Consider the following 72089-nt stretch of genomic DNA (forward strand, 5'->3'; position numbering starts at 1 on the left):
TCAGGCCTATTTGCAAGTCATCTATTAACAGTCTCAACTGGAACCAAGTGGCTCTGGTGATATAACTCACTGGCAGAGTGCTTGTCTAGAATGTACTGGGTTTGATCCCCAGTATCACAGACAAACGAAAACAAACTGAGCCCCACATGCCATCACCTCCCATTTTAATTTAAAGATGACTAATCTCAGCCTATCTAGGAGCAGTATTTCTTTGGGAAATGTACCTCTTACTATGGAACACTGAAGACAAACACCATTATTACAATATTTCTGGTATTTATTAGAACACCTAGAATTTAATCATGTGGTAACATCAAAGTAATCCAATTGGAAGGGAATTCTTCAGGAAATTGGCCAGTGTTCTCCCGAAATGCATAGGTCATGACAGGCCGAGACAGAAGAGCTCTTGAATGGCAACAAAGAGTAAGGAAATGAATAAAGATAATCCAGGCGTGGTGGATTCCTGCACTCAGAAGGTGGAGGCAGTGGCAGGTGGGTCTCTCTGCGTCCAAGGCCAGCCTTGTCTACATAGATAATTCTAGGCCTGCCAGAGCTACATAGAGAGGTCACGTCTCCAAAAACAAATAAAGAAGCAAGCAAGAAAACAAACAAACAAATGGAAAAAAGGAAAGATAACATGTGTCCCTGGATTAGATCCTAGTCCGAAACACAGGGCAAAAATAGATCTTCTAGCCAGAGACTCCTCACCTCTGGGTCTGGATGAAAAGAGGGTGTAGGAAGCAATTGAGATATGTTTGGAATGAAATTTACGGGATTCATCCATCTTCAGAGAATTTGTAGCCAGATTTGGTGATGTGCACCTGGCAGATAAAAGCAGGATCAGGAGTTCAAGGTCATCCTTAGCAACAAAACGAGTTCAAGGTGAGCTCAGTTGAATGACACCCTGTCTCCAAACATGAACAGCTAGTGAGGGTTGAATGAAAACAAATTACTGGAGAAATTTAGAGTCAGAATATAAGAGAGGCGGCTGATCAAGGGCTTTTAAAAAATTACAGAAAGGTACTACCGCCTAAAGGATAGTTACACAGTACCCTGTGAATCCCCTTTACTTAGACCAAGTGACTCTTCTTGCTCAGTTTCCACATAAAGTGTTTCTGTTCATTTTGAAAATTTATGCAATACTTTTAATGAGTACCACTAATAAATCACTGGACTTCACAGATAGCTCAAGAAAGTGAGTTAGGTACTGGACATTTCAACTAGAAAGTCAGTTCTTTTAGTTGAGGTTTTCCATAGAAACAGCCAATCTGTCCAAATATATCTCTCCAGATTTATTTGAGATTTTTTTTTATATTTGACTTCCATGAGTGTGAAGGGTGAGTCCCGATTTGATAGGGGTAGTCCTGATAGGTAGGAGACTCAGGGAAGAGCTGACATCCTAATTACAAAACAGTCTGCTGGAAGAATACCCTCCCACCCAAGGGAGGTCGTCTATCTTTGCTCTCTCATGCTTGTCAGCTGAAGAGATGTAGTCTAATGAGGGTCACTTTAAAAATTCCAACATGTGAGTTAGAACCCTTGTTGAGCAAGCATAAGGACCAGAGTTCAGATCCATGTGATCTCCTGTTTGTCTGTAACTGTAAGGCTTCTGGAAGCAAGGAGAAGGGGATGGTGGCAGATAGGCCAGCATGGAATGGACAGGTATGTGTGGAGACAGAAGAATTATGTGGCTGTCCAGGTGCCAGACCGCTCCATGAAATATATATGTGTGTGTATACATCTTTTCTTTTTTGAGATAGAGTCTTCTGTAGCCCAACCTGCCCTTAAATGTGCTATCACCAAGACTGGCCTCAATCCTCTTGCTTCAGCCTCCTAAGTGCTGGAATCATAAGTATAAGTTATCACAGCCAACTCCAGACATTTGAAGGACTGTTTTGGAATCCAGCATGGCCTTGGTAGGGAGAGAATGACAAGGTTCCTGCCTCTGGGACAGGGCCAGCAGGTGTGGGCCTCCATGAATGTTAATGGCTGTTTCGGGCATACGGCTTGTTTGTATAATGATGCATACATTTTCACACAGTCCGCTGAAGAATGTCCTCCCTTTTAACAATTATGACTCCATGATGATCAGACAGCATGAGAGTCCAGGAGGTGAAGGTGTGACTAATGTCTCAGCAAAATGGTATACACTGGGACTTTCAGGACAGCCCTTAAGCCTGTGGGAAAGAACTCTAAAAACATGAATTCTAAAATATATAATTTCTCAACCATACAGAAAATATAAGGATAAAATAAATATAAATTATATAAAGAGATTCACAGATCTAAAGCAACAGAGACTCCACCATGAGTCAGATACAAAACAAGGCAGATTCAAAGGCAGGTAGATTCCTGATTTCAAGGTTAGTCTGGGAATTTTGGGCCAGGCATGATTGGAATGGTAATTCCAGGGTGGAGTCCCACCCAGCTATCTCATTCTCTGTGTTTATGCTTACTGTCTCTTCCCAAGAGTCAAGGGGCCAAGGTCATGTAATACTAATTCAGACGCAGGTCCAGAGGGAACCTGGAATAAATAAATGACTGAATTGATTTGTAAATAAAACGTGGGCTTTTGGTCTGCAGGAGATGAGCTAGCAAAAAGCAATAGCAGTTCTTTTTAGAACTTTTCTCTATTAAGAACTGAGCTGTCTGGAGATCAATGGAAAGTGAACACAGCTGTTCAAGAATTTTTTAAAACGGACTTTCTGATTTTAGTCGGAAAATCTATGGAGAGTGAACACGGCTCTTTTAAAAACTTTTCATAGCTCTTTTAGAACTTTTTCTAATAGGTTAGAAATCCCAAGAATTACTTAGAGAACTAACACAGTTCTTTTAGAAGGTTTTCTAGCAGCTATCCAGAGAAGGCTGTCTGAAGAGTGAACAAAACTCGTTTAGAATTTTTTTCTGGCTTTCTGATTTTTATCAGAAAACCCAAAAATTATTTGTAGAATTTTCTTGTAATAGGATTTCTGACTTAGTCAGAAGATACAAGAAATTTTTATAGTAGCTTTTCTGACTTTGGTCTGAAAACCCATGAGTTATCTAGAGAACTTTAGAGTTTTTACTAGCAGAGAGGTCTGTCTAAAGCAGAAAGCTGCCTATCTCAACAAGAGTTTTTAGAATAGCAAGAAAAAGTTGTCTAGAGCAGAGCAGAGCAGAGCAGAAAACACACACACACACACACACACACACACACACTGAGAGAGAGAGAGAGAGAGAGAGAGAGAGAGAGAGAGAGAGAGAGAGAGAGAGAGCAGGAGGGGGGAGGGAGAGAGAGAGGGCAGTCTGGAAAGCTATCTCAACAGAACATAGGCTGCCAGCTTGGCCCCACTATTTGACATCAAGTTTAGCTGCTTCCAGACAGCCTTTCTCTCTTATCTCAGAACCCGACATAGCTAAGGCTGGTCCTTGGTACGATAGAACACCAAGGCAATAAACCAGGTTCTTGGCAACAGGGCATATGGCTTTTCATATAAAATGCCTGCAATAGCAGCATGAGGAGCAGAGTTTAGATCCCCAGATCCCAACAAATGCTGGTGGAAGGCTAGTAGCCATCTGTACTTCCAGCCCACACCAGAGAGAGAGAGAGAGAGAGAGAGAGAGAGAGAGAGAGAGAGAGAGAGAGAGAGAGAGAGAGAGAGAGAGAGAGAGAGAGAGGAAATCCCTGGAGCAAATTAGCTAGTAGCTAGACTAGCCAAATAGGAGAGCTCTGGCCTCAAGTGAGAGACCCTTCCACAGTATATGAGATGGAGAGTAATTGAGAAAGACACACCCTTCCACCCTCTGACCTCCAGATATCCCTCCAAACACACACACACACACACACACACACACACACACACACACACACCCCAAAACCAATAACAGAATAGCCAAGACTCTTGCTTGACATAGTGACTTACTTCTTCAATCTGAGCACTTCAGGGTGCAAAAGCAGGCGATCATTCTAAGTTCAAATCTGGTCTACATATGGAGTTACAAGGCATCTTGGGCTAAGAGACAGGGCTTGTCTTAAAAAGGAAGAGAAAGAAACTAAAGAAAGGGGAAAAATGAATAATATATCAAGAAACTCGTGGAGCAGAAACATATATTTGGAACTATTTATGGTGCCCAGGTAACTCATAACTGTCCAAACAAAGGCAGTAGTGAGGTGGTATTTTTTTTTCTTCTTCAGTTGCCTTGGAGTCAATCCCAAATCTGGCACCTGTTTGACATATGCTATGAATGAGCTACTTCAGATCCAAGGCAGTGACAATATTGGATCCATTTGACAACATTATTTTCAGTAGTATCATGTAAGAATTAGTAAGTCACCTTCCCGGTCTCATATTAAGTTAGAAAACAAGATTTTGAATGAATACACTTAACATCTCAATTCTAAACATAACGTCTAATCTTAGTAAAGTGCTTTGTATACCAGCTTGTTCACTTCTCAAAAAACCAGGACTTTGGGCTGGAGAGATGGCTCAGTGGTTAGAGCACTGACTGCTCTTCCAGAGGTCCTGAGTTCAAATCCCACCAACCACATGGTGGCTCATAGCCATCTGTAATGAGATCTGATGCTCTTTTCTGGTGTGTCTGAAGTGTACAGTGTACTTACATACATTAAATGAATAAATAAATGTAAAAAAAAAAAACCCAGGTTTTCAATCAGCTTACACTGAGTGCGTTATTTCCCACCACACAATGAGACAAGAAGGTTGCAAATTCCAGGCCAATTGGGACTATAAATTGAGACTCTGACCCCAAACAAACAAAACTCCATAGTCCATTGTTAAAATATAAGATCAGGGCAGTGCTGGCACTCGCCGTTAATCTCATCACCCAGCAGGCAGATCTCTGTGAGTTCAAGACCAGCCTGCTCTCTGGAGGGAGTTCCAGGACAGCCAGAACTACACAGAGACTGTGTCTCAGGAAACCACCAAACCAAATAAAACAAAACCCCAACATCTACCATCACACCTCGCATGTTAGTGTATAAAGGAGACCACTGACTCCGGCCAAGCATGGGGTGGGCGCTGGGCAGAGTCATATGGAGAAAGCAGCAGCAGCATTAGGGCAAGCAACGGAAGGCTGCTTTGGAAAGCAAATAAAGGATGATTTTCTTTCTGATTCCACCTTGGACAGTCAGCTGCCTGTCATCCCAGTAGTAGGGAAATGGAGACAAGAGGAACAGGGGTTCCAGGTCATACTCAGCAACGCAGGTGGACCTGTCTCAAAAAAAAAAGACTATCTAATAAATAAGCAAGATATAAGACAAATTCCATGCAGGAAATTGTGGGGAAAAAAATAAATGGGACTAACAGCCACAGTTCCCATATATTGTGTCCCTTGTGTATGCTCTCTCAAATGCATGTGCACAACCCTTTAATTCCACAGAGTCCCGTCAAGTACCGTTACTATGCTCACTTACTTGTTTATCCATTCATTTTTTCTTGTATAAGATGGAACCCAGAGCCTCTTAGATCCCAAATGAATTACTGCCATGCCGTAACTCAGGCTTGTCTGGAAATCGAAGCTGCAATTCTCCTACCTCTGTGTTGTTGAGATTGCAGGTACAATCAGCATGTAAGAAATGACATGCTTCCATGAAGGTGCTCCCACTCCCAACCACCCATTGCCATCCAGTGCCTAGGCGTTCCCCCTACACTAGGGCACCCAGCCTTCACTCTCCTCCCATGGATGCCAGATAATCCCATCCTCTGCTGCATATGCAGCCGGAGCCCCGAGCCTCCTTTCTTGGAAGTTTCGCATATAAGCTACATCTAGCTTAAAATGTTCATTTGATGTAAAGGCAAAAAGCAGTCTAGGGTCTAATTCTCATAAGGTTACCAAATCGTTTATTTTTCCTTTCGTATTGGTACCCGGATCTGGCTGTTTCAGGGCTGTGGATCTCGAGTCTTAACAACTAAGTAAGAATTTTTGGAAGAACTGGGCCTACATCACGAGGAATCACGTCATGAGTGGAACTCTAAGAGCTCATGAGGAGGGAGAAAATCGCGCAGTGAGGTAGGTGTGATTATTTGGGAGTCTTCTGGGGGACTACAGCGGTCCTGGGGGCTGCGGTGTGGCCAGTACCATTTTCTTCAGGAAGAAAATTCCCAGGCCCAACGAGTTAGAACAGAGTCCAGGAACTGCCTATGGAGGTGCGCCGGAGAAGGCGCGGCACAGCCTCCGGGGGCGGGGCCTGGGCGGTCCCGGGCGGTCCTGGGCGGTTCTGGCCGGTTCGAGGGGCGGAGCCTGGCCAGCCGCGTCTCAGAGCGGTTGCCGAGGCGGCGAAGAAGAGCGTTGGGCTTACCTCACTGCTTTCCAGAGCGGTAGCGCCTCCTCCGCCGGCTTCCTCCTCAGACCGCTTTTCCTGCGAGTCGACCGGTTCCGTCATGGCGACACGCAGTCCCAGCGTTGTGGTGAGCCATGGGGACTCCAGCAGAGCCCTACAGCCAGCCCCACAGGGCCGGTGTCACAGTGACGCCGGTCAGGGCCCCGAGGCTCCTGAGGCCGGCTCTGGGCGTTGGGATGGCGGGGACTCTCTGGGGGTGCGGGGGAGGTCGCAGATTCCTGGAGTCTGGCTGGCTGCCCCCACGAGGGCGGCGGGCAGGGCAGAATGGCGGGGTTCAGTAGTGGGGCACAACCTCTGAGTGAGAGTGTGTGTGTGAGCGAGAGAGAGGGCGGGCTGCGTGTGGGCCCAGAAGGTGGAAATGGCGTTGGACTTGACATGTGCGGCCAGCGGGCACGCGCGGCGGCGAGACGGGGAGGGCGGCGTCGGGAATGATCCCGCGCGGGGAGGGCGGGGAGCCCTCGAGGGACAGGCCCAGCTCTGCAAGTTTGGCGCTTGGCAGCCAGGGAACACCTCTAGAAGGAGCTTCGGTACCTAAGACGACTGCATGGGAGGGCATGTTCAGGCCTGGGCTTTGCCTCTAATTCTGCAGATGCCATAATTCATATTTGTGGGAATGCGCAATCGCTCCGTTGAATCAGCGCTGTGGCCGGAGCGGTGAAAGTCACGCCTATTTTCCACCTGAAGAGTGCAAAGGCCGCATGGTTTTTTTCCCCCGTCGCCCAAAATAATGGGCTTTGGCTTCAGATACACAGGACTTAGGAGCCCATGCACTTGGATGCTGTGGGGAATTAAAAAGATATATGGATTTGGTTGTTATGATAAGTGACTTTTTCCCCCCACACTCATCATCAGATGTCTTGCCTCTACTCCCATTGGCTCTACTTTTTTGCAACCTGCCAAGTGACCCCCCCCCCCGCCATTTATTTCCACCCCACAACCTTCCTGGTCATGCTTGTTAAAACATCGCAAAACTCCTGCTTCTGATTCACTATTTTAGTCTGCTTTATTCTTATTTTTGCCTCTGGTACTACCTAAATGTCATATTATGCTTTATATATTACAGATTTAGCATTTGTCTGGTTACTTGTTCATTGACTTTCTCACTCACACATTTTTTGTTTTTTGTTTTTTAAGACAGGGTCTTACTGTGTAGCTCTGGCTGGTCTGTAATTGATAATGTAGATAACCATCTTGGCCTTGAACTTGTGACAGTAATCTTGCCTCCTTCCTCCCAAATGCTGCATCACCATTTCCTGCTGGTTTTTTTTAAAATCTATTTTAGGGGATGAACCCTTGTTCTACTAGTTAAGCAAGCTCTTTACTGGTCCAAAAGCTAGGCCCCTAAACAAGCCTTATAAAGGCAGGACTCACAGCTTTAGTATATGTCTGGTTTGTTGTAAGCTTTCACTAATAGTTTGTTGGGTGAATTAATAACCATTTGAGCCCTAAATGGTCTCATTGTATTAGACATTGTGGCTTAAGGCAAAACCACTGTGTTCTTTTTTTTAAGCTTTAGTTTTTTTGTTTTAATTTGATATAGTTTCTTGCTTTTGTTTATTTTGAGTAGAGTCTCACTATGTAGACTTGGCTGGGCTGGAATTTGCTATGAGGACCAGGCTGACCTTGAACTCAGAGATTCCCCTGGCTTCCCAAGTGTTGCATTAAAGGCATGTGCCACACTGCCCAACCACTGTGTTCTTAATGACCTGGAATTCTGCTTGTTTAGAATATATTCTGTGTGGCCCTCTGTATCTTCACCTAGGCTCAAGCTTGCTTTTTAGACAATTTCTTTCTGTGTAGCCTTTGCCCTAAGTAGACCAAGCTGTAATCCTACAGCCAACTTACTTCTGTCTCAGTGTGGGAATTACAGGCAAGCATATGCTACCTTTTTTTTTTTAATTAGATACTCTGTATTTACATTTGAGATGTTATTTCTCCCCTCCTCCCATCCCCCACCACTACCGTTTGTTTTTAAATTGAGCTTACATCTGAGATGCTGGCTGCTGGTGTTTTTGAAAGGACTGTAAGATTATAAACAACACTCACATAGTCCCTGAGTGGGAATAGTAATAATAGCCATCGATGTGTTTACATAAATCTGTCTTAATTAGTTTTCAAAATAACCCTGTAACAATGACATGTTCACATTATCAGACACAAGTTATTAAGAGTGGAGTGCCCCCAAATTATGTACTAAACCCTGGTTTAAGTCACCAGCACTAGAAGCAAGGATGCATTTTAGAAAGCTGAGCTGTCTCAAATCTTGGTCTGTGTTTGGGGGTCTATGCAAGTAAATACTGTGGTAGGGTACAGTAGATACTATAGTAGGTGTTACTATTTGGTTACTTAAGAAGTTGTATGGCTGTTTTTAATCTTTGAGATATGGTACTTGTTCAGTGTAGAGTTAATTATCCATGCTAGCCTGACGTGGCTATTCTTAGTTCTGTTTGAACATCAAAAAATTCACTGTATTTTTAGTTTGCAAATTTCCCTTCCTTTTTTATTTTAATTTTGTTTCCTTCCTCTAAATTGTCTGCATGCTAGGAATAACAAACAGGTAAAAAGTGCTTACTACATGCTGCTTGCTATTCAGCCCTTTAGCTGACTTGACTTTTTTTAGTTCTAATTTTTTCCCTGTATATGGCTGTTTTGCCTATTTGTACCATGTGCTTGCTTTGTTCCTGTGGCGTTCATAAAAGCTGCCATAGGGGTGCTGGGAATCGAACCCAGCTCCTCTGGAAGAATAATTACTCAGCCATCCTCCAACCACTACCTGACTTCATCTTTAAAAAAATTACAGAGGAGTTAAATAACTCACCTATATCATTCATTTGAACCTGTTGATCTGGCCCCAGATTTCTACCCTTAACCAGTAAAGTTAGGATCTACAATGGACGTTTATTAAATACTTGCTCTTCAGCATTGACAAATGTTTTATGGATGTTATCTAATGTCAGTGCCCTAAAGTTACATAATAAGTACCCCTTGTGTAGATGAACATTAACATGACTAGGGTGACACAAGGTAGAGGAAGGATGTGCCTGATAGCAAACATGCTGCTTATAACTATTAATCTAGAAAAGGCTTTTGGATTCTTACAAACTAATGTGAAACATCAGATGTTTTATATGCTGTATACTTGAATTTCAAAGTGGCCCAGATAAAAGTATAATAGACTAACTGAACATAAAAACTTTGTTAAATAATTTTTTTAAATTTCTTATGTCTTGAGACTATAATGTTGCTTGCTGGCCTTAAGTTAACATAATATTTCTGCCTTAATCTTCTATGTGCTAGAATTAGTATCATGAGCTACCACTCTTGGCTTGAAAGATATTTTTAAATACGTTCTCTGTAGTTCTAGACTGGTCTCCCAACTTACTATCTTCTGAGTGTGGGGATGAGAGATATTCTACCATGCTTGCTATGCTAGTAAGAATCAGTCTGTTTTGGTGATCTACCTCAAGGTCTTACATACCCATGTTTTACCATTGAGCTATCCCTTTATTCATCTGCTCATTTATTCAGTTTTTAAAGACTTATTTCTGTTACATGTTTGAGTGTTTTGCCTGCATTATGTGTGTGTGTGTACCATTAGGATTCCTGTGGCTGTCAGAAGAGGGGATCTCATCCTGGAACTAGAGTTAGACTATTGAGCCTCCACGTGGGTATTATCCTACTTTTAAAAAATTAATTATTTTTAATTCACTTTGTCCTGATCACAGCCTCCTCCCTCCTCTTCCCAGGCCTACCCTCCCACCGTTACAATTTCTTCCCCCATTGCTCCCTCAGAGAGGGGGAGCCCCCCACATTGCTACCACCCCAGCCTGGTGCATCTAATCCCAGCAGGTCTCCTACTGAGGCCTAACCAAGCAGTCTGAGTTCTAACCATTGAACCATCTTTCTAGCCCATGTGTTTTTTTTTCCTCTCAGAATTGGTTAAATGTTTGTGGTTTTTGTCTAACACTATTTTATTATCAATGGTGTCTAAAATATCATCCATTTATAAATAAGACTGAATTGTATTTTGATCACCAAAAATGAGAAGTTTCTCTTAGAGGTTTCTCTATGTAAATTTTGTATTCCTGTTATGTTATTTATCTATCTTAATTATTTGGATAAAAATCTGGATTATTGTAGCAGGTGGGAAAAAGACTTAATTATACTAGAAAAATGCTTTATAGTTTTATTGTTTTGGCTAGGGTTCTTTTTGTGAGGGAAAAGATTACTTTAGTTTGGGATAGATTTTCTTTATATAGGCCAGGCGTATCTCAAACTAAGAATCCTTCTGTCTCTTAAATGTTGGGATTACAAGCATGTACTGCTATGCCCAGTCTTCTAGTTTTTATTTTTCACTTTGTACATTTTTAGATGAAAGAAAAAACGGCTAATTTGTTTTATTATTAAAATGAATGACTATCATGAATTGAATTTTCACTTTATTTTTGTATAGTTGGTAGTTCAGAGACTTTTACAGGTTTTAAAATTTTCATTCATTTTTTAAAAAGGATTTTCACTTTTTATTTTATTTTAGGTTTTTTGTTTTTTTGAAACAGGGTCTCTATATAACCCTAGCTTTCTTGGAACTTACTATGACTAGACTACTGGCCCAGAACTCAGAGATCTGCCTGCCTCTGCCTCCCAAGTGCTGGGATTAAAGGTATGCTATGTGTCACAACACTTGACCAATTAAATAGAAGTATATTGCTTTCCCCTTCCCTTTTCTCCCTCCAGCTCTTCTCATTTGCCTACCCTAGAAACCCTTTTACTTTGATTATTGTTACATACATATATGTATGTATTTCTGTGCACACATATTTGTGTGGAAATGGTTTCAATTAATCTCTGCAGTGGATAGATAAAAACAGAGCTCTTCTGGAAGTGGCAAATTCTCCCAGTTGTCATTGGTTGCCTGTAGTTCTTTGTCTAGGGGTGAGACCAAGAGAAATTCCTCAAACTTGGAATCCTCCTGATTTAGACTCCTTAGTGCTGGGATTATAGGTATATACCACCATGTTCTTGTAGGTTTTTGGGGCTTTTTTTTTTTTGAGATAGCATATCATTATATAGTGATAGCTGTTCAGTAATTTGTTTTTACTACTGTGTGTAGAGGTCAGGACAACTTCCATAGTTGATTCTTCACTTCTGTGATGTGGATCCTGAGGATTAAACTCAGATTAAGTTTGGCAGCAAGTTCTTTAACGCACCATACCATTTTAGCAGCCTGGCATGGGATCTGGCTGTATTGTCTAGGCTAGCCCTGCCTTAATCTTCCAAGTAGTCAGGACTAAAGGCATATCACCCTATACCCAGTGGGATGTGTTTTATTCTTCTGTAATTAATTAGACAAACAACAACCCGTCATTTTTCTCCCCTGTAGTAAAGGGATACTAAAATTGTGTTTGTTCAGTCTTTCTGTAATTTTATGTTATGTGGATTCACTAACATTGATAGATCACATAAAAGTGTTAATTACTACCAATAATAGTAATATTGAGACTCAGTTGTTATTTTCCTGTTGAGGATTGCAAAAATGACTAAAATTTATATGTTATCAGTAGGGATTCAGACACTTGAAATTGCTTTCAGTTTTTTCTTGCTATTCAGTGTCAACATTTATTATTCTACTATGCGTATTACTAAAGGGAAAGATTATATTTTTTAAAATTTATATCCTTAAAGATATGGTAGTTATGGGGCCTACTTGCCTATGGTGGTTATAATTTATTCCTGGGCTGAATAGTCTACTACCTTATTTTAATTTTTTTGTTAGCTTTAACCCTTGGAAAGGAAAAAAAATACACCACTATATAACTTAATTGTAGAACTGATAAAAAATTAGAAGATGAACATAGTACTATTTAAGTTATTTCACATTTAGGAGTATCTATCAGTAAATTATAATTTTTAGTCATGTCAAGATATATATTATCTTGAGGATAACTTGTCATTTGCTTTGATGTTGGAGAATTTTAATATATTTGAATTAAGCTAGTGTCTCACTGTGTATCCAAAGCTAGCCTCAGACTTGGTAGTTTTGTGTCTCAGACTTCTGAATGCTGAGGTTATAGGTCTGTGCCACCATGCCTAGCACAATTGTAATAATGGCAGTCACATGAAAGTTCTTGTGCTTTACACATATAATGCTTTGTTACACAGGTACATTATCAGAAATAACATAAAAAAGGGAAATGAACCTAAACTACTATGACATTTGGAATATCAGTTAATCATATGCATTTTGGATTGTTTAAGTCTCTTCATAGTAAAATATAGCATTGTTCATGAGCCCAAACAAGACTCCATTAAAGTGAGTCCTAAAATGACGCACTTGGGAGGCAGAAAGAGGTTGGCTCCAGTCATTCTCAGCTACATAGTGAGTTCAAAGCCAGCCTGAGCTTATGGGACTGTCTCAAAAAAAAAAAAAAACTATTGTGAATTAAGATTTGTATAACAAGCTAGTTGTAGTGGAACATACTTCTAATCACAGCAAGGATAGAAAGACTTTCAAGCCAGCCTGGGCTACATAGTGATAAGACAGGAAAGGATGTGTATGTGTGTGTGTGTATGGGGGAGAATAATAGATAACAGAAAATTGCTTCTTATTTTATGAATAGTAATCAGCATGTTCAAAGTTCTAAGATGGAGAGAAATTGCTAGGTGTGACCTTTACATATGTGCAATACACATACACACACAGACATGCGCACGCATATGTGCACACATGCACACATACACATCTCAAGAATTGTAAGACCATTTTTGCCTTTTGGGGAAGAATTGTATCAATATGGCTTTAATAAACTGGATATGATGGTTCATGCCTGTAAACCCCATCATATGGGAAGCTGAGGCAGGAATATTGCCCCAGGTTTGAGGATAGTTTGGAGTATGTCAAGAGATTCAGATTAGGATGGACTACAGATCCAAGACCATCTGTAATGAGAAACAAAATGCTTACTCTTAAAATGACAAAATATAAGTATTTCAGAAGAACAAAACAAAAAATTCTCAAGACATAAATCTGCTTTAGAAATCAAGACTTTTGCATTGGTGAATAGTTTGGCAATTGACAAAATAGAATTCCTATTTTCAAGTAATTTTCAAGTAATTCCTGATGATCTTTTTGTATTCTTAGACTACATAACTGAGAGTTGGGTGCACATCTGTAATCCCAGCACTCAAGAAGCAGAGGGAGGAAGATCATAGCAAGTGTGAGGCCAACCTGGTCTATATATCTAGTTCCAGCACAGCTAGAGTTAAAGAATAAGACCCTGTCTCAAACACATAAAAAGATTGGCAGAATTCAGATTGGATTTAAATGAAACAAACAGTGTTGGAAGTTCTTGGGTAGGTTATCTGTAGAACCTGTAGCCAGGCACTGAGCCATTTTAGTAGGTGCAGTATTTCAATAAAACCTGAGTGTGATATGCTTAGCCAGAAACAGTGAGTGAGTTGAGGATGTGAATGCGCCTCAGGAAAGTCATTGTGGTATTCTCATCTTGATTCTAAGATACTTTGAAATGATCCAACTTAATTTTTGTATGTAAATTCTCATTTGTGAATGTTGTTTTATATGATACAAGTTTATAATTTCTATTTTTGATAGTAAATGTGTTTTGATGTAAATATTAACTGAATGTTAAGCAGGTTTTTAGTTCTTTTTTTAGAAATTACTATAGTATTTCAGAAATTTTTCTGATTATGAAAAAATACCTGTGTTTTGAATAAATCAGTATTTACCTCTGCATGCTTCAGGGTCTTGTGAACAGACCTAAAAATAAATAAAATTTTGCCAAATGCTGAACTCAAAATAGATATTTTGGGACTAAACAGAGAAAGACTATACAACCCTTAAATTTTCTCTGGGAGAAACTTTAAAATATATTGAATTCTGAGCTGGGTATTCACAGTCCCAGTACTTGGAAAGTAGAAGGGTTGTGAGTTTGAAACCAGCATGAGCTATACAATATGATTCCATCTCAAACAATAGCAAGTGAATTCTGCAAAAAATGTAAATTTATGTCTTTAATTTTTTTCAAAGTCAAACCTCTTTTTCACCAAAGCACCTAATACAATTAACTGATATGAAATAATTTAGTTATGATTTGACCAGTATTCCTTAAAGTGCCAGAGCTTATACAACCAGGTCTTATCTATTTGGTTTAAAAGATTTTGGGGTTGGGGAAAGGAGCTCACTATGTAGACCACCTTGGCCTCTAACTCATAGTTAAGCCTGCCTGTGTACTCCAGTGCTGGCATTAGAAATATGTGGCACAGTGTGCAGTTTGATATGCTAGTTCTATGACACCAGTACCTAAAAGGCATGAATATCATGTAAGATTGAGTAATATAGTTCTTGGCTTATTTCTCTCAATAAGTTTTGATTAATAGATTAACTTATGATCTTTTAAAGGTTTCTTGTAGGTTTTTTTTTTCAGTGTAAAAGGGGTTGGAGATTAGCTTGGCTGATGGAGTGCTTGCCTAGTATGCATGAAACCCTGGGTTTGACACCTAACACTACATAAACTGGGTGTGATAACTCATGCTCATAATCCAAATGCTCAAGAGGGAGAAGCAGAAGGTTCAGAAGTTGAAGATCAGCTGCATAAGTGAGTTTGAGGCCAGTTTGGAAATCGTGAGAGATCACCCCCTCCCCCATCTCACTATAACACTTAACTGTCAAAGATAATGGCTTTTGCAATTTGGAGTTTGGGGATATTTTTAAAGACAGGGTCTTTGTAGCCCCTAGCTAGCCTGGGATTCACTTAGAAACTCCTGTTAGCCTCAAATTCAGCTTCCCAAGTACTGGGTTAATAGGGATGTCCAGCAGATGTAGCTTGCTTTAATGATTTTGCTGTACGTTTTCCGTGTGTACAAGTATATGTATATTTATAAAACTATGATAATATATTTTGCCACCAAAGTACCATATCATTAATGCTATTAAATATTTTGTATGCTGGGCTCTGGGCATACTAATATACCAATATGATACAACGCAAAACAATTTTGGAGTATCTTCTGTGAAATTATCTATTTTTAAAAGATTTATTTTATGTATGTGAGTACACTGTCTCTGTCTTCAGACACACCAGACGAGGACATCAGATCCCATTACAGATGGTTGTGAGCCACCATGTAGTTGCTGGGATTTGAATGCAGGACCTCTGGAAAAGTAGTCAGTGTTCTTAACCACAGAGCCATCTCTCCAGCCTGAAAATTAATCTTATTAGTAGATTGTAATCATCTCAGAATTCTAAGTTTAAGTTTTTAAAGGATTGTGACCCCCCCACACACAGAGAGATAGGGAGAGAGGGGGAGGGAGAGAAAGAAACTTAGAATTTAGATGGTTAACACCAGCTTTAATTTTTATTCTGTGTGATATTTTATTTAACATACTAGAATATACTGTGTTAAAAACATATTATAATTTAGGGAAGATGGCTCAGTCTGTAAAGTGCCTGCCATGTCATCTTCAGGACCGCGGTTTGGAATCTCAGCACGGAGAAGGCAGAGACAGGGAGATAGATCCCTGGGCTTCCTGGCCAGCTAGACTAGTGAAATTGGTAAATCAGGTTCAATGAGAGACATAGTCTCAAAACTTAAGAAATAAATTTTTAGACCCATTTTTATTAGATACTCTCTGTATTTACATTTCAAATGTTATCCCAATTTTAATCTCTGAACTCCATACATGTGTACATGTACCTGCATACACGAACACACACACAGACACACATCACACATAAAAATGGTTCAAAAGTTCTTAAAATGCATAGAGTAGAAAGTACATATAGTAGAAAGTACAAATACTAAAGTATTTTTGCCATGTTTGCCATACCTGTTTAGTTTTTCTCTTTGTGACCCAAAGGAAATTGTGTCATGTTTTAACTTTGGCCCCGTTCAGCAGTAAGACACATGGTTTTCTTACAGAAGTATAATTTATTACAAAAATGGTAAAATTTAACTGCTTTTATACCCTCTCATACTAAATTCCTCTGGTAAACTAAGACTTATTACTTAAATGGAATTAAATGTGGATATCTTATAATGCTCTGTCTTAAAACGGCTATCTTTCTTTTGCAGATTAGTGATGATGAACCAGGTTATGACCTAGATTTATTTTGTATACCTAATCATTACGCCGAGGATTTGGAAAAGGTGTTTATTCCTCATGGACTGATTATGGACAGGTTAGTAAGATCTTGATTGACGTTATTTTTAGAGAGGTGTGTGTCTGTGTGTACGTGCGTGTATGCAGATACATACGAGAGAGAGAGAGAGAGAGAGAGAGAGAGAGAGAGAGAGAGAGAGAGAGAGAGAGAGAGAGAGGCGTATGTGATATATATGTGAAGTGTATGCATGTATGTGGAATCCAGAGAAGGGCATTCGCTGTTCTACTCCATTGCTCTCATTCCCTTGAATTGATGTCTCTCATTGAACCAGGGACATACATACTGATTTGGGCAGGCTACCTGACTAAGCAAGACCAAGGCATCTGCTTGTCTCTTCCCCCAAGTGCTGAGGTTACAAGCAGGTGCAACACTTGCTTTTTATATGAGTACTGGAGGATCCGAACTTAGCACCTGATGCTTGCACAAGTGCTCTCATCCACCAAGCCAAAGGGGTTTTTGTCTTGTATTCTAACTTTAGCAACTGTTGAGTAGTTGATATTTGAATATAAGCTAAGCCAATGTATGAAGGAATAAATGTTTTCTATCTTTAATTTGTATGTATGAGTGCATTTGTGAATGCCGGAAGTCTGGTGGATTCCCTGGAACTGGAGTTACAGACCATAGTGAACCAGTTTTCCAGAACTTAGTTCCTGAAAAAAACAGCATGTGCTCTTAACTAATGAACTATCTTTCCAGCCCCAATGTTTTCTATTTTTAAAGTTCTTTTCTCACAAACACACACACACAGCAGGAAGCTTTACTAATTAATTATCCAGTTTTAGGCATAATTAGGAATTCATACTAAGTAAATCAACATTTTTGAAGAGAGGTTAGAATTGCCTTTAGTCTGTCCTTTAAGGCTATATGAGATGATTATTCTGTTTTCTCAGCTTACTGTACACATTTTCTACCTAGACAATACCAATTCACATACGCTGTAAGTAAAGTGTACACACACACATACACATATAAGTTACATACTGTCATATACTACTAAAATTTATGGACTTCTCTAGACTTATCATGTTTTTTATCTTTTAAAAATTACAGTTGAGGGCTGGAGAGATGGCTCAGTGGTTAAGACTGCTCTTCCAGAGGTCCTGAGTTCAACTCCCAGCAACCACATGGTGTCTCACAACCATCTGTAATGGGATCTGACGCCCTCTTCTGGTGTGTCTGAGGACAGCTACAGTGTACTCATAAACATAAAATAAATCAATCTTTTTTTTTCTTTTTTTAAAAAATTGAGCAACTTTATTTTAAAAAACAAATATAAATGTACAAATTTTAAGCATTTTTGCATAAAAGTATATGAATACATTTTTGTCAGTACTTGGTTTTTTTAAAGGTGTAATAGTGTGCATTAAGATCTTACTAGTTACAATGAGCATAAAGTACATGTAAAACAAGATGTAACCTGGAAATAGTCAAAGTTTTCTTGGTGTGTAAAGATTAAACAATGGTTTTTCATTTTCTTTTCTTTTTTTCTTATTTATTTTTTTCGAATACGTTTTTTAAGGTTGTAATTAAGTATTTGTGGGTACATATACATACACATATGTATATATATAACAATAATTTAGGAAAAGAGGCTATTAATTTGAGGCGATAGGGGAGAGACTAGGAGAGGCTGTAGGGAGGAAAGGGGGATGTGATACAGTTCTATTTTAATTAAAATATATTCTTTTTTTTCTTGAACTTCATATAGTCTGTGAGTTGTTTCTGGGGTGTTCAGAGATTTTTGGGATTAGTATCCCATTATCAGTGACTGCATATTATGTATCTTTAAAAAAATTACAGTTGAGGTAGGTGTGTGTGTGTGTGTGAGAGAGAGTGAGAGAGAGAGAGAGAGAGAGAGAGAGAGAGAGAGAGAGAGAGAGAGAGAGAGAGAGATTCTAGTGCTTTAACTTCTGCTGTGGCATCATGCCCAGTTTGCACAGGTTTAAGAGTAGAACTTAGGACTTCCTGTATGTACTAGGCATGTACTCTACCAGCTGACCTACATCCCAGCTCTCCTACATGTATTTTAAAGATTATAGGCTATTCTAGTCATAGATGTGCCATAACTGTTTTAATCACTGTGCTGTTGATCGGCACTTAAAATCTCTATTATTTTGCACTTAGTATTTAGAGGGAATAAATCTTGAATGCACAGTTTGACACTTGCTCAGCTTTAGGCAAAAAATACTGGTCAAGGAAATGGTACTTTTGGATGCTTCTGTACTGACAAATTGTCCTCTGAATAGTTAAACTATTTTATACTTCCAGTGGTATGCAAGAATTCATTTTTCTTTAGGTTCTTCTAATATTTTATATTAGGGAAAAACAATTTAGCCAAAATTTACCACTCTAGTAAGCCTTGAAAGTTATATCTTTTAAAAAAGCAAATAATATCTTTTTTAATTTGTATCTTTAAACTTTATGGTAGATATTATAGTGTACCTGTCTTGTGTTCTCTTTTTTCTCTTCTAGACAGGATCTTGTTATGTAGCCCTAAGTGATCTAGTACTTTGTACTCCAGGCTGTCTTTCAACTCATGGCATATACCATCATGCTTAGCATATTTCTTGTTTGTAAAGGTATTCTGCTTTAATTTGGGTTGAGCTGGTGTATTGGTGTATATTTCTAATCTCAGCACAGGGAAGCAGAGACAAGGATTATGATTTACAGTCAAGCCTGGGCTATTTAGAGGGATTCTCTTTAATCCCCCCACACAAACCCAGAAATTTTACTTTTGGTATATGAAAAATAGTCTCCAGTTTTGCAAAAAAGTGCTTTATGAAGCAAGAATTCCCTTCATGAGACAAAGAAGCATGTGTCCTATAGAAGTTTAATGCTTAAGAGGTATTTGTTATAAAACATAAATATTCAGAATCTTCTTTTTAATTCCTGACTGTATTTCTGCAGGACTGAAAGACTTGCTCGAGATGTCATGAAGGAGATGGGAGGCCATCACATTGTGGCCCTCTGTGTGCTCAAGGGGGGCTATAAGTTCTTTGCTGACCTGCTGGATTACATTAAAGCACTGAATAGAAATAGTGATAGATCCATTCCTATGACTGTAGATTTTATCAGACTGAAGAGCTACTGTGTAAGTATAATTAACTTATAATTTAAAAAATGACCATGCTAGTTGCATCTATATTTTCTTTGAAGTTTTGCAAACTATATTATGTGGTTAATCTTACTTGGTGATGGTGGAATTACTATTATCATATATTTATTTTTATGTGCTAGGTTGGAACCCAGGGCCTGACTAAGTACTATAAAATTGAGCTTTATCCTAGTCTTTTTAAAAATTGTAGTTTGAAACTCTTTCTCACTAACTTGCTTAGATTATCCTTGAACTCATTACATAGGCTGGTCTAGAAATTTCAAACATCTTGCCTCAGCTTCTCAAGTAGCTGGGATTACAGGCAGGTGTTACCACTTCTGGTTATGCTTGCTGTTATTGATACTTTTTATTATTATCATCATCATCATTAATTCATTGATACTTTACATCACAACACAGAATACTAACCACTATGGTTCATGACCAACACAAAAGTTGTATAGTTTTTCTCTTGTCTTATTTTGGTCTGAATTTTTTTTTTTATTTGTTTCATGACACTGCTCAGGAAAATCTCAAGCTACATAGCTGAAATAATTCTGTCTTAGCCTCCAAGGCTAAACACATCTAGCTGTGTTTTCATATTAAAAAAAAAACTTCTAGGAATTGCTATTGAGTGGAGTGGAGAGAGAGATGAAATGGCTCAGCAGTCACAAACACTTGTACACGACTGGGGTTTGGTTACTAGCCCCCCAAAGATGGTTCACAACTATCTGTAGCTCCAATTCCAGAGGATCTGTGTAGTAAAGTGACATGCACATGGTCATGCAGGTAAAACTGCTAGACGTAGAAAATAAAAATATATCAGTCTTAAGAGAATCATATGCCTACTGAGATAGCTCTGTAGTCTGGCTGCTCTTCACAGGACCAGGTTCAACTTCCAGCACCTATAGTGGCTAACAATGGTCTGTACCTGAAGTCCTAGGGATCTGACCCCCTCTTGTGGCCTCCAAGGTCACCAGGCTCTCAAATGGGAAACAAACACGCAGCAGGAATATCCATACAGATAAATTTTTTTAAGAAAAGAATTGTTATTGAGACTTGGTGTTTTATCAACTGTATATGCTGGCGGCATGTGAGTATGTAGACCATATGAGTACTTCATGTCTGCAGAGGCCAGAAGACACGGGATCCCCTGGAAATGGAGTTTCAGATGTTTGTGACCTACCATGTGGGAACTGGGAACTTAGCCTGGGTACTCTACCAGAACTGTTGGATCTCTCTCTAGCTCCTGTCATCTCTTTTTGAATATTGAGTTTTCTCTATCTCAGTCTTAGCCCAGGTGGTATTAACTACCTGGGTAAAAAAGAGCCTAGGGATTCCAAATATCTATTTTATTAAATAAAAAAGTCTACTTATTAAAGCACTATATTTATGGGCTTTTAAGAAAGAAACTCCCTCCAGTTATAGTTGTATGGTGCCATGAATTAGGATGTTTTCAGAGGTAGTAAAGTATGGATGTGTGTCTTTAAACAGTGAAATACAGTGTTATATATTTGACATTTTTCTGTTCCCAGTACTCTTATTACCTTCAGGAAAATGAACCATTTGATAAGCATGTAAATATGTTCTATTTTGAGTTTTAATTTTATAAAATTCTACTAAAATAGTTGAAATAAAATTAGACCTTGCAAGAAAGGGCCGTTAGTTAGTAAACAAGTAGTGTTTTGAGTTTTATTTTTAAATTTGTAATTATTTTAAGTGAAGCATGAATCTAAGGTCTTAAGTATCCTAAGCAAATATGCTCTAAAACCTGAGCTCTTGTTGCTATTTTAGAGATTGTAAAAAATCCTAGTGATGGAAAAATAGGAATAAAACTTGTTTCCTGTCACCTTTTTTTCCATCTAGACTCAAAGAGGTAGACAAAGTAGAAACAAACATTAAGGCTGTATTTATAGAAACCTAAGCTTCTGGGGAAATATATTTATGTATGTATGTATGTATGTATGTATGTATATATATATATATGTATAGCATTTTGCTTATATACATATCTGTGTACCACTTGTACTTGAAGTTCATAGAAGCCAGAATAGGGTGTTTGGTCCCATAGAATTGCAGTTACAGACAGTTGAGAACTGCCATATGGATGCTGGGAATTGAATGTCAGTCTTCTGGAAACGGTTGCTCTGAGCCACCTCTGCGAAGTTTTGGTGCCTGACAGTAGTGACACCTGAATGAAGGATACCTTGGATACTTCTGCCTCATGAAGTAAAGAGAAAGAGAAAAGCAATTTGCAGAGGAAGGGCTGCAGGAGGAAGAGCCATGGCTTCGTAGTTTACAGTAATAAAGATGAGGCTTTTGAGAGGCACCAAGTTAAGTGACATTTGTGTTCCAGACAGGGAGGTTGCTAGAGTTCTTCTGGCCACTTGGGTCAGGTAATTAATTTATGGATAACATTTGTAAACAATATAGGCACTTACCTAACAACTTTTAATGAACCTTTTTTATTAGCTTCCATTTAAAAGGAAGTTGTTTCCTAGACAAAAGTTTTAGGCAAACATAGCTGATACACTGAGGTTAATAGGACTGTGAAAATTTGATCGTTTTAGAGTGTCAGTGTTCTGTGTGCTTTGGAGTTCTGTTGCAGTGGACCCCGAACCAATACCCTTTGGATCCCATTTGAATTCTTCCTTCTTCCTTTGAAAAAGGAAGTAATTGGTGTTGGGCTGTAATACCAACTTTCTACAGCAGATGTCAGGATTTACCAGGGTTTGTTATTAGTATATGGCACTCAGCATAATTCCCTCTTAACTAGTTTCAGGTTTTGTCCAGTCCTTTATCTTTGTGTCATTAATCAGTTCTGTGTGATTGAAATTCTGAGTTTTAGGCTAGACTAATACAAGAAATGATATGCAAAAATTAAATTTAAAAGCCAACATTTAGTTTACAGCTTAGAATAAATAGTAGATTTATTTACTCTTTCCCCCACCTTACACATGCTAGGTAAACATTTTATCAACTGAGCTATAATTCTTTTCAAAAATATTTTGTGATATGGTTTAGCTAGGTAGCATAGCCATCTCATCTAAATCCTGCACCTCATTTTCTAGTGTGCTGTGATACAGGTATGTTTAATGAGTACCTGCCCCAATATACTTTTAAATACAGAATAAAAAATAGTTTTATTGGTAGTATATTGGTCTGTTACTTGGTGTTATTAATCAGTATTGATCCATATAAAAATATAAGATTGTGTGATTCTTTTTAAAAGTTCCATAGTATTTCTTTTGTGTATTAACTTCATTAGTTTAGATAATTCCTTTTAAAGACATGGTTTTTTTTTTTGATGAATACCTGATATAGTGAACATTCTTGAATGTTCCCTTGCATGTTTGTGAATGTTTTTGTAATTTATTCTTGGAAATGGGATTGTTAGACCAAAATGATTTGCATGTTTATAATTTTAATAGGCATTACAGTATTTTTTTCAAAAGAGGTCATTGATTGCTTTCTGTAATCTAACCAGCAACTTGAGTATTTGTTTTTCCTCAATGTCTTATCAGACTTAAGTGCTGTAAATATGGATGAGTGAATGGTAGAATCACATGTAGGATTTGTCAGAAAGCCATCATTTTATATTATGGACTTTTACAAATCATTTGTTCTCTATTTTCCAGTAGTTCTTTTTTAAAAAAAGATCTGTTTATCTTGATTTATGTATATGTGTGGATGCCAGCATACATATATGCACACCATGTGAATGCCTGATGAATTTGAGGCAAGAAGAGGGGATCAGATTATCTGAAATTGGAGGTATAGGCAGTGATGAGCTGCTGTTTGGGTGTTGGAAACTGTACCCAGGTCCTTTGCAAGATCAGCAAGTGCTATTAATTGCTGATCTCACTTCAGTCCCATCTGGTGGGTTCTTATTTTGAAGAGTAATGTACATTAGGAAGAGTGGTTACAGATTTTTTTCGCTGGAGTTTATGATTAGTCTTTTGCCCTTTCCAAGAATACAGGGGAAAACCATATGTTTCTTGGGGCTGGAGAGATGGCTCAGTGGTTAAGAGTACTGACTACTCTTCCAGAGGTTTTGAGTTCAGTTTTCAGCAACCACGTGGTGGCTCACAACCACCTGTAATGGTATCTGATGCCCTCTTCTGGTGTGTCTGAAGACAGCAGCAGTGTATTCATATACATAAAATAAATCTTTAAAATATATTCTTACATTTTCTTCTAATCCACTTATAGTTCTATTTTTTACATTTAGATTTTAGTTCATCTGGAATGTATTTTTGTGCATGGTGTGAGGTAGGAACCATGCTTTATTTTTCCCAAATGGATAAGTAATTGACCAAACACCATTTGTTGAATGATTCATCTCCTAATTACTGACTCAAATATCATCTTTGTCACACACTAAATTGTCATATGTTTTTGGGTCTGTTTCTGGATTTTACTTGGTTTCTTGAACCTTTTGTAAATCACTGTGCTGGTTCTACCAAGGTGATTGCTGTAGCTTTTGGTATGCTTTGCTGTCCCAGTAAAGTGCAAGCGCTTTTATAAACCGGTTTTAAACTCAGTTTTCTGCCTTAATTCCAGCACATCCAAATTATAGCTATTCCCACCAACTATAGTGAGTGTTAATCACTCTCCTTTGGAAACCCTTGTAAGTTTTTCTGCTAATTTCTGGGAGCACAAAGTGAGAACCTAAGAAGCATGGTCTAATTGACTAGTAATCAAACCTGGTTTCTCCAGATAGTTCTGAAGATGACCTGGATATGGGCATATCCAGTATATGGACATATTTTAGGGGCATATATTCAGGGTTGAATGTGATACAGACTAGCTCCTACAACTTGTGTAACTCACAGGAATGGTGCAGGGCCAGAAGCAGACACCTGTCATGCTAATCAATTGTCCTTTGTGGTTGAGAAGTACCTGATTGAGTAGCTATAACATGCCTACTCAGAAATGGATGTACTCTATTTTTAGGACTCTTCAGAGCATCAATACTAGTATTGGCCAGTTAAGATTTTTTAATTTTTACTAATATCTATGTGAAATTTACCTAGTCATTCATTTCTAGAAACCTAATTCTTATAACTTAGAAAATTTAGAATACCATTTTATGACCATTAGATAGCTAACTTCTTAAAACTTATATAGCTTACATCTAATAATTTGAAAAGCTGTATGCACAGAAAATATGCATATAAATGATGTTTTTTTGTTTTTAACTAGAATGATCAGTCAACGGGGGACATAAAAGTTATTGGTGGAGATGATCTCTCAACTTTAACTGGAAAAGTATGTATCTTGAAGGGGAAAGAAAGAACATTTTTATACCAAGAATTGGTTAGTAAATGTATTCAACCACTCAATTAGAGGTACTTTATTAGTAAAAATAAGAAGGCATTGTTTAACTCTTAGAAGTTTAAATAGATTCAAATGTTTCATTTTAAGGTGTGTGTGTGTTTCCCACATGCGCACAGAGGCCAGAAGAGATGTTAAATTCATCAGAGCTGAAGTTACAGGCATTGTGGGATATATTGCTTGTTATATGAGTGCTGTGTAATCTTAACTCTAGGCCTTATGATTCTTACCCATGAGCCCCAACTGTAACCCCCTCTGATTATCTCTAAAAAGATAGGAAATTGGTATTGTGTTTTAGCTGGAAACATGAGTTGTGGAATCTGACAGCATTGATCAAAAACCTTGCTCAGCATTTCCTAACTCTGTAACATTGGGGATGCATCTTCTGTGCCCCAGAGGTAGGTAGACCTAAGGTTGTAGTTAAGAGGATTAAGTGATATGATATTGGTAGAGTTCTTACCATATTAGAGTTTATACTAGAGTTTCTGATAAAGAAATACTGCAAATAAATTCAAATATACCATGAGAGAAATCTATAGAATTGTCTTGCTTTATTTTGTTACATTTTTTGAGATTTATTTATTTATTATATTAGTACACTATAGCTGTCTTCAGACACACCAGAAGAGGGCATCGTATCCCATTACAGATGGTTGTGAGCCACCATGTGTTTGCTGGGAATTGAACTCAGGACCTCTGGGAAAGAAGTCAGTGCTCTTAACCACTGAGCCATCTCTCCAACCCATTTTGTTACATTTAACATTGGTTTATTTCTATGTGCATGTGTGTCCATGTGTAGGGGAGTATGCATGAGTCTGTAGAGGTCAGAGAACAATGTACAGGAGTCAGTTCTCTCCTTCCATACAATTTAGGGGGTTGTGTTCACATCATCCAGCTTGGCACTAAGTGCCTTTACCCTCATCCATCTCACCAACACTTTTTCTTTGTAGTTCACACCATCCTTGAACATCTCATATGCAAGTCTGGTTGGCCTTGACATGGTGGTCCTGCTTCAGCCTCACAAATGCTAGGATTGCAAGCATGAGCCACCATACTAGACTATATATATTTTCTAAGCTGCTATTACTTTTTACTTGTAGGCACTGTGCCATATATAAATGTATTAATCTGGTAAACTTCACAGTAATCTGGTGAGGACCATTATATTTCCATTTTGCAGATCAGGAAATTAAGCAATACATTCACATTTTCAAAAACTGCATAGGATTAAGAGATGTAAACAATCTCAAAGTCACACAACCAGGAATTAGAACAGCTTTCGTGCTGATACCAAATTCTTTCTTTCCTCTAGCTTTTAGCTTTTAGGGCTCACTACTTCCTTACACTGCTTAAACTTTAACATAAAATACTTGGAAAATTTCATAGTCCTGTATCAGGGTCATGCTAAACTAATGTTGCTATCAGCAGTGTTTAGAAACTAAGGGGGAGTTTGTAATTGTTAGTTCTATCTCTCTGCTGTCCATTTGGTGTACAACTGCCAGATCTCCTTCCCTTTTATCATGCTTTGTCCATATTTAGAAGCCATTGGAAATTTGTACTTCTATAATCAGTTTTCAGGGCTGGAAGGGACCTAGCCTTCAAGGCCTGCTAGGATTTAGTTTGACCTTGTTTTTTTTTTTTTTTTTTTTTTCCACCTAATAGCTCTGTTCCACTACACAGCTCTGTGATCCTAAACAGACCTCTGCTTCTAAAATAACTTTTCATGACAGCCACAGTAGATTCTTTTTATTGTGGAAAACACCAAGGAGTAAAAATTGAGCAAAGTTAAATCATGGTGAAGAGGTTATGGATTTATTTAAAATATTTTTGTGGCAATTTATCTTATGTATATGCAAGTACAGATATAATGCACACATTTTCCATTAATACATGAGAATGTAGTCTTTGAATCCAAAATTCACCTTTATTCAAACCCTTTCTCTTGCACTAGTCTATGTTTACTACTTTAGGTAGGTCATTTGACTACTGAACCTCATTGTTTTCATTATAAAGTAGACATGTAGTTACTTGACAATATGAACTCTCAGGGGTAGCAATTATCAGTTTCTGTATTAAAACAGTAGTTTAGTACAGTTTTGTAAAAATATTTAATCCCTAGACTTTGATTTCTATAAGTTGGCTAATAAAATCTACAGTGATGGGCCAGCAAGATGGGTTGATGCAAGAAGACAATTACCACTAAGACCTGACCACTATGTGTAAGCTATGTTACAACTTCCCTAATGAAAAATAAAATAAATGTAAAGAATTAAAGTATACTTAAATATACAACCAAGTTTACTTAATGCTAGACACAAGATAAGAATTCAGTAATTTATTCTTTATCCCAAAAGCCCAAGCATTTACCAATCTATAATTTTATAGTACTGCAGCAGGTATAACTGCTGTTGTGAGCTATTTATTGATGAGGCTATGCTATCTTCCAGATGTTCAAGGCAGGGGCCAAAGTGTTGAAAACTGCATAGTGGTTAAGGAAACAATTACTAATTCATGAGTTAACTATATTCACTTTTGCTAAAGATTTACATTGTAGTGTCTATGTTTATGATTTTGTGTAGTCCTCATAGTTTCCCTGTAAGAGAGTCATTAGTTTCTTTCCATATAGAAAGATGTTGAAATTTAGATGACAGAACTATTAGATGACAGAACCAAAATTTGAATAAACAAGTGTCTTAGTCCAGTGTCTGTGTTTCTTATACTAAATAGTATTCATTTGAATAGCTACATTGCCTTTTTTTAGTATATTAATGCATTTTCAATTTGCATAGAATTTATAGAGACCTCATAATTAAAATGTAGTCATGTTATTCATTTGTTTTACACTCTGCCTCTAAAATGTCCCAAATTTTAATACTTATTTTCTATGCATATGCTGAGCTTTACTTTAAAGTGACCTCTTCCTGTCTATAGAATGGGCTGCAGTTGTAGCTAACTTGCCAGAAGTTCTGGGCTTAATCTTGCTTGTATTCTATTCTTAGACCTGTGATAAACTATTTTGAAACATGGGCATATTAGAAGTTTTTTATTATAATTTACTTTTAATGCATAAGCCGTGATTCTCCAAATATTTTCATGCTCAATTACTAAACATATTTACCCACAGCATATGTATTTATAAATTGCACATGAGTTTTGGTAGTAGTTTATCTTATAAAGTACTTAAACTATAGGTTAAACAAGATGAAGTATGTCTTTCATTACTTTGAATACACACAATAAATACCAAGGTGACTTATAAAAGAAAGCATATAATTGGAGCCTGCTTACAGTTTCAGAGGGTAAGTCTGTAATCATCCTAACAGTAGGTAGCCTGGAGGCAGGCAGGCAACTGATACTGGACAAGCAGCTGAGAGCTTACATGTTATATATGCTCATTGGATGTAGAGATTACTACAGACTAGACATGGTGTGGACTTTTGAAATGTCACTTTTGAAGCCTGCTCCCAGTACACACATCCTCCAATAAGGCCATACCTATTAATCCTCAAAACAGCTCCACCAACAAGGGACCAAGCATTCCAATGTGAGAGCTTATGGGGGTTAATTTTCATTCAAATTACAAGGTGAGAAAGAATTTTGAATTTTCATGAACTCCAATGTATGCTATGTACTCAACCTTGATAATCACTAGATTAGAATAATAAAGAGGACATTGCAATTCTGATGTTATAGTTGTTTGGAAGAGTGAATTAAGAACTATAGACAAGGTATAGAATAAGTCTGTTCAGAGTATTGTGGGCATGTGAAATGTCACCTTGTTCCTCTAACTAACAAAAACACAGAAGGTGGGTGAGTGAGGAACCAAGCATGGGAAATCACGACTGTAATCTTAGTATTCAGTAGATCGAGGCAGAAATGGTGCTGTCAGTTTGAGGACAGTTTTGGCTACAATCTAGGCCAACCTGAGCTACAGAGTAAAATTGAAGAGAAGAATGAGTTGAGATGGGTTTAAGGTTTATGGTGGGAATATTGTTATCTTTTTGCAGTTCACCAAATAGGTACACAACCATACTAGTTTTAGCTTGATGAGAAAATAAAAATTTTGCATTCTATATTAAACACATTATTTTTGAAGATATTTGAACAGATTACATTTCTTGTAATATTAAGATGTATTAGAGTTAAAATACATAAAAACCAACTGGTTCAAGTTTCTCAGTTTACATATTAGACAGAGATCCAGAGAGTTTTCATAAGTTGCCTATGATCTTGCATTAAAGACTAAGAGCTTTTTATGAAAAATGAACATAATGGGTCAAATATTCTGTATGAAAGATTTAAGGACTTCTGAGTTCTAATAGCCTACTTGTTTCAAGAACGATTTGGTAATGAAGGTACTTATAAGTATGAATTGGGGTAATTTCTTAGAATTTGTTTTATGATTTTATTGATAATTGGAAATACTGTCTCACTTCATGTACTATTTTTTCTATTTTCTTCTAGAATGTCTTGATTGTCGAAGTAAGTTCTACATTTTATTTTGATATACTGTTTATACTTTTCTAAATTGGTGTGTATAATAATAAAGGTAAGCCAAGGGGACTTGTGTTTTCTAATCCTAAGAGAAGCCAGGTACAGTAGGGCATGCCTGGAATCCCATACACTCAGGAGGCTCATGAATTCCTGGGTTAGCCTGGTTACATAGTGAGTTTAAAGCACAGCCAGGAAGAATCATTGTTTTAAAAACAAAACAAAAAGACACAAGCAAAAATGCATTTTGTAAGTGATATATTTTGCTGCTCATGAAAAAATGTTACATAATTCCTTTGTCAATTTTGATTTTTTTCTTTTAAAACTAGCTATAACTGTAGAAGAGTGTGTGTGTGTGTATAATATGTACGTGTGATTTAGTGTATTAATTATTGAATGTTATACTATTCTTATCATTTTAACTAAATATTATAAGTATCAAATATTCTTGGCAAGTAAGTAGAATAAAGACTCAATCATCACTGTCTGTGGCCCACTGCTTTTCAGTGTTTTAGATCCCTAAAAACCAGAAGCATCAGCCAGGAGCCTATTTACTCAGAATCTTTGTGATGAAAGCCATCAATCATTTTTTTAAGCAAACCTTGAGTTGATTCTGATGAATGCTAAGCTTTAGGAACCATTGATATACTCAGAAGTCACTTTCTCATTAAGGCCCTCTTTGGCTGTACTACATAAAATCTTACATTTCCATGTCTTCAACTTCCTATTTCTTTCAGAACTTTTAAAAAGGTTTATTTATTTTATGTATGAGTACACTGTCACTGTCTTCAGACACACCAGAAAAGGGCACCAGATTCCATTACAGATGGTTGGGAGCCACCATGTGGTTGCTGGGAATTGAACTCAGGACCTCTGGAAGAGTAGTCAGTGCTCTTAACCGCTCAGTCATCTCTCCAGCCCCTTTTAGAACTTGTTTAACTTCCTACTTAAAAATCGCTGTTTAACTTCCTATGCGTGTGCACGCACACACGTCATCTTTTGTCTGTGGCTTCCCTATTTCATATCTGCCTGCCTTACTGAACCCTATATATAAACCTGTGTACCATAGATTGGGATCACCCTCCTACATTGACTCTGTTCTCAGTTCTTTAGTATACATTTTAATAGATTTTCAGTGTGGCTTCCGAATATATGTCAACCTCATTCTCTATCATTTTTTCATTCTTTATACTTTTTGCATTTCCCAGAGAATCATTTTTCTATCATTCTTCTCTGCTTCTAATGGTTGCTTTTCATTTTTGTAATCTTGTTTCCTTTCTGCTTTTTGTAATATTTATTTTTGTGCATTGTTTTATGTGTCTGAGTGTATGTACATTTGTGCAAGTGTGCATGCCTGTGCATAAGAACAGAAGCCAGGAGAGGGTGTGTGCCCTCCTCTACTGCACTGTCTAGTCTATGACGCAGGGTCTCTCTCTGAACCTGGGGCTCACATTTGCTCACATAGTAAGATCTGGTGCCCTCCTCTGGCCTGCAGGCACAATGCAGTCAAACACTGTATATATATAATAACATCTTTTTATTATTTATTTTATTTACTTTATGTTTATGAGTACACTGTAGCTATCTTCAAACCCACCAGAAGAGGGCATCATCACATTGTAGATGGTTGTGAGCCAACATGTGCTTACTGGGAATTGAACTCAGGATCCTTGGAAGAATAGACAGTGTTCTTAACCACTGAGTGACTCATCTCTAGCCCTAAATACAGTCTTTTTTTTATATATAGGTAATACAAAGCAATGTTTCTTAGAGTATCAGAGATTGGGATGTAAGAGTCCCCATCTTTAATTTACAAAGAGAAGTCTTAATGTACCTTTTACAGGATTAAACATCGCACTTTATGCCTGCAACTTTATCTCTTAGGAGTCTAAAGAAGGAGCATCTTGAGTTTAAGGTCACTAGCCTGAGCTACACATAGATTCTGTGTGAAATATAACAAAAAGATTTGCATATGTGAGCAGTAATTACACATACACATTTCCTCACATTTCCGTTTACTTTTTTTTACCTTGTCACATCTATGCAACCTAGCTCTAGGGATTGACTTTCCCACTGCTTAGAGCCAGATAGGTTAGAAATTCCAGATTATCTCTTATGTGAATTGAGAGATTTTGTGTATGCTCAAAACTAATGACATTGTGCCATAGAATACTAGAATGTTAGGTTTTATGTTTGTAATAATGACTGGTTTTAAAATTGTGCTGGTTTCATTTGTTATTTACCATTAAATGTCTCTTTTCTTTGTAAAAGGATATAATTGACACTGGTAAAACAATGCAGACTTTGCTTTCCTTGGTCAAGCAGTACAGCCCCAAAATGGTTAAGGTTGCAAGGTATGTGTGCCATTTTAAAGTATGATGTTTTCTCTATGTAGAGCAGTAAGTGATTGCTTCTTTGTAATGCTCTCAGCTTTTGTTTTATTACAGAGTAATGTAATCTTAAAGCTCAAGACAGTACCTTTTGTAATTTTATTGTGTGTTAATGAAGCCACTATAGTCAATTCCTTGTCTAATACAGTATATATAACGAACGCCTTGGATTCAGAACTACTTTTTATACTAAACCCCTAGATCTTCAAGTCTTTCATAAAGAATGTCATAAGGGCTGGTGAGGTGACTCAGTGGGTAAAGTCATCTGCTGCCAAGCCTGCCAACCTGAGTTCAATCCCTGGGACCCATATGGTAATGACTCCCTCTGACCTTCATGTGTACCACAACACACGTCCCCACCCAACACATAAATAAAATAAGTACGATTTTTTTAATGACGAGTATTTTCACAGAACCCATAAGCTATAATACCCATCACAGTGTTGACTATAAATGGTGAATAAGGCATTCTATTTTGTGTTGTCAATGAAATTTTACTAGCTTGCTTCCTTTTTCTAAAGTCTCACTCACAGCTTGCTATAACTGGATGTTTGGCTTTGCCTTCATAGTTCTTTCTGTTTTTATCCTTAGAGTTTGATTCTACAACAGTTATAGATCTATACCTACCTTATAGATAAGGATACTGAAGCCTAGGGAATTGCCCACAGACACAAAGCTAAAATTATAGAGAGAAGATTTAATGTAAGGAACCTGGGCCAGTTGATGCTTCTGCTGTTTTAAGTTGGGTTTTGTTGTTAAAAGTAACATCTTTTTTATTTTGTTGTTGCTGGGTTTATTTTTACTTTTATAGTTTCATTTTTATTTTAAAATCTTTGACTAATCTTTCTGTGTGGAGGAAAGATCAGATCTTTGTTTTTTTCTGAATGATTAATTGGTTTTTAATTTTAAAAAATTACACTTATTTATTGTGGCAGGAATATAAGCATGTGTCACTTGCACTTGTGTTGGCCAGAGAATAGCCTAAGGGAGTTGGTTCTCTACCTTGTTGGTCCTGGGTTGGGGGCAGAACACAGGTTGGTAGTTTTGGCAGCAGTAGCCTTACACACTGAACTATCTCTGCTGACCAATTAAACTAGCTTTATAAAACTCTTTTGAAAAGGTCAAAGTATCTGTAAAGTCTTTGAATCTCTATAACTTTAATTTATCCTCTGGACTTTTTGGATAGATGGTGCAAATATATCTCAGTGAATTTTTGTTATGCTGGAGGTGAGGTATGCTCAAAGAATACTTGGGTAATTTTTGATGATGTAGTTGACCTACACAAGTGTGTTTTGTTCTTTCCTAAACTAAAAAGTCTTATTTGGTAGTAATATAAGATAGTATGGCTACTCTAGAAAGCAGTTTCTTCAATAACCTCAGAAGTTGTACTGAGTACTTATCCTTGAAGTGTGAAAATAGATGTTGATATAATAAAATCTGTATTGGGTGTGGTGGTTTGCCCCTGCGATCTCAGCTTTTGGAAAGTGAAGACAGGAGGATCACATTGAATGTGAGACAAGCAGCCTGAGCTCTATATTGAGAACCTGTCTTATATGTCCCTACTCAAATCTGAATATGAATATTCACATCATTTGTGATAACCCAGAATTAAGAACAAAATTGTACAATACTGAAGCACTCTTATCCCATCAAATCAGCAGTAAGTAGGAAGAACCATCACTATGCAGCTGCTAAGTGTTACATGAGCTGTACCACTGGCACATTCTAAAGGACATAAAGCAGGTGTTTTCTTCTTTCTATTTTAGCTGCTTACCTGACCCCTAGTTTTGATATGCCCAAGAGTTCTCAATTTTTTTAAGACTGTTATAGTAGGACACTGAAGGCAAAGGAGACTGGATTAGGGGTTGCCAGGGGTTGAGAGAATACAGGAGGAGCCTTGCATGATTGTGGCAGTGATGAGGTTAGGCTCTGTGTAATGTAAAATTGGTAAAATCTGTACAGAGTTAGTTAGCTCACCAATGCTCATGTTCTAGCTCTGATACTCTGTCACAATACACGACACTGGAGACCTTTGTGTGTGATTTTTTTTTTTTATCTTTTGTGGTTTCTGTGAAAATAAAAATTTTGAAAGCCATTAATTTTTTTGGTGATAGTAGGGTTTCAACTATGGTTGTATGCATATATGACAAGCATTAGATAACTTGAATTTAACTTTATAGTTTTATAATAATTATGTAATCAAACATTTGCAAATTTATGATTTCTATAAATACACAGTAAAACTATAATTTAAAAAATAAAACTGCTTAAAAGTATTTTTAGCAAGAGTCAAATAGTTGAAAATATAATTAACTAAAAAATGGAGTAACTTAGTCAAGTTACCTTCTTAATGTGATCAAGGCTCTGGGTTCAGTCTCCTGTTCGTGAGGCAAGTATTGAAGTCTTGATGAAAGAGCATTTCTTACCTCCTCTCAAGGATTCTGGATCTACATTCCATATCTTTTCATCTTTGCTTATTGCCACTCTCCACCCAGTTGTCCTCCCCACTGTTTCAATAGACACGTGGGTAGTTAGGATTCTGATCTCAGAAGCCTATTACCAGGTTCCAGGTGGTGATCAGTCAGGGGCCTTGACCTTCATGTGAACTCCCTGAGATTTAGTTCTTCTCCCTTTCAGTCTTCCTATGGGTATGTAAAGCTGACTGTATTCTACATGCAGATGATACTACTTAAGAACACTGATGCTTTCTTTGTAATGCTCTGTAGTCATTCCATATGTCACATGTAATTTTTTGTAATTAACAGCTTGCTGGTGAAAAGGACCTCTCGGAGTGTTGGATACAGGCCAGATTGTAAGTAGATGCCCTTTGGCCAATCATTTATCTATCTTAATAACTGAAAAAGTTAACTATGAAATGGTTTAGAGTTCCTTTAGAGAACATTAGAAGGTACATTTGCAAGTATTAGATTTGAAAGTATTTTCTCTAAAGAAGAAACTGTGATTATTTATTTACAGTTGTTGGATTTGAAATTCCAGACAAGTTTGTTGTTGGATATGCCCTTGACTATAATGAGTACTTCAGGGATTTGAATGTAAGTAATGCTTTTTTTTTCTCTTGCTCTCATTTTTCAAAAACCCACATAAAAATTTAGGAAAGGGAAGAATTGTTTTCTCCTTCCAGCACCTCATAATTTGACCAGACTGATGGTTCCCATTAGTCACATAAAGCTGTAGTCAAGTACAGACGTCCTTAGAACTGGAACCTAGCCAAACTAGGGTGACACTTCTTGCTGGCTGAAATAGTTGAACAGCTTTAATATATAATAACTGTCTCATTGTTATTTCACATGATAAATATAGTCACAAGTAAGAAATAAACGATTCAGTTTAAAATTTATAATTGACTCTGCTTCAGATATTTGCCTCCGACTCTGTAGGCAGGAGCCCCCAGGGTGATCTTATGAGCATGGCCCAGGAGCAGTTAGCAAGACTACATGGGCAGTATTATCTAAATAAAGCATGGTTTCTATCTTACTTACCTGGGCTCCTGTTTTGATTCCAGCTTTATGTTTCTTAAAATTATATAGTAAGTCAAAAACCAAACTAATGGACTATAATTCTGCTGTTTTCCAAATAAGTTCTCTTCAAGTTGCTGGTCTGAAATACCTTGTTTGGTAGAAACTCAGACAATGTAGGAGGATTCTCTAATGTTGTTGCCTCTTCAGAACCCATTTTCTAATGTGAATGTCTTTTATTTTATAGCATGTTTGTGTCATTAGCGAAACTGGAAAAGCCAAATACAAAGCCTAAGAAGAGTGTAAGCTGAATCTGCAAACTGCGAAGCTGAGTCCTGCTGATGTTGCCAGTAAAATTAGCAGGTCTTCTAGTCCTGTGCCCGTCTGCTTAGTAAAGCTTTTTGCATGAAACTTCTATGAATTTTATGGTTTTTATTTTTAGAAATGTCAGTTGCTGCGTCCCTGAACTTTTGATTTGCACTATGAGCCTATAGGCAGCCTATCAGTTCCCTCTGGTAGATTGTCACTTACCTTGTGAGAAAAAACAAATCTCTTAAATTACCACTGTTAAATAATAATACTGAGATTGTATCTGTAAGAAGGATTTAAAGAGAAGCTATATTAGTTTTTTAATTGGTATTTTAATTTTTATATATTCAGGAGAGAAAGATATGACTGATATTGTTAATTTAGAACAGTCTGAGGCTCTTGGTTTCATATCAGTAACAGCATCTAAGAGGTTTTCTCATTTGAATAAACATGTTTCAGCAGTGTTGGCTGTATTTTCCCACTTTCAGTGAATCGTTGTCAACAGTTCCTTTTAAATGCAAATAAATACATTTTAAAAATTTACCACTTTTTGAGTTCTTTCATATAATATCCTTAAAATTAAGGACTGTCTCTTTAAAGGAATTCTCCATGTCTATAATTCCTCTATAATTAATATAATTTTTATGGGTTCCCTTTTGCTTAAGCTTTAGTAGCTAATTTAATTGTAATCCTCAGCAAGTATTGAAAGTAGTGTTATCTGGTAGAGTGGTTTGGTACCTACCTGAAACAGCCAATTACAGAAACTCAGCACTATTTACTACAATTTATTAAAAAGGACATGGCTTTCTCTTGGCTTTCTAGGTTTGTTCAGACTACAATTTGACCTACAGTTTGTTTTTCAGACATGTCCTGTTACCTTTTTGGAGTGGATAAAGCTTTATTGACCAAAGAACAATAACAGTTTTCTGGGAGTAAGAAATACTAGCAACCTTGTGGCACAGTGCATATCTTTATTCCTTTCAGACTGTGTTCTTATTTCCAGCAGTAAAGCTTAAATGACAGCAAGTAAGTACTTGCTGGTGAGATGGGTCAGTAGACAAAGGTTTGCTGCCATCCCTAGAAGCATGGTGAAAGAGAGGACTTAAGTAAGAAGTTGTCTTCTCACCTTCACACACACATACAGGCACACATTACAGATGTGTAGCTAATAGCTGGGAAAGAGCCTCTGCATTTATTTAACCTAATTTGAGGGTATGTAATGCCAATAATTTTGTTGAGCGAGAGATCTTGATAGGCCTAAACTGGCCTTGAACTGAATTCTGTTGCTGAGTGACCTTGTGATTTTGATCCTCCTGCCTCAATCTCCTAAATTCTGGAGTTAAACCCAGTTATGTAATTTTAGAGATTTACTGAGGGCTTTGTGTGTATTAGGCAGTCTACTTCCTGAGCTATATTACCACCCCTCTGGTGATGTTATTTTTTAATCTGTTTATTACATATAAGTGCATTGTAGCTGTCTTCAGACACAACAGAAGAGGGTATCAGATCCTATTACAGATGGTTGTGAGCCACCATGTGGTTGCTGGGAATTGAACTCGGGACCTCTGGAAGAGTAGTAAGTGCTCTTAATCACTGAGCCATCTCTCCAGCCCTGGTGATGTTATTTTTAAAGGCCAACTTTACAACAAAATACTCACGGGAGGAATAGTCAGTATGTAGAACAGGGTAAGTCACTGAGAGGTAACAGTCATTTTAAGATTTATTTATTATATATGAGTACACTGTAGCTGTCTGCAGACACACCAGAAGAGGACATCAGATCCCATTACAGATTGTTGTGAACCACCATGTGGTTGCTGGGAATTAGGACCTCTGGAAGAGCAGTCAGTAGTGCTCTTAAGCACTGAGCTATCTCTCCAGCCCATGTAGCAGCCATTTTCATGGCAACAGTCTAAGATACATGAAGAATAAGATCTGAAAGGAAGCTGTACTTTCCTGAGGCTGTTCAGTATAGGAGCAAATGACTACACCCATCCTACCTCAGTCCTCTAGGGCTTCATTTTCATTACAGTCCTGCAAAATGGATGCTGGCAAAACAAAATTGCCTTAAAGTTGTTTAGAGAGATAGGAAAACATGTATCCATTTTAGAAATTATAAGTGGAGGTTTTGGGGGGAAGGGGCAGAAGCCCAGGTACAAGCATCTCCAACACTCTAGACTCAGACACCTATCCCCAATATGCATTAAAAGGGTCATTGTGAAAAGATTTATTTAGGGTCTGGAGAGATGGTTTAGCGGTTAAGAACACTGACTGCTCTTCCAGAGGCCCTGAGTTCAATTCCCAGCAACCACATGATGGCTCACAGCCATCTATAATGGGATCTGATGTCCTCTTCTGGTGTATCTGAAGACAGTCACATTGTACTCAACGCACATAAAATAAATCTTTTTAAAAGATTTATTTAATGTTGCAGTGTTGAGATGGACAGATAAAGGGGTCCAGTGACTCCAAGATAATCCAGAGTATTAGCATGGGGTTTAGTTTGAGATAGAAGAAGCTGGGAAAGAATGTAAGGTATGACTCAGGAGTCTTGACTAAGGCATGATCTGGTTGATGTCACAGGTTTGGTTTTGCAAGATGAGCCCAGGAAACCCTTATCCCTGTCATTGTCCCTTGAGGGAGATCTCTTGGTTTCTGCAGATGTCACTCTGCTGCAGGTTATGCCCTAGTGGATAATTACTCTCACCTGTCCTGCAAGATTCTGCTGTCTCATGATGGCTAGGCAACTCGGTGAAAGGTTAAGGATGGCTTACCTCTGTCCTTTCAACCGGACAAAATAGAGGTAGAAATGCTAGGCTTTTATACTGCTTTGAGTTACCTTGGTTGGGTCTAAGTAAGGAGACTGTGTTTTAACATCTCCTTACTTAGAAACATCTAAGCACTTATTTCAGGAATATTGCTGCCTAAGAAAGTGTTGGTGGTTTGTTAGATAAAAGCTTTTTAGCAGTTCTCCTTTACAGACGCCTAGAATCATATCTGTAAATATTCGTAGGTCCCTATTTTAATTCTCTATGTAGAGGATTTATAGATGTTAACTGTTACCATTAGGCTTGTAACCTTAACACAGGAGGGTTTATTCAGACTACAATTTGACCTACAGTTTGTTTTTCAGACATGTCCTGTTACCTTTTTGGAGTGGATAAAGCTTTATTGACCAAAGAACAATAACAGTTTTCTGGGAGTAAGAAATATTTTAAACTGTTATTGTGACGTGTGAACTAGCAACCTTGTGGCACAGTGCATATCTTTATTCCTTTCAGACTGTGTTCTTATTTCCAGCAGTAAAACTTAAATGACAGCAAGTAAGTACTTGCTGGTGAGATGGGTCCAAGTGGTGTCCTTCCTTGCATTTGAGAGCCTGTAAACAGTTTTCTTTATCCCATGTGTTGAGAAACACAACCTAGATTCATTGTAGTTAGAGAAACAGTAAATAAGACGTTTTAATTTCATTTATGTTATTTTTAGTTTTGCAACCAGATCTCTTCTGGCCAGACTGATATTACAGGTGTGTACCTGCTACCAATAATGGGCTTAAAAATCTGACCAAACCCAAGGCCTTACACATGCTAGCCAAGTTCTCTAGCACTGAGCCACACCAGCTCTTAAGACAACCTGTGATGTGGAGGAACTGAATGTGGGATGCTCGCCATGAGAGACGGGCCTTGTTCTTAGGGTGATTAGGGGAGGTGATTGAGCTGAAGTGGCAGAAAGCCATCACAGAGACAATCTAATGGAAGAGAAGGCAGAAGCTGAGATGGTGACAAGCTATCAGAGTTGCTTAGAGGGAAGAGTCATTGGACCTAAGACTAGAAAAGAAGGCCAGAGCCGGACCATGAGTGACCTTGAAGGCTATGGCAAGAAGTATGAATTTTCTGCATTCCACAGTGTAGAGGCCCTTAAGGGGTTTAAGCCAGAAACAAGATTTCATTTGCATTTTTAAGAGCACAAGAACCTCTATGGGTCTCCAGAAAAGCAGGCTCTGGGCTTCAGGAGTGAGACTGGTAATAGCGGCTAACTACTTCCTACTGTAGCCAGACCCTATGCTAAGTGCTCTGTACTCTTTCCATTCATAGCAAATTTTACAGAGGGAAGCCATCTCAGGGGTTCTGTGGCCAAATTAGGCAAGTCTGCTATGGAAACCTGGCCATGGCTTCTTGTCTGGACTGTTGTAGTAGCTTACATCCTAATATGCTTCTACCATGGCCCAATTTCCCTCATATGTCTCTCGGTTTTGTAAAGCCCAGCATAAGAACTAGCACATTCTAAAATAAATAAATCTAAAAAAAATACAGGGCTGGAATGGTGGCTCAGCAGTTAAGAACACATGTTACCTTTGCTGAGGACTTGGATTCAGTTCCCATCACCAACATGGTGGTTCACAAACACCTATAATTCCAGTTTCAGGGAATCTGCCACCTTCTGGCCTCAGTGCACCAGGCGTGCACTCGGTATACAAACATATATGTAGGTGAAGCACTCATAAAGGTGTCTGGAAAGAAAAAAACAAAACCCAACATGCTCTTGTAATGAATTCCAGCACTGGAAAGGTGGAGACAGAAGAACCAGAAATTCAAACATTTATCTTCAGCTACATAGGGAGGTTCCAGACCAGGCTGGTCTGTGTGAAACCCTATCTCAAAAAACCAAAGAAACAGAAGAATTCTTTAGTTGGAGCCAGAAGTGATGGTGAGAAGTGTTTATTTCAGCTACTCATGAGGCAAGGGCAGGAGGATCACGACTCAGAAAGTTCGAAGCTAGCCTAGTCAGTGTAGCAAGGAGCCTTTTCAAACAAGAACTAAAAGAAAAGGCAATAAATAAAAAACAAACAAAAAAAAAGCTTTAGTTAAACTGAGTGTCTTTTCTGCTAGTGTCAAGTCCTTTAGTGATGAAGAAACTATTCCCCATCATGACAAGCTGGTCATTTCCATACAGGCTCTGGGATCTCTGAGCTGGCCTCCAACTTAGTTCAAGCACTGGGGCTGCCATAAATGCCCCCCAACTGACTTCCATCTCCTCTTTTCAGCCCATTAATTGTTCACCCTGCACTTGAAGTCATCTCTGATTTATTTCACATTAAAAGTGTGTACGTGGACCTTATTCATATAGAGGTCAGAGGATAGCCTGTGACACTTGGTTTCTTCTGTCAGCTCGACAGTCCTTTTTGTTTATTTTTACGGTTTTTACTCATGTATTTTCTTTTGGGAGGAAGAGGATCTTTTCAAAATATAAATCACACCACTTCCTTAGCACGTCAGAAAACTGCTCTGTGGCTCACAAACCCACATGTAAATCTGCCCCCGTTTGCTTCTCTCATTTACCCGTCTTAGCCTCATTACTTCTTTACCTCCACCATAGCACCATTCTAGCAGTCCTCAAACCTGTCTCCTCCTTGTCTTCGGATTCCTTGACCCTTGCCTCTTCTCCCTAACATTCCTCCCCGCCACTCAGCAGAATGGCTGCTTCGTAGGTCACCTTGGTGAACCCTGCCCCGACCCCTGCAACTACCTCAACACCATATCCCATTAGTTGCTTTGGTGCTTTTTCTCATAGTTCTCAGCAGCATCGTAGCCAAGCAGTCCTTAGGTAGCAACACCCACAAAGGCTAGCTTGGGTTTATCATTCTGGCATAGATTTGGCTGAGAAAGAAAAAAGCTCAAGTGTGTATAGAGAGTTTTGGGGGTTTGTTTGTTTGTTTGTTTTTTTTTTTTTTGTTTGTTTGCCTGCTTGCTTTTTATGTAGACTATAGAAACCAGAATGGTGTCAGCTCCCCAGTTCCCTGGTTCCACAGGATTGCTTAAACAATGGGTTGCTCTGTCATGGGAGGTCAGTTCCAGACTCCAGCCTAATGATTTTATGAACTGCAGCTGTACCCTTATTGGGACGGCAAGGTCAAAAGTCCCATGCCTTTCCAGAACCCAGGAGGCAGCCTCTACAAGATAGGGATGTGGGTGAAAAATGGCCTTGGGACAATTCACAAGACTGTTCAGGGGATGCTTTGGGGACATTTCTTCAAGACAGGGCAAGCTGAAGTTAACCTTGCCAATATGTGCAGAGATGTTTGTGACACCTCCTCCTATATATGTTAAATTATCTTTATATTACTGGTACTATATAGCACTATATGAAAGCTATGTAAATAATTGTTAGACTATTGTTGAGGGAATGAGACACAAAATCCTGTTCAATGTGGACCTGATTTTGCTTTTCAAAAATTTATAATCCCAGTCTGGTTGAATCTAAATATTCCGAGCCCACAGGTACAGAGGGGAAACATTTTTTGTGGGGGAGGTTTGAGGGGTGAAAGGAACCCTAATTGGTGGTTACTGAGAATAGCTAACATTTTTTTTAGCATTATTATGTCTGTTAGGCAAAGAACTGCTTTGAGAAGAACATTTGCTTTCTTCTTTCATCGCAACTTTATAGATAACAAAATGCAGGTCCAGAGAGGGATGAGGGTTTTCCCAGATCACACAGCGAGTAAATATCAGATAAGGAATTTAAACAGAGGCAATTTTATACCAGAATCTCCCTGAGTAACGCACTATCACTTAAGCCAGATTTTCTGCAGAAATGAATAGGCTAACAGAGGAGATGCATTAAGCTGATTGCAGGTAATAATCAGAAATTACTTGAACATCACACATGGCTTTTGGAGGTCCTAGCTGAACTTTAAGAATGCCATTTGACTTCCTGTGGCATTAGCCAGTAATTTCAAAGGCTTGTAGACCTCCTCACCAATGTGCTCTTCTCATTTTTCTTCTGGCCCTATTTTACAATCTTGTGGGCAGCTTCAGACAAAATAACTTTCTCATATGAAGGATTATGGGTGCTCTTTGCCATTTGTAAATGTGAATTTTATAGACACTCCCAGCCACTTGAAAGAGCAATGCTTTTAAATTTTTTATGATGATTTGTAACCTCAAGTGTTTCTGAAAAACTGTCAAATTAAATTTCAAGTTTTTGCTTTAGAGTGTATGAATGCACTTTATAATGGGCTTCCTCATTCTGATTCCTGACCGAAGTGACTTTCAAACTTGGTAGCTTCTCAGCAGCACTTCCTTTCCTGACACCCCATCCCCCTACTCAAAAGTTTGGTTGTAACACACTTGGCTTCCTTTGTCTAGAACTATTTCTTTGCATCTATACATAGCATAGATAAGACCCCATTTCAAAGAAAAGGGTTGGTGTTCAAAGAACCAAACAGCTAGAGTTGGAATTTAAGTCCTCAGAAGGAAGCCATGTTAAGGAGACTTGGAGGAAGCAGAAGGCAGGCTTTTGCAGTAGGATCTGCCTTAGCAAGCAGTTAGGTTAAAAACAAATCTTAGGTTGTTTGAGAAAATGTTGACTTCCCAAATTTGGTTGTGAGAATAAAGAGTCAGGCTTTCTGCTCACACAGCCCGGCTCGAGCTGACTTTCATAAGTGGGAAGTCCAGAGATACCCACATGACTTCCATCCCTTGGCACTGCGGCTCAGAGGCTGCTCCTGGGTTGAGAGTGTAGCTCTGTTGAAGAGCGCGTGGGGGTAAAGGGAAACAGAAAAAGAACAGCAACAGTTGTCCTTACTTGTAGTCACTTGAGGGTTGCTAGTGGAAATCTGAGTATAAGTTTCCTCAAAATGGGCTTCTGTGTCAACTGTCTTCAATGGTGTCTCCTCAGGTCTCATTTGCCAGGATGGATGCTCAAGCCTATAGTTTAAAAATATGTACCTTACCTGTCTGTCTGTCTGTCTATCTTTTAATTTTGAGACACAATCTTGCTCTGTATTCCTGGCTAGCCTGGATCTTGTAGCTTGGAAGTGGCTATGTAGACCAGCTGGCCTCAAACTCCTAGAGATTCATTTTCCTCTGCCTCCTGAGTTCTGGGATCAAAGGTGTATGTCACCATGACAAGCCTTAAAATGAACTTTTAATTTGTATTCTTGGACAGCTTTATACGTGTACATAAGGAACTTTCGAATTTCTTATCCCCTAGTGCTCTATTTTTAATCCCTGTTCTTTCTCCCGGGAGCCTTCTTGTTGGTCTGACGAGATGGATCCGCTGGTAGAAACACTTACTGCCAAGCCTGAGGGACCGAGTTCAGTTACTGGGACTGACATGGAAGGAAAGAACTGATTCTCAAGAGCTGACCTCTGACCTCCACATGGGTGCTGTGGTCACACTCGAACACACATGCAGGCACACACCAAACAATGAATGATTAAATAAAATAAAAAGGATTTTTTTTGTTCTAATAAATCCTCCTCGTAATTCTCATATGGATCTTTGAAGCTCTCTTCTGAGTCCATCTCCCTCAGAAGACATTAAACCTTTCTAGGATTTGATAAGGCTGGAAGATGTGGAGGATTGTTTGTGAGAAGCATCTAGGAATTCGTGCTGTGGTCTCTAGTGTTGAACAACTAGAGTTTTATCTTCTTGAAAAAAATGGAGATCTTGGAGAAGGTTTTAGGTGGGGGATTTTGGCATTCTGGTTTTTCTAGGGCTTAGTGTAGCCTAGGAACGGCTCAAAAGCTTTACATACTGAGTGTGGCCTTGAAATCCTGATCCTCTTACCTCAAAAGCACTGGGGAGCTTGGGGAGTAGTTCACTTAGGAAAACTGCTTTCTTAAATTCAGTCCCTAGAACTCACAGAGAAGCCAGACTGAGCCGGTGGAGCTCAGTTGGTAGAGTGCTGGTCTATAGTACACAAGGCCCTGGGTTCAGTCACACAGCCCCACAGATGGGAAGGTGGAAACCAACACCTGCAAGTTGTCTTCTCACCTCCACTGACTTTTAAATGGGCACTCTTCCCTCCCAGGAAACAGAGAGAAGAAAATTGTCTTCACTGCAGTAGTTTCATGATTGAATCCTACGTGAGATCCTGAGATCTTAACCTACATTCCGGAAAAACAGAGCACCGGTGAGTCAGAGCTCTGGGAACTGTGACGTGAGTGTTCCTGTCACCTGCCTCTGCAGGGTGGCTTCTGCCCTAGAGTCAGTTGCCCCTGGCCGTCCATCTGCTCAGACTCGAAAACAGCTATTATCCTTTTGGGTTCGTATAACATTTTCCCAGATTTTAAGTGGTTTGAATTTTTGAGCTGGGCATGTTGAGTTTGAGTCCACTTTGGACCGTACAGAGAGACTGTCTCCAAAATCAATTTATCCACACTGACACAGGAAGTCTAGAGAAGTAAAAAAAACTATTAAAATTAGAAAAATACCAACTACAGATAAGTTACCACCATCAAATCTTTCTGTGCTTTATGTAGTAGTAGGTTACAACATAAATGTTTGGTTAGTTTGTTGCTTTTTGTTTGGTTTGGTTTGGGTTTTGGTGTTTAGTTTTTGTATTTTCAGGACAGGGTTTCTCTGTGTAGCCTTGACCTAAAAGTCACTCAGTAGACCAGGCCGGCCTCAGACTCCCAGACTCCGAGAGATCCGAGGGTCCCTGCCTCCTGAGTGTAAACTATACCTTTTCTCACATTAAGACAATGATGGAATGTTAAACCTGGGGTAAAATGCTAAGCTGGAGTAATATTACTTGAGGCTCACATAACTTTTACCTGGCTAGCCTGCCATTTTGAGCTGTTACTAATATTATAAGGATATTTCCTCCTATGTTGTATCTGCTGGTACTAGGAAACTTTTTCATGCCTGAGGTGACTCTGTTAGGTTCTGTGCCCTTCAATACCAGTCATGGTAGAAATCATTCAGACTAATTGGTAGTCTATTGCATATTCACAATAAGGTTTGACTTGGATTGACCACCTAGCAGCACTTCCTGCACCTTTGTATAAGTTTTATGGTATTTATTTGTTTTTATAAGATTCATCAGGGATGGACTTCAACATAAGAGAGAAAAACCTGCACAGACATTAAAAAAAAAAAACCTATTTGGAATAAAATTTACATTTTGAAAACAACAAGAAAACTCCCAAAACCTATACCTTTTCTCACTTGCGGCCTCCTCACACATCTTGCTCTGTCCCCCACACCCTTCCTGCTCCAGACAGTCCCATCTAGGTTTCCATCTTCCTCTATGTTCATTGTTCTTGAGCACAGAGAGAGAGAGAGAAAGAATAATTCAACTAATTCAGTAAAGAAGGGGCACAGTGTGTGGATACACTGTTTTTAGAAAACAAACAATTTAGTAGTATACTTAAAAAGAAAATCAAGTTTTCAAAATAAAATTCAGCCATCCAAAGTCATATTTATGCTTGGTGGTGGTACACTCCTTTAATCCCAGCACCCTGGAAGCAGAGGCAGGCAGATCTCTGTGAGTTCAAGGCCAGCCTGGTCTACAGAGTGAGTTCCAAGATGGCCGGAGCTACAAAGAGAAACACTGTCTTGAATAACAAAAAGAAAGAAAGAAATAAAAAAGGAAGAAAGATAAAGGAAAGAAATATTTGTGGGGCTGGAAACCTGGCGTGGGTTACCACTAAGCCAGCCCACCTGTGTTGGATCCCTGGAAGGAAGAAGAGAATCAATTGCAGCAATCTGTCCTCTTACCTTCACACTTACCTTAAACACAGACCCACAAAATAAACAAATACAAGAGTGTTTCTGAAGTCTATGTAGTAGTAATCTTACAACCCCTCTCTTATCGACTGCCTACTCTTCCAAAGACTTTACATATACGAACCTGAATTCTGACAATATGCCTGTGTAGGCTGTAATATTAGGGGGACTGAGCTTCCTCCAGCTGTGTGCCCTAGAGAAGTAGCCAGCCTTCGTGTCTCTGTGCATCCCACTTGTGAGAACAAGGCTCCAACTAGCAATTCTCTCTCCAAGACCTTTACTTTCCATTGGCACAGGACCTGAAAGAAGTGCCCAATAAGTGCTTAGGACCACTAGAAAACTGGGTGTCCTGAAAGTTTCAAAACGACAAAGTAAGATTCACTCACAACAGTACCAAAAGAAAATTCTGGTGAACAATATTTCTCATTCTGGATTAGGTAAGACTTTTTGTTGTTATTTTCAGATAGGATCTAGGATCTCTGGTCCTCTTGACTACCTTCCAAGGGCTGAGGTTACCGGTGTGTGTGTGTGTGTGTGTGTGTGTGTGTGTGTGTGATTATACTTACTTTATGTCATGCTAGGAATCAAACCCAGGGCTTCAAGCATGCTAGGCCAGCTCCTACCAATTTGGCTACATTCCCAGTCTTAGGGGAGACCTTTTGAAGCATGATATTCATGGCAGAAACAAAGGCCTGGCTCCAAAAGAGTTGACTCTACAACAAAAAACACTTCTAAATAATAGAAAACACAAAATTAGGGCCGGAGAGATGGATCAGCAGTTAAGAGCACTGGCTACTCATGCAGGGGACTCAGTCTCAGTTCCAGGAACCTAGTGGTGGCTCATATCTGTCTCTAACTCCAGTTCTAGGGAATCCAACTCCCTTCTTTTGGCCTCCTGGGCACTGGGCACAAATGTAGGCCCAATACTGCTGCTACCCATAAAATAAATAAATAAATCTTAAAAACTGGATCATCCAAGAGAAAGAGTATAAGTAAAACTAAAAACAAACAAACAAACAAACAAACAAAACAAAACAACTATTTGGAAGATGAGAATAAGTAGTGAGAAAGATGAAATATTTTTTTAATACACAAAAATTTGAAAATATGCATTCAAAGGAATTTCATAGAAAAAAAAGGTAAAGAACATAAATAGTAAAGCAAGTCATTTTGATGTGGCTAAGTTATTCATGGGGACAGAGCCCTTTTGAGCCAGCTAGGATTCACCAGCCACTGTGGAACAGCTGTCCTGATGAAAACGTGGTTTTTGGATCTTTCTTACTCCTTCACCTCTAGCCCACATGATTTGGGCTTCCTAACACACAGCATTCTTTTTTTTCGTTGTATAATGGCTTTTTGTAAATATCTTGCTTTTAATCAGAAACCAGGAGAGAAAAAAAAATCTTGTGGGCTGGAGAGATGGCTCAGTGGTTAAGAGCACTGACTGCTCTTCCCGAGGTCCTAAGTTCAATTCCCAGCAACCACATGGTGGCTCACAACCATCTGTAATGGGATCTGGCGCCCTCTCCTGGTGTGTCTGAAGACAGCTACAGTATACATGAAATAAATTTAAAGAAAAATCTTGTTAAACAGCCTCTGCTGATGGTTAGTCCACTTGATACAACTTAGATTCACTCACTAAGCAAGTGTTGATGAGTGATTGGTCTGTGAGCATGTCTTATAGGTGATTGTCTTGGCTGCTTTGATTGATATGGAAACTCCCAGTCTGAAAGCACTTGACGTCATTCGCTGTTTTGAAGTCTTGGATATGTGAGAGTAGAGAAAACTACAGGCCTGACAGATGACTGGAAGGTTAAGAGCACCTTTTTGAAAAACCCAAGTTCGAATCCCAGCATCTGCATCAGGTGGTTCACAACCACCTATAACCATAAGCTTCAGGGAAAATTAGTGGCTCTGGCCTGTGCAGGCATCTGCACTCACACCCACACACCCACATAAAGATACTCACACACACACACACACACACACACACACACACACACACAATTAAAAATAATTTAAAAACCTTTAAAACGAGAAGAAAACCAAGTGTGATGTCACACATCTTTAATCCCAGTGCTCAGGAGGCAGAGGCAGGCAGGATTTTGTGAGTTGGAGTTCTGCCTAGTCTACAAACTAAATTCTAGGCCAGCCAGAGAACACACACAGTGAGACCCTGCCTAAAATCCAAGACCAAAACCACACAAGAACAACAAGAGCTGAAGCGCTAAAGATGCACGTATTCATTTATCTCTGCTCTGTTCCATGAAAACATTTCTCAAGCTCCTGGTGCTTTTCTGTTATGATAGACTGTAATTAAAATAATGCCATTCTCCCCTAAGTTGTATTTTGATGGGGTATTTTACCACATCAACGGAAATTAAACTAAAACACCTTTTTTCTTTTCTGTGTAGCCTTGGCTGTCCTGGAATTTGCTCTGTAGACCATGCTGGCTGGACTCAAACTCAGAGATCTTGCCTATCTCTGCCTCCTGAGTGTTGGGATTAAAAATGTGCACCACCACTGCCCAGCTTCAAAATACTTCTTAAGAGGGAACCACTATTACCTTTTAAAATGTAATTTAATTTAAGGACAACCTAGTAGATTTGATCAAAATTCCATTATATTGAATGTATAAAATTCTTGCGTAATACAAAAGGACAATAGAAATGTTTAATGACGGAGCAAGGAATATGGTTTAGTTAGAAGACACTTGCCAAAGATGCACAAAGTCCAGTAAAATATTGACAAAAATATTAGTGGCATTAAATATAAAATTTGCATACTTGATTTCTAAAAAAAATCTATTTAGTAAGACATATCCTCTGAAGTTTGCAGCTAGCAGGAGATTTATTTTTTTGAAAGAGGATCTCTTGTAGCCAAGACTGACTTCAAAATCATTATGTAGGTGAGGGTGACTATGAACTTGTGATCCTCCTGCCTCCACCTCCCAAGCACTGGGATTATAGGCATTTTCTACCATGTCCAATTCATATGGCACCGGAAATGAATCGAGGGCTTTGCTAGGCAAAACCACTCTGCCAACTAGGCCATAACCCCAGGCAGACTCTTTTTGGCTGTAGTTCCCAGGGTTAACTCTGGATACTCCCATCTCCACCTCCCGATGATGGGTACTGCTGGGATCGAGTATGTACCACCAGGGCAGACTGCTAAAAGAAGGAACCATAGTTTTCTCCCTGTACCTTCCCCATCTCCTTCCTTCAGCACTGTATATCTGGTTCATCTGATCATTCCTTCTATGGGGCAGGCAGTAAGGAATATGAACTAGCAATGAACTGGAAACATGAAGCAAGCCTTGAGTTGGGGGTTGGTAGGAGAACAGGCACAAGGGAATGCAATCTTCATGTTAAGTCTACATTGTCAGAGGAAATGTGAAGAAGTTCACAAAATGGCAGAAGCTGCTGTTTCGGATAACACGGTTGAGAAAGTGTCAGAGACAATAGTTGGGGCACAGGCAGACTTGGGAAGGTTTGGGAGCAGGCTGTCAATTACTGAGAATGCTTCAGACAGAGACAGACACCTCTACAACCACATCAAGAAATGGGGAGCAAGCATGGCCTTGGGGTGTTGAGGAAACTTGAGGTTGCCATCATCTGGGACAGAGAAGAAAGGGCAGAAGGAAATTATAGGAGGTAAGGTTAGAGAGGTAAGATGAAGGGAAAGCTAAGTAGTGCTGTGAACACTGCAAAGACATTGGCTTGTATTCTAAGAGGACCTAGGAGTATAGCTCAATTGGTAGAATGATCATCTAGCATGCCCGAAGGCCTGGGTTCAATCCCTAGCACCGCCACATATATGGGGTGTAGTGATGCATGCTTGTGAACTCAGCATTTGGAAAGTAGAAGCAGGAGGCTCCAGAATTCAAGGCCACTCTCAGCTCTATAGCAAATTTGAAGCCAGCTTGGCCTATATGGACACTGTCTCAAAAGATAAATAAGAATTATAATATTCTGGGGCTGGAGAGAGATGGCTCAGTGGTTAAGAGTAGTGGTTGCTCTTCCACACAACACAGGTTTAGTGTGAAACAGACACGTGGTGGTTCACAAGCATCCATAACTCCAGTTCCAGTGGGTCTGATGGGATCTTCTGGCCTTGGACACTACCCGAATATGGTGTCCAGACACACCTGTAGGTAAAACCCAACATACATAAAATAAAAATTAAAAAGCCAAGAGAAAGAAAAAAAATCTATACCTGAGGAGGTTGATGTAAGAAACCAGTCTACAAGATTTATGTCCTTTACGTGAGTGAGATGTAAAGAATCCATTAGGACTGGAGAGATGGCTCAGCGGTTATGAGCACTGACTGTACTTCCAGAGGCCCTGAGTTCAATTCCCAGCAACCACATGGTGGCTCACAGCCATCTATAATGAGATCTAATGTCCTCTTCTGGTGTGTCTGAAGACAGAGACAGTGTAGTTGTATACATAAAATAAGTAGAGTTTTTTAAAAAAGAATTTATTAAAACAAGTAAGTGCTATGGATAGGTGACATGTAGTCCCAAATTGTTCCCGACTCCTAATTACCATCTAATTTACTCACTCCCTCATCCAACCTGTCCTGTGGAGTGGCATTAGTAACCTAGAAATCTTTTGCTTGGATTGCTGTGAGGTACAGTTAGCTCAGCAGGTTTGGTGGCTTTTTTTTTTTTTTTTTCTCATCTCCAAGGAACTCTTAATCCTTGGGAACTTGGCTTCCAGAGCAGTCCTGTCACAGATAGACTGATGATTTCACAGGGCACACTTGTAATACTAGAGCATGCTGTGCCATCTTCATAGTGCCTGCCAAGTCTGCACGAATACTGATGTGTGTGTGTGTGTGTGTGTGTGTGTGTGTGTGTGTGTGCTTGCTGCTTGCTTTTACTGTTGGAACCCCGAGTTTCCATTGCTTTAGACAGTCACTGTCAGATGAGTTTATGTAACCAGCAGCCATATGGGCCCCAGACCTTGAGATACTAAGCAGGCTTCCCTGGGCAGACACACTGAGTCGGTGTCTGCAGTTTACTGCTATAAAACACAAACATACTTTGTGTGTTCTCACCTCACAGGATGGACAGTGGCTACCTGGCCTAGGTTTTTCCGAGTCTGTTGACATGTGTCTTTTCCCTGCTGTAATAATTTTTAGCTGTCCGTATGAACTGCTATGAAGCTGAGTAAATCTGCTGACTCAGTGTTACGGCATGCATTATGTTGCCTCAGTTTCCTGTGTCGGCCTCTTAACTCACGGTACCTCACAAGCTGTATTGGAATAGATACTCTTACTTTTATTCTACTGCACTTCCTTTGGCTTTTTAAAAGTCTGTGTTTATGTGGTTGTTTGGGGGCTCACATGTGGATGTCAGAAGACAACCTCTGAAGTCAGACTGACTTCTATGTTGTTTGAGACAGGGTCTCTCATTCGCTCACTCTAGGGTACCTGTTTCTGTCTCCTGAGTGTTGGGATTAAAAGACACACACCACCATGAATGCCTGGCCTGCCCACTATTTGTTTCCTTCTTTCATTCTTTCCTTCCTTCTCTTTTTGTTTTGTTTTGGTTGTTGCTATTATTATTATTGTTGAGACATTCTATTATGTAGCTCTTGCTGTCCTGGAACTCACTATGTAGACGAGGCAGGCCTCAGATTCACAGAGCCTCCCTCAGCCTCTGCCTCCGGAGTGCTGGGATTAAAGTCAGTTACTCCCTCAGCTGGCTGTCTCTCTTCTTTTAGCTAGGCTCCCATGTATCTTAGGCTGGCTTTACATTTGCTATGTAGAGGATGATGGCCTTGAAATTCTGAACCCCCTGCCTCCAGCTCACAAGTGCTTGGATTGCAGGAATATAGCAGTACATCTGCTTTATGCTGAGGATAGAACCTTGGGTTCTGTGTGTGCTAGGCAAACATTTGACCCGCTGAGCTCAGCCCCTATATCTCATACATGCTGCAAACATGTGACACATAGAAAACTTTATGAGGTATTGTAGTGCACCTCGATTTTGACTATAATATGTTACATGGAAGAATATGTGTCTTTTCCCACTTGTAACATTATGTCAGGGCTCAGAGACTTTGAGATTTTAGTGCCTGTTGGATTTGGGGTACTGGTTAGGGCACAGCTAATGCATTCACCGAATGAGCAAGTTGGACAGAAGTTCCTTGTATCACCTTTGTAATTTTTCTATGTAGTGTGAGCTCACATCTAAGTTTAAAGTTAACGAATGAAATAAGACGGCCACACTATTAAAAATGTAAAGGGGTTCTGGAGAGATGGATCAGAAGACCAGAGCACTTCAAAGCCTGCCCCATCCCCCACAGAAGCTCTCATTTTATATGGCAGCTACTTTTACTATCTGAGAGCTTAAATATATTCAGTCATTGAACTGCGTCTCAGCTATGGGCCGACGACTGTTCTAGGTACTGGAGATAATGCCGCTGAGCGGGTTCAGCAACAAAACCACATTACTTCTTCACTGATGTGGTGCTTATGATGCACAAGTAGAAATATGCATTTAGCTGGTGTAGAAGAGAGGGAGAGGGGAAAAAAATAAAGCAGGAGAGGGGAGACTGCAAGGCAGAAAGCAAAGCCTGGAGCTTGAAATATGATACGCAAGGTCTGCATTGTGACCCTGAAACATTCTTTCCCACTGCTAGCAACGGGGCTCCTTGGACAAATGGCTAATTCAAGGTCGGGGTCCAGAAGCATGCAGGAAGAACCTGGAACATTTTGTTGCACTAGAAGGATAAGCTAAAAACAACACTCGGCTCATTAGTCATTGTTGGAGGTTAGAAAAGCAATTTACATCTTGACATGGTGGTACAGACCTGTAAGTCCAAGGCTGAGGAGGTTGAGGCAAGAGGACTGTGAATGTGAGACCAGCCTTGGCTAAGGAGCAAGAGCCTGTCTAAAAAAAAGGAAAAGGAAAGAGAGGTAGAAAGATAGGTTGGTGGGGAGCCTAACAGAGTGGCAGGGCGTTTGTTTATCACGTGAAAGATTCTGGGATTTTGAACAAAAGAAAGTATGAAATCTAGGGGCTTGTGTGTGCTATAAAATTTTGTATGCTAAAAAGGTTTTGGGAAAAAATTATAATAATAAATTATTATTGTTGTGTGTGTCTATGTGTGCAGGTGTGCACATGACATGAGAAAAATGTGGAGAGGATAGGGGGATGCTGGAGGGGTGAGGCAGGAATGCGTGAGTGGGTGGGTGGAGGCAAAGGGGAGGGGAAAAGGGGGATGAGATGGGAGTTGTGGGGGGATAACTGGGAAGGGGAATATCATTTGAAAGGCAAACAAATAAAATATTAATTAAAAAAAGGATGTGGAGGGATGAGGACAGCTTGAAGGAGTGAGTTCTTTCTTTTCACCACATGGGTCCCAAGATGATCAAGTTCATGTCATCAGGCTTGGCAGCAAATGTCCTTCCTCGCTGGGTCATCTCAGTAACTTACCACAATTTTCTCTTTTCTTTTCTCTTTGTTTCTTTCTTTGTTTCCTTGTTCTCTCTCTCTCTCTCTCTCTCTCTCTCTCTCTCTCTCTCTCTCTCTCTCTGAGAGTCTTGCTCTGCAAACCAAGGTCTGGAACTCACAATGTAGCTGTTTTTTGATTTTTTGAATTTTAAAATTATAATAATAAACACATAGCATAACATTTGCCATTCTAAACATTCAAATTAAATTACACATTCCCGAATGTTTTAATTGTTGCACTACCAACATCCACTCTCTAGTTCCAGAAGGTCTCCATCCTCCCTCAACTAGACTCATTATTCACTAATTCCCTTTCTACTGCTCAACTTGCAATGCAAGCACAATTTTGTGCGTGCGTACTTGAGTTTATGTCTTTGTGCTTCCTTTTATTTTGATAGGGAGTCGTTACATAGTTTAAATTGGCCGTTGCATAGTTTAAATCAGTCTTCTTGCCTTGGCCTCATCATCTGTTCTGGCTTAAATCATAGTTGTCTGTCAGGGGAAAGGTTGATACATCTGTACATGTTCATGTGAGTGCACACGTGTGTGAGGACAGAGGCCAATATAAGATGTCTTCCTCACCAAGGCTCCGCCTTAATCTTTGGAATAAGTTCTCTCATTGGACCTGGAACTCAGCTAGTTAGCTAGATTGGTTGACCAGCCAGCCCTGGGCTTTTCCAGTTTGTCTCCTCAGTGCTGGAATTACAGACATGCACCCGGCTTTTTACATGGGCTCTGTAGATCTTAAGCCTTTACGCTTGCACAGCAAGCAATTTACCCACTGAGCCATCTTCCCAGTCTTCTTAGTAATTTTCAAGGCTGAATAATTTTCCATTGTATAGTTATTTTGTTTCTTCACCCATCAACAGGTGCTTTGGGCAGCTGTGAATACTCCTACTGAAGACAGAAGGCAAATTTGAAGACATTTGCTTACTCTCAGCACATGATTGGCCATGGCATGTGGCAGGAGCTCAGAGGAGATCCAGTGTGGGCGCTGGTGGATGAAAAGGTGTTCTGTAGAAGGCAGTACTTCACTGGGTCCATGACAGTGAATGGATAGAGGCAAGGACTGGACAAGTTTCCTTCAGCTAATGTTTTACTGTTACTGGCTGTTTTATTGCCGTGAACAGACACTAAGACCAAGGCAAGTCTTTTTTTTTTTTAAGATTTATTTATTTATTTTACCAAGGCAAGTCTTATAAGGACATCATTTAATCGGGGCTGGCTTACAGGTTCAGAGGTTCATTCCATTATCATCATGGCAGGAACACGGCAGCATTCAGGCAGGCATGGTGCAGGAGGAGCTGAGAGTTCTACATCTTCATCTGAAGGTTGCTAGCAGAATACTGGCTTCCAGGCAGCTAGGACAAGGGTATTAAAGTCCATGCCCACAGTGACACATGTGCTCCAACAGGGCCACACCTTCTAATAGTGCCACTCCCTGGGCTGAGCATAAATAAACCATCACAGTGGAATAAGGACTTCACACGCAGATGGACGTGGGTGGATGAGTCCAGAGTAAACACAGCCAATCATTGCCCCACTCAAGCCAAGAGCAGGAAGGATGGCAGTCTGAACTAAGGGACAGACTAAACAGACAAGAGAGAGCAAGAAGACTGGCTATGAACTCTTTCCTGGAAGGATCTTATTTTCATTCCCAACCAGTTTTCACTGAAGGGACCTGGCTTTATCTCTGCCATCGTCCTCCTGAGGCATTGCAAAAGCTGAAGTAATCAGGGCCAGGCATGGAGCAAACAGAAATGTAACCCAACCTTTAGGATGCTGAAGTGGAAGGGTCACATATTTAAGGCTGACCTAGGTTACAAAGTGAGACTCTATTTCAGAGAAAAGGGTAAAAATAAAACAGAACCAAAAAAAAAAAAAAAAAAAAAAAAAAATCCAAAAGGTACAAAAAAGTTTTTCAGAAACCAAACACTAAGATTTGGCACAGTAATTCCAGCCCTGGGGATGCTGAGGCATAAGTTGGGTTGGGTGGGAGCCTGGGCTACACAAACAGGTCAAAGCCAGCCTGAATTACACATCAAGACCCCGTCTTTAAAATAAAAAAAAAAAAAAAGAGGGGCTGGAGAGACATCTCAGGCTTAAGCACAAGGCCGTTCTAGCTGAGGACTAGAAATCGATTCCCAGAGTCTACACAGAGTGGCTCAGAACGGTAACTCTAGCATCAGGGTGGATCTGCTGCCCCTAGCCTCTGCAGACACCTACATTCGTATGCACACACACACACACACACACACACACACACACAAAGACATACACATGTACACAATTAAAAATAAATATTAATCTGAAAACAAAGACAAAATATTGAGCAAATCAAAGTACCCCAATCTCCAGTCTTACGACCTGTGGATAAGGGTACCTGCTACCAAGCCTGAGGAGCTGAGGTCAATATCCTGAGCTAATGATGGGGGGAGGAAGGAGAACCTCCCAGATTTCTTCTGTAGCCTCCACAAGTGCCATATGCACACTCGTGCACTTGCACACACAACATAAAATTTAATAGAAAGTCTAACTTAAAAGACAGACAAACAAGGGGCTAGAGAGATGGCTCAATGGTTAAGAGCATTTGTTGCTCTTCCAGAGGGCCGGGGTTTTGTTCCCATCTGCCATGAGCCATCAGCAACACCAGCTCCAGGGGATTCAATGCCTTCTAACCTCAGCAGGAACCAGGTACGTATGGGATGCACATACACATAAAGGGGCAAAACCAGCCATAAAATAAAATAATTCTCTTTAAAAAAAACTTGAAAACCCTCCAAACAAAAACTCTTTGGGTTTTTGCTTCTCGCTGACAGCGAACAGGGATGGTTTCAAATCCGGACATTTAGAAGGAATGTGTGATTCTTCAGCCAGAGACTGTTCTTTAGTTGTCCTTTCAGCAGCAACTCTTTATGATTTGATGGCAGCACTGTTTCTTCCAGTCCTTCTGCAGCGGGACATCAGGAAAGAACTCCTTGGCTCCTTTCAATATCGGGACCCAGAATGGAGCCTGCTGCTCAGGAAGTGCTTAGTCCTTGGATAGGAGAGCGTGGTGGTTATGTCTGTTGAATGAACGAATCAGGTAGTCTTAAAAAGAAGTCTAAAACACATTGTGGCAACTGACAGAGACAGCCAAGTTGATGACAGACTGTTTCTGTCTGGGGCCCCAGTTTCTCCCTTTCCCCCATTTTCTTTCTCTCATCCCTAACCCTTCTCTCTGCTTTCTCTCCCTCCCTCTCAGATCTCAGCCCTCTCTCACTGTCCTCTCTGTCATTTGTCTGTGTCATTCTGGGTGTCCTGTGGTGGTGAGCAAGATAGATAGACCACTTTGTCAAATTCTCATTCTATAAAAGAGGAAACTGAGGCAGGAATTCAGAGATGTGAAGGAAGAGTCTGCTAGACACAATTCTACATCTAAAAACCGCCAAAGAAGGGCTGGAGAGGGCTCAGCAGTTAAGAATACTGACTGCTCTTCCAGAGGTCCTGAGTTCAATTCCCAGCAACCACATGGTGGCTCACAACTATCTGTAATGAGATCTGATGCCCTCTTCTGGTTTGTCTAAAGATACAATGTATATATATGTACTTATATAATAAATCTTAAAAAAAAACTGCCAAAGAAAAAGAGACTCTCTCAGTATTTAATTGACAGATACAAATCCAAAGACAGGATGGTGATTTGGGCTTTTAATTCCAGCCTTGGAAGCAGAGGCAGAAGGATCTCTGAGTTCGAGGCCAGCCTGGTCTAAATAGCAAGTTCAAGAACAGCCAGAGCTGCATTGTGAGATCCTGTTTCAAAATCTTCAAAGCAACAGCAGCAGCAGCGCCATCACCACCACCATCACTACCACCATCACTACCACCATCACCACCAGCACCAATTCCTAGCAAGTACTCTGACTAGCTAGGCTAGGGTCACATGAACTGGTTCCAGGCCAATCAATAGAAAAAGGAAAAGGTGCTGGGATTGTCTGCTGGAATCCTGTGGGAGAGGCTTCACTATTTACTGTGATTGACAGTTCTTTCAGAGTCTCATGATTATGATGGGGGAGGGATATCTCACCAAGGCAAATAGCCCCTCTCCCAAACTGTTAGAAGACCCAGAGGGAGGCTAGAGTCTTGGCAGCAGTAACAGATGGGAAGCCAAATGTCTGCAGTCGGGTGCATGAATTCTCCCCTTGGGACGAGGCTGGCCTGGGAGGAGCCTGGAGGAGCCCAAGACAAATAGAAAAGTTGGAAATAGTCTTTGAGAGCCTAGCTTAAAAAAAGTCTGTCCTTCTTTGAATTAGAGAAACTGCTGTAAATTTCTCACTACTGCATCCTGGGAATTCATGCCATCCGTTTTCTGGGGGCATTTTGCACTCCCCACTCCCCAAGATACAGTTTCACCCTCAGGGTATAGCCCATCCTGATTTTGGAAGCTGGATTTGTCCTTGACAGGTTCCTCCAGACGCTTCTGACTGTTCTGTGACAGAAGCCATCTGTTCCTGCCTCTGCCTGTGCCCCTGTCATTTTCCTCTGCTTGAAATTCACTCCCTCCTTCTCTCTGCCCCTTCTAGCCCCACCCACCTTTGAAGGTGTTCCTCAAGTCCCACATGCTTCCCAGTGTCTTCTAAAGTCCCCCTTTGTCCTTTAGGTCCAGTGTATTATAGTAGAAAGAGGCCTAAAGATCAAGACTCAAGTTGGCCATCAATTATTTGCATGGCCTCGCTGGAAGTTATTTCCTCTCTCTGCAACTGCATTTCCTCTTCTGAGCACAGAGGGAGGACTGGTTTGTTAGAAAGGGAAGCCCTCCCTCCTTCTCCACCCCCACCCCAGAGCAGCTTGGCATCCTCCCAATTAGGAGGCATGCTGTCTCCATCCGCCAAATTCTAGGATATTCTGTGATTCAGAAATTTGAGTCTCCACTTTAGTCCACTGCTAAACGAGAGGACCCGAAATTGATGGAGTTCTTAGTTTCTCCATCCTAGCACTGAGACTTCCCATTTCAGGAAGGATCCCATCTTGCCTCTTCTCCATTTCCACAGTCCTTGTCTAGCAAGGACCAGAGTGAAGTCTATGTGGGAGGAGGTCCCTTTGATCATTCAGGGTAGAAGGATGTTTTCTGTGAGATTGGGCCTGGCATGGAAGAAGGTCACAAGACCCTGCTGATGTCTGCTTTCTACCATATAGAGCAATGGATTTGTGTATCCAAGGTCTCTCTGGCTCAGCTTCCCCTTAACTCCCATTTCTCTCCCATCTTCCTTTCCCTGTACAGAGCAAGGGGGCCCAGGAAAAATGTTCTAACTAAATGTGGCAGAGACAAATGTTTATGAAAAACCTACTGCCAAGGATATTTCTGGCTGTGTGGTTGCTCTAAAGCAGTTGGGTGGGGCATGAGGCACTGTGGGATGAATGATCTCCCAGTACTTTGGTGAATGACTGCTTCTCCCCCACAGCACTAGGACTGCTTGAAGGAATACATGGACTTTGTTACAGTTCTTTATCTCTTGGGGGAGAGTTCTCCTGGAGTGCTTATAAATGGCTCCTTTTCTAATGTGTGAAATTTGAGAAACATTAAGAAAGCCTTTGGGATGGACCAGCAAGATGGCTCAGTGGGTAAATGAGCTTGCCCCTGGTCCAGGGGACCTGAATTCAATCCCAGGAATCCACATGGTAGAAGGAGAGAACTGACTCCCACATGTTGTCCTTTGATGTCCACAAGTGGGACAGAGCACACATACACCCTCCAACACACATACAACCCACAAACTACCTCGTGAGAGGAACCAGTCAAACCATGGGTGTACTAAGTTACCAGATACAATTCCATCATTCTTATTAGGAAAGAAGGAAAGCTAAACTGGGAGGTTTCCTGTCCTCAGCATTCAGGGATTTGGATGGAGGGTGGAGAACTAGACCCAGTTGCTGGCATCTGTAGTCCATGCAAATGGGCTTTCTGGAAGGACTTGCTCTGGCTCAGGCATTTCCCAAACTATCCAGTGTGTCTTGAGGCCAGGAGCAATCATCCAAGTGCCACCTTCCTGAATGGCTCCTGGGAGAAACTCTCTCTGTGTTTAGAGTGTTTGATTAGATAAGAACCAGAAGTCTGCTTAGCAGTCACTACTATTACTCTGCGTGGATCCAGAGGTGTGAGAGAGGGTCTCACTCCATAGTCCAGGCTCAGCTCAGTCTTTCCAGCACACATCCTCTCCTAGGCTCCCAAGTGCTCTGATTACAGGGCTTGAGCTAGCACATCAGGCCAGTACATTTGTATTTTTATTTCATTTAGTGTTTGTGTGCATGTGAATGTGTTATTTAGTGTTTGTGTGGGTGTGGATGTGCTGTACTGGTACATCTGTGCGAATGCATAGAGGCCAGAAGTCAACCTCAGGTATCATTCCCCAAGAGCTCCCCACCTTGTTTTCTTGAGACAAGGACTCTCACTGGGACCCGGGGCTCCCCCATTTAGTTAGATTCCTAAGGATCTACCTCCCCAGGACTCAAATGCGATGTATCATTTTTAAAAGGGTATTTGAGTCTTTTGCACACATGAGTGTATGCAGTGCAAATCCTATGGAGACCCCGTAGGCTTTTCCTAGACAGGGTGGAAAACGTGTTCTCGGCCTACCTCTGCCTGCATAGAAATCTTCCTCAGTACATGGGCCAGGAGTTCATGATTTAACAATAGAAAAGTGTGAAGCAAGCAAAGTGGCATTTGCTTTTATTCCCAGAACTCTGGCAGGCAGAGGTAGGCGGCTAGACCTCTATGAGTTTAAGGCTATCGTCATGGTTAGTTACGTTAGCTGACCTTCTTTCAACTCCCACCCCATCCCCCAAAGTCAATGTAGACTCTAGTACTAAAATTAAATAAGTTTTATTAGTGCTACAATAGAAAATCATTTTGTCTATACAATAATTGGCAAAAAAACAGTAAAAATATAAAGAGAACAATAAACATCACCTGTACTTCCAGACACATAAGTGCTGTTAAAATTTTGTCATGTTTCTCCCTAGTCTTCCCACATATATTGATACAAAATGATGCATGCAAAATGTTTCCAATACGCTTATGTTATATAAACAGAAACATACTGCAAAAACAATTCTGTGTCTGATTCCTATTATAAAGACAAATCATAAGTAACTATGGTTAGGTTTGCAGCTTCTTTCTTCCAACCTTTTGCCTGTGTATCGATACAAAACTATTTATGCAAAATGTTCCCAATATAGTCATAGCAACACATTAGGAACACATCGCAAAGACAGTTAAGCATCTTTCTTTAGTCGCTGGTGGTACTACAGATGGTGTTGCAGCTTGGAGGTAACTGTCTTCAGTCCACATGATTGATGCAGAACCATGAATGCAATGCATCCCCAATATACTCATCATACATATTAGGAATACATCGCAAAACTAGTTCAGCATCTTGGTTTGCCTTCCTCCTTCCTCTATCATTCAACCCCAGTCTCCAGCACATTTGTTCAATAACATTAAAGCACAGCTCAGAGAGAACTACAGTATTTTGATCTGTATCTTGTATCTTTACATTGATCCTATGCATGTAAAATTAAAACGGAGAGGAAAATATCTTGCATGTTTATCACTAGACACCTTTGTCAGTGTTTGTGGCATATTTTTATGTCACAAAAATTATTTTCAGAAATATCAATCTTAATGATAGCATCCTATCACAACTGTTTACTGTTAGTTATTTTATCCTCAAAATTACTGAAGTGAAGGGAGGTGGTAACTACAGTAACAACAGGTGAGGTGAATGAGCCACGGATTCAAATTCCTCCTGGCAGGGCCTACAGAGTGAGTTTAAAGCCGGAAGGAGCAAATTAGTGGATCCTTGTCTCCAAACAAACAAACAAACAAAGCCCTGTAAGCGGGTATAATGGCATCCAACTATAACGCCAGCACTTGGGAAGGGCAATCAGGAGGAAAAGGAATTCAAGGTGAGCCTCTGCTACACAAGTTTGAGCCTGGGTAACATCTTGTCTCAAAAATAAATAAATAAGTAAATAAAAAAAAATAAATAGTAATAAACCTCCTGAAAAGATTTTGTTCCCCCATTTTCTGTGACTTTCTGTGGCTTGCATATCTCTTCATGGCTATTTATATGACTCCACATTTTAAGTTGACCTGTGTCTCTAAAGCTTACAGCTAATGCTTTTCTTGTTTGAGGAAAAAAGCAGTTTTAGTATTGTAGCCTATCTATAAAACCATACGCCCTGTTGAGGCTTCAATGGACTGAATAGGAATGCAAATTAATAAAACTGCTCTCATTCTTCTATAAAAAAAACCCCCATGCCCTCCCCCCACTCCATGGCAACCCCTTTCCTCTTTGCTTAGGGCCCACTCCCCTCCTGACCTCTCATCTCTATAATACTCACCCTACCTATTCTTAGGAAGAGGAGTGGCTCCCAGACCTTTCAGTTATCAATCTGTCACAAGGGCGCAGTGGCATCTCGTGACATGATGATCCCCGAGACGTCTGAGATCCTTGCATGTGGAGCCTCCAATTTCTTCATCTCCCAGGACCCTTAAAGACCTTTTAGAGAGTAACATTTCACCACGTAGCACAATTGAAGCACAAGAAAACAAAGAGACAGCCAAACTGTGAAGAAGGAAAAAAACCAAAAACAAACAAGCAAACAAAAAACAACCAAGCAACTAACCAATCTTTGGGTCTAATTCTACTTTTAAAAAGTCTCTTTGTTTTGCAGTTTCCCTCAGGCTTCTACTCTATTTTCAGCCTCTGGAGTCAGTGTAATTCTATGGCCTTGGTTTTTTAAAAGAAATTGTTATCTTAAGAATGTTTCTAAGTTTTTGGATAGTTTTATGATTATGCATAATGACTCAAAAAAGGTTCTCTTGAGGACACCACTAAATTAACGTCTCTGGTTAACCCACATTTGCTCCCTCATTTTACTATAGAAAGGATCAAAGCTTTAAGGTGAATCTACTTTACAATTTTTTAAGCTTCTGCACATTGACTCGCTCATGGGTAGGTAACTTAGTCACTAATTAATTGTGAGGCCAATCTCCAGCCTCAGTTAGAGATAGATGTCCAGCAGTTAGCTCCCTACTTCACTCTGCTTAGGACTAGACAGTTTCAACTAGACCTTTTCTAACCAAACACAGTAGCTCAGCTCCATTTTCAATTGTAGTCACTAAGGTGTAAGCTTCAGATGACCAGGTAGGGGTGTTACTGGGCACAGCATCAAGTCTGCAGGATGAGGTCTCAGAGGCTTCATCCTCAGAATCCTCAGGTTTCTTGAAACTTTGTCTGCCTTACTTATTATCTCTGAGAGTTGTTACAAACAACACATCTATGAAAGCAGTTGAGAAAGTAAGTAAACAGAGGAGATGAAGGCAAGTGCTGAGGATTCTAAAGAGTTTGTTTCTTAGGGCACAAAAATTCCACCTTCACTTTGCAGGGTGGAGGTGGGGGAGGGGTAGCAAAAGTCCTGAAAGGGCACTGTCTCAGGAGAGTGCAAAGCAAGCAGTATTCCCAGCCCCCAACGCCCTGAGACTAGAAGCCAGGGCCCCCTTTTCAATTTCCACCAGTTGCTCTGTGACAAGAGCTCATGAGCTTAAGGGGAGTGCTCCAAGGCTGAGGGACCACAGGAAGTGGAAGTCTTTAGAGGCTCCTCCCACAAGGCTTTAAGCCCCTTTAAACTTAAGGAGGAGATCAGTTGTGGGCCCAGGAGGGGAAACAGATGGGTGAAATATTAGGACAGAGGCAGGAAATCCTAGCTCAACGAAAGGTACTGGTGGGTGGGCATAAGGCAGGCTGTACTGGGCCAAGGAGGTACATATTTGATATGATTGGTGTATACATACTGTGTTTTGTTTAAGAGTTATACAATAACTCTAAATAAAGAGGAACATACAAACTTCTGGCATCATGAGAGATGCTTCTGGACAATGGGAAAATAGATCTCTAGAAATTAATGTTAACTTGATATAGCCCACAGCTCAAGTCTTTCCATCTCTATCACTATATAGTGGCTGATCTTCCTCAAGCATACTTTTTGAACCTATTTGTATTTTTTTATCCTGCACTGTCTCTCAGGAAAGCAGCCTGTCAATTTCTGTCTTGTAGAATCATCATGTTTTCTCCAGGATTTGAGGAATAAACCCAGTCCCTTGCTATTTCCTCCTCCTCAATGGATTGACAGGTAAGGTGCTTTAGAATAATCAGCAAAATAATGGGCATTGCAGAGTCCTTATTGGGTTTTTGTTTAATTGGACAGTTGCCCATGCTAATGGACATCAAAAGCAACATACAATTATTAGGTCTCCCAGCATTGGAGTATATCCAAATGTTTTCCTGTTTCGGATTCAACTTTTGTCCTTGTCTGTGTGCATGCATAAATGCTTTACAGAGTTACAATCACTAATTTTTTTTCCTGTGGCCCTGGTTATTGGCATCTAGTTTTTCTAAGTAACATTGACACACATCTGTTCAAATCAATTGACGCTCCTATCATGACTGACTCATTTGGTGGAAAAAACAAGTTTACATGCCAACTGGAACAAAGGAGCCTGGATTTGGGGGAACAGCAGGAAGGATGAAATGGTGGGGCAGGGTTATTTGACTTACAAATCTTAAAACATTTTCCAGTAACATTTTAAAAATACATACGATATTATACTGGTGATTGATTATACTGTGCCCCCCTAGTTGGGTGGTTTTCAATATCTAGTGTGGTAAAATGCATATAAATTACAGTTTTGGAAAGATGATTGTACTTTCTTGAAACAGGAGTCTTCTGTGTCCACATCCCCAAGATTGTTGATGTAGTGATGTCTTGTTGGAAAAAAAGAAAACAAAACAAGTACTGCTAGCTGAAGATGCCTTCAGAAGCATCCCTGATATTAAAAAATGTTACAAAATTATGTTCAATTCTAGTGTATCATAATAACCAGAATATCTTGTCCTACAACTTATAGAAATGTCAAAGTTTAGATTTAGAGCCAGGCTAAACTCTTCATAGTTTTAAGAGCCATGTCTGTCTAATAAACTTTATACAATGCCACGTGCACACAGCTTCCTTACTAACAAATAACATGTGTTGGGGGGAAAACGAGGAAAACAATGGAGAGGTGCCTCTTTGAGTGTGGTAACGGAGGATCAATTAATCAGCCGACCATAAATTGAATCACTTTATACAAGTCTCCCACACATTATGATGCCCATTTAGCAACGTTTGAAAAAAACAATTTAAAAGAATACCTTAGGGAGTTGTTAAAGAGAATTTATAATCTGGAACGAATTGCCATCTTCTTAATTGACATAGAAGTGTTTGGCTAAAATATTGCTTTATTCACATTTTGCCCTTGGAAGAAAATCTAAGCACATCATAACTTCAACTGGGCAAATAAAGGTGCGAAGAGCATTTCAAATCAGAAAAGGGCACCATACAGTCAGGTGCTCTGTCGATGAGCTCAGTTTTGGTGCCCTTGGACACCTTGGGCTAATGGCATCTTAGATCTGAAAGACCTAAAACCTGAATCATTTGCTCCTCTGCTCTCTTCCCTAAAGTCCCCAACCCACCTGAATCTCACTTGAGTTTTGCAGGCACCCACTGGAAGCAGCCAGATGGCGCAGGCCAGATCCTTCTGGATGAGTGGGCGCCTTCAGTGCGCCCTGGCGCTCTTCCTCTGGCATAAGGCAAAGCCCTGTTGAACAGTGGAAAAGGGAGAAGGGAAGTTGGTGAGGGAGAATAGGGAGTCTGAAAGCGCCCCTCCTCCAACCCTCGGCGTAGAAACGCGGCGCCTGAACCTGTTAGCCATTTGTCCTGGGGATTCCGGGCCAGGGGGGCCCTGGCAAGGGGCGAGGTGGGGGCCAGGGGGGCCTTGGCAAGGGGCGAGGTGGGGGCCAGGGGGGGCTGGCAAAGGGAGAGGTGGGGGCCAGGGGGGCCCTGGCAAGGGGCGAGGTGGGGGCCAGGGGGGCCCTGGCAAGGGGGGCGGGGCAGGAACTGGGGGCGTGGCCTCAAGAAGCCAAGGAGAATAGATGGGGGCGAGGCTTGGCTGAAGTTTGAAGCTGTCTCAGTGCTCCTGGGAACCCGGGGGTCCTTGGGGGCCCAAAGGGACCCAAACCACATCCCACACATTGTTCAAACGCAAGGGAGTCTGGGAGAAAGGCATTCCTGCAGCTAGAGCTAGATTCCCAGGCTCACAAGGCCTCCTAACTGTAAATTTTATGGGGCCTGTACCCAGTCCCTGGGGAAGATCACAAGGCAGCTCATAGAGACCAGAAGTGTGTGTGTATGTGTATTTTATTTCTTTTTAATAAAACAAAGCACGATTTCATCCACACCCCATTTCCCAATAGTCCTTTACATGCCCATATTCCAGATTATGTAAAGTGATTTTCACAGGAAAAGTAAGCTCTTGCTCCAGAAGATCACACTCTTCTCCAGTTCCCAGGCGCCTCTTGACCTGTTTTTTTTTTCACTTCAGGCTCAAAGGGCTCCTCAGGGAAATGGAGGTGCCATGATTAGTCACAGCAGAGTTTGGGATGTCACAAAGCGGCCATTTTCTCAGAGGCTTCTAGGCAGTGACAAGGGTGTCCCAGTGTCTCCACTGCTGTGGTAGAATTGTGTGATGACATTGGAAAAGGAGGATAAAAGGGGACTAGAAATGCAGAGCCTCACTGAGGCTTCCTGTTGGTTCTCAGTGTACGACTCCCATGAACCCCTTAATCTTCTTATTCATTTTGGGGGACCCCCTCATTTTGTTGCTGAGGACTTAAGGCAAACTTTGTTTTTGTCTTGTGGGTGGTATTCTACTAGGTGATCAGGAGGTGCTCTCGCCCCCACCCCCTCAGTTGGTTCACTTTTACCTGGGCAGTGAATGGGTTGCTAACAACGGGGTTTCTGTCACACCCAGTCAGATATTCACAGATCAGCAATTCTAGTTTGGAGCTGTTCTGGAGTGTCCCTCCCATTAGGGCCTAAGCTGCAGGCGATGGACCGAAACTTACCTGGTGGGCGTGCCCATGTGGAAGTCCCAGACTTACCCAAGCAACGGAAACAATACTCCAGGCACCATTCACTGCAATACTGTTCCCGCTGCTAGGGCACGACTGAGTGTGGTGGGCTGAGTGCAGGATACCTTGTACCTTCTTCAATTGCTATGGCAGTCATCCCCACCCTGGCCCTTGAACTGTGTAGAGTGACCCTCACTAGACTAAGGCCCTGCAAGGATGGACTGAAGAGACAGACAAGGCCCTGCCCTCCCACCTACCTGCTTTAAGGCTTTTACACAGGTCTGTTCTGCAGGCCCCCACCTTCTATATTTCCCACGAAGGGGTGGTGCAGCGCTTCATGTTTTGAACCTTGGCAATACTCCAAAACATGAATTGCTGCTGCATCCCTTCGGAGTCAGGGTGGGTGGGGACCACTCTGGGTACCTGCGAAGGAAGAAAGTCTGTGAGTACAAGGGAGTCCCTGTTTGTCCTGCCCCTTGGTGAAAATTACAATATTTCTCCTCTTAGGACATATCACTCCAAGTAGGTGGACTTCTTATAAACTAACACTTTTTATGATTTGCTTGATTTCCAGACTCTGCTGGTGAGACAAAGGGTGTGTTGATAGAAAGCAGGTTGATGGTAGATAGTGGGGTGGGGGGAGACTCTTACCTCAGAAAGTAGATGAAAAGTGGGATTAAAGAAACTGAGACAATTTGGTAACATCTGGATCACTCTTGCCAGCTCCAAAGTCTTGGTGAAACTTCCTGCTGCCTTGTCTAAGTCTTATTTATTGTCCCCCGGGTTTTGATCATTTATTGGAAATCGATGCAAAGAACTTTTGATAATCAAAAATACCCTCTGGGTAGTCCCAGTTGGTTATACTGAATACTATAGGCACGGGATAGACTTGTCTAGTAGCTTCTCCATTCTTACAGTAAACCCCTTGTCGTTAATTATTTTTAAGGACATAGCATGAGAATGTTCTATAGATGAAACTCCTGGATGTTCTCATACTGTGCTGGCTACTCAAGCTTATTTATAAATAATTTACATTTATCATCATCAACATCAAATCACAGATCAAGAAAAATAAATGACATCCTTAAATACTTGATGTTTAAATACAAATCACTCCTTCTTAAGCAGCTCCACCAAACTGCAAGTCTTGAAATGGCCTCGCACACTGTGCATGCTCCTTAGCGATTAACTCCTTAGCTCCCACTGTTGCTTTTCAAAATGGACACATGTGAGCATTAAGTTACATTCATGCATTTCCTTGTTTAAACAAAGATTCAAGAAAGCACAAAAACCACCATTCAGCCCTTAACCACAACCTAGTAACTAAAACAATAAAACTATAGTGCCTTTGAAAGTAAAAGTACATTCTGTGTACATAAACAGAAATTGAATATCGCCAAGTTAATTAATTATACAGAGCATGTAGTTAAACTGAGTACAAAATTCCTAACATAACAGATTATGATCCAGAGCTAACAAATGCATTGATAAAGCCATTAATAATAACAGCCCCACCCCTTAAGTTGGAACAAAAAATTTCCGTCTTTTCTTGACTATATTACAATTCATTTTTACATGGACATGGAATAGTGGAGAAAAAAAACGTCGATGGTCACCCTTAAAAAGAGGAGAGAAAAAAAAACATGTTTAGTAAAGGTATAATTATACATAACTTTCTTCCAGTTTAATTTTATAATCCACACAAATACGTGGAACAAATATGTCACATCAGAGATTAAAGTCCCTCTAATTTAACTTTTCCGTAGTTGACTACTTATAAAAACAAAAGTTTACTCGAAGTATCGTCGTCAAAGACGAAGGTCCTTCGGGATAATTTTGTTAATTAATATACTGGAACCAAATTCACCTCTAGATTTTACTTTATCCATTTCTTCCAGTCACTTTACAACGACTTAGATCCCTAAAAAGCCATTTCACTTCCCTGGTTTATGTATTTCCTCTTGGGCTTAACTATACTTACGAAAGGAGAGCACAAAGAGGTGTCTGGTCACTTCTGGGGAGGGTCGTTCTCTGATACAATAGACAAAGAATCAATACTTTAGGGTTGCCATGGCCCCACCCACTTCAGAACTGCGACGTGTTTGGCCAAATGATTTAAGAGCCAAAGAATACGCCCCTTCCTCTCCCTCCCCAGTTGAGAACGTTTTGTCTTTTAATGTTACAGATGCCATGCGTCCCCACACCCCAAACACACGATGCACCTTCCCCACCTTCGAGCCAACTTTTTCAATGTCGAGTTTCATACTGGAAAAAACTAAAGCAATCTTGAAAAGTTTTAATTAGCGAGGGACTAAATTTTACATCTCTTTCCAGGACATTCTTTACTGCTTACAAATGAGTCGCCCAAAGTCCCATTCCAGTCTATCAAAACTAGTTGCCCCCAACCCTGGCGAGGCGGAGAGCCTGCCGCTGCCCCTCACTCATTTTTCTCTCCTCACCCCTCCCCGTTTACTCTTCTCAGTTCGTTTTCTGAGAAGTTCCCTGGCCATACTCACTTGCAAGACATTTTAAGATCTGTCCTCCCTCCACCCCGACCCCCTAACAAGCTTTCCACCCCCACCCCCAGCCAGCGCAACGCAGAACTTTTTTTTTCCAGAATTATCCCCGCATCTGTTACAGTCTGTAGTGAGCATAGTGGGGGGGGGGGTAGGCAGGAGGCGGGCCAAAAAGTCCCTTCCCCCTCGTTTTTTTTTTTTTTTTTTTTTAGATCCCAAGTCACCTCTCACTCCACTCGAAAATGGCGCCGAAATCGTAGAACTTCTTAAATTTCATTGTAAGCTTTTTGCAAAGGTTTCTGGGATTTTCCTGCGAAGCAGCTCAGCCGCGTCGACCTAGAAAACAAGTGGGGGAAGCTGGACAGAGGAAGGAAAAGGCGGGCGGGGAGGCGGACGGACAGACGGACTGACGGACAGAGGGAGAGCAAGAGAGAAAGGGCGGAGGGGTGTGGCGAGGCCGTGAGCGTGGAAAAGCGGGTCTCCAGGACTAGGGAGGGCGCGCTGGTGCGGGACACCGAGCGACAGAGGGACGGACTGCCTCGGGAACCGGGGTTCGCTGGGCGAGGGGCTTACGGATAGGCGTGGTGGAGAACAGGAGCCGGCCAGAGTTGGGCTGGAGCTGGGCTGGAACCGGGCTGGAACCGGGCTGGAACCGGGCTGGAATCGGGCTGGAACCGGGCTGGAACCGGGCTGGAGCGGTACTGGAGCTGGCAGAGTTGGGCTGGAGCTGAGCGCACCCCAAGAGGCGAGCGGGAGCAGCCAGCGCCCAGTGGTCCGCAGCAGCCCTAGAAAAAGCCGGCCCGGGGGGCGTGGCCAGGCGCTGCTCCGCACCCCGCCCAGCCATTCCCCGCTCCCTCGGAGGCCCCAGGGGCGGAAGGGGGGAGGGGGGAGGCCGTGCGGGCGCTCAGCGCCACAGCCTTGGCCTGAAGCCAGGAACGGACGGGAAGGACACCGGGAGCCTGGAGTGGACACGTACAGAGTCTCATAGCCGCGGGTGCAGGGAGACAAAAACCAGGGAGAAAGAGGAAAGGGGAAGGGGGGGAAGCAAACCCAAGGACACAAGCTCCCGCTCAAAGACCCACGCCACAAATGCACACTCTATAAAGTCACTAGGGCCAAAGTCTTCGGGGCCTCCAGGAGGGTACAGGGCGGCTAAGATGAGCCTCTTGGGACTGTTTTTCTTGGGGTGTGCCTGAAACTGGATGGGGAAACAAGGGACCCTCAGACTGCAGAAGGGGAGTGCTCTGCGTTTGGGTCCAGGTCTTCTGCGCTCTGGCCACGCTGCCAAACTCTCCCTCAGGTAGAGGGCTCCCTTAGGTCCTGACGGTCCACTTTGTGGGTGGGCATGACACCGAGGCAGGGGACAACAGTTCAAGAAGGAAAGTCTTTATGATCTAAGTTTTAAGTCGGAGTAGGGAAAGAAAGGGAGGCTTTATGCTGTATGTTAGATACCCATAGGGAGGACGCTGGGAATGGTATTGAGGTTAATAGCAGGGTGTCCAGGTTCTTACAAGAACTGTGCTTAAGTGTACAGACATGAAGTGTAAGCGTGGCCACATTTTCAAATGATGTCACTAACACACACACACACACACACACACACACACACACACACACACACGCGCAGACACCCGCACTCAGAGAAAAAGGGGAAAGGGAACGGATTTCAAGGAGCTAACAGTTGTTGCATCTGGGTGGGGAGTCAATAGTCTTCGCAACTTTCTTGTAGATTTGCAAAACGCCAGGATAACACAAATCTGGTAAAACCAGGCATGGTAGCACATGCCTGAGAGCCCAGAACTCAGGAGGAGGCAGGAGAAACAGAAGTTTAAGGGCGTCCTTGGCTGCATAGCACGTTCGAGGACAGTCTGAGCTATGGGAAAGATTCAAAAGAAATCTGGGAGAAGTCCCTTATAAAATAGAGACTGGTTCTTTCTTCCCTCTTTTCCTGGGTTGCACACATCTTTGAGAGAGTGGGATGTAAATTCAGATGGGTTTGGACGGAAAAGGCTACGGGTTTCCCTGGCCTGCAGCAGCCACAGACCCGGGCTCCAGAAAATGACCGAAAGGGGCCATAGGGGCAGGTGGAGTGCTGGGCACAAGGCGCTACTTGGGAGTTACTTAGCACGTTCACTTGCGGACTCTCAGAAGGAGATGCTGTTGCCCTAGAAGCTCTTGGCTAAACCTCCACTCCAGCCACCTCTTGTCTGGTCTGGGATTTAGTGGGTTCCTTGGCGCCATTGACTAGCGAGGACATCCGGGCGTCCGCAGTTAAGCAGCTCTCTGTTAGCTGTGGTGTGGCCGCGGGCTCTTCCACGCTTCCAGAGTCAAGCCTAAGTTTTATTTCAGAGGGTTGCAGGCGGGCGTGCCGGATAGTTTGGAACCTCAGGAGAGAGCTGGAACAACTACAACAAAACCCACCAGGTGCCAAGAAAAAAAGGGGGTAATTGTAAAACTGGTAAACATGCGCACACGCGTGAAAAAACGGCAGGCAGATACGAAAATCACGGATTCTGTATTTGGTGGTGCTCAGCGCGGCAGTTCCTTGGGCTGCTCAACTCTCCCTGTATTTCTTTCAGTATTTTAGTGAGAAACTTCTTCAAGGTTGCTCTCATAATCTCGAGCTTTGTGAAGATGATCACAAAGTTTCAAGGCTTTGCTAGAATCGCGTGGCCTTAGGCTGATGAGTTGGGCTTATTTTCGTTTTTTTTTGTTTTTTTGTTTTTTTTTTTTTGTTTTGTTTTTCTTTCTGGGTTTGGGGAGGGGGGCGAGAAGACAGGACCGCCGAGTCTTTCAGGATCTGTAAAAAGGGTTGGGAAAAAAAGAGCCAAAAAGAACCAAAAAGAATTTTACAGACTAAGATTTTCTTTTCAGGAAAGCTCTCTCTCTCTCTCTCTCTCTCTCTCTCTCTCTCTCTCTCTCTCTCTCTCTCTCTCTCTCTCTCTCTCTCTCTCTCTCTCTCTCTCGGCGGATAACATGGGCAGTTTTG

At 40.6% G+C, this 72089-nt stretch overlaps 1 protein-coding gene across 1 annotated transcript; it reads left to right on the forward strand.

The window, feature by feature from the left end:
* The first annotated feature begins 6274 nt into the window (after positions 1 to 6274).
* HPRT1 (hypoxanthine phosphoribosyltransferase 1) lies at positions 6275 to 36158 on the forward strand. Its single transcript, XM_080909703.1, has 9 exons — positions 6275 to 6407; positions 16430 to 16536; positions 19426 to 19609; positions 24818 to 24883; positions 29414 to 29431; positions 31712 to 31794; positions 34596 to 34642; positions 34807 to 34883; positions 35554 to 36158. The coding sequence occupies exons 1-9, from the start codon at positions 6381 to 6383 to the stop codon at positions 35599 to 35601; spliced, it is 657 nt and encodes a 218-aa protein (XP_080765829.1). The 5' UTR covers positions 6275 to 6380; the 3' UTR covers positions 35602 to 36158.
* The last annotated feature ends 35931 nt before the right edge of the window (positions 36159 to 72089 follow it).

Source organism: Micromys minutus (genome assembly GCF_963924665.1).
Source record: "Micromys minutus genome assembly, chromosome: X".
NCBI lineage: Eukaryota > Metazoa > Chordata > Mammalia > Rodentia > Muridae > Micromys > Micromys minutus.

What these genes read in the sequence shown, in the direction of transcription:
- HPRT1 (XM_080909703.1), top strand. Translation starts at nt 6,381, where the DNA reads ATGGCGACACGCAGTCCCAGCGTTGTG. An exon ending in CACGCAGTCCCAGCGTTGTG is followed by an intron (nt 6,408 to 16,429) that starts GTGAGCCATGGG and finishes TTTCTTTTGCAG; the next exon opens with ATTAGTGATGATGAACCAGG. An exon ending in AGTACTTCAGGGATTTGAAT is followed by an intron (nt 34,884 to 35,553) that starts GTAAGTAATGCT and finishes TTTATTTTATAG; the next exon opens with CATGTTTGTGTCATTAGCGA.